Source organism: Gossypium arboreum, chromosome 8 (genome assembly GCF_025698485.1).
Source record: "Gossypium arboreum isolate Shixiya-1 chromosome 8, ASM2569848v2, whole genome shotgun sequence".
NCBI classification, from domain to species: domain Eukaryota; kingdom Viridiplantae; phylum Streptophyta; class Magnoliopsida; order Malvales; family Malvaceae; genus Gossypium; species Gossypium arboreum.
Window position 1 is genome coordinate 109,946,052 of NC_069077.1, and position 72,089 is coordinate 110,018,140.

The following is a 72,089-nucleotide window of genomic DNA, read 5'->3' on the forward strand; positions in this document are numbered from 1 at the left end:
TATAACAATTAACCTACATATTACCATCCACTATCCAAAATTGAAAGTCTTAATTACCTTATAAGCCCCTTAATCATGTTCTACATTATGATTTAATAACAATTCATACTTTTAGCACTTATGCGATTTAGTCTATGTACTTAAATTAAGCACTGGTTTGACAAAATTACCAAATTGAAATTCAATTTACTTGGAATATTAATCTGTAAATATTTAATAAAAATATTTTTGGGTCAGGTTTACAAAAAAGGGGTCCTAAAACCATATTTTTTACACCACTGAAGTTTGGGTCGTTACACCACCACTCAAGCAATTGATCCTTCTGTGTTGTCTGCTTCCAGACTTGGCCATTTAACTTAGATAGTGAACTATCACACATTTTATTGGGTCGTATCAGAGAGCCTCCATTTTAATTTTATTGTATTTGTAGTCTTTGTTCAAGAAATTGGAAAATTATAACTTCAGATCAACCTAATTCTCCTATTGATGGTGTGGGATGTTCATCACATTCTCATACTCAAAACAACAGCATTTCTTCAGTTCTCAAGGGAGCTCACTGCAAAGATAAGACTACTACTACTTTACCACGTAAAATGACTGTAAAGAACACAAATAAAAGGGTCAGATAAGGTGTGTAATATCCTGATTTTGGGCCTAGTCGGAATAGTGGTTTTGTGACCACAAAATCCGAGATAGAAATAATTATTTTATGATTATTTTGAGGACTATGATATGACTGCATGATTTTTTGAAAATTTCGTGAAGAAATTTTATGCATAAAGTGCTTAAATTGAAATTAGGGACTAAATCGAATAATTTGTAAAACTTGCATTCTAGAAGTTTCTAGTACGAAATTGTTTTGAAATATTAATTAGGAGGTCTTAAATAGAAATTTTACCAATTTCTAAGTCTATGGACAAAAATTGGACATGGATAGAATTTTTGGAAAGTTTAGTAGTAAGGGCATTTTGGTCATTTAGGGGTAAAATGAATTAAAATACAAAATTAAAAGCCAATTTTGCTCATCTTCAACCCCATGGCCGAATATATCAAGGAGAAACCATGGATAGGGTTTTTCAAGCTTCCAAGCTCGATTGTAAGTCCGTTCTAGCCTCGTTTTTAATGATTTTTACGTTTTTGGAGTCCCGGTAGCTCGATTAAGCTTATGCTAGCAATAATTCAACCTAGGGTTCATATTTGGAAAAATACCCGTAGGTGAAATTTGTGTATTTTGGTGTTTTATGATAGAATAAGAGGTTTTAAATTATGTTAGACAACTTGTGCTACTCGGTTTTAAGCAAAAACTAGCAAAAGGGCTTAATCGGTAAAAATACCTAATAGTCATAAGTACATGTTAGAGTGAGAATTTGATGTTTCCATAGAAGGGAAAAATGATCAGCATGTCATAAAACATAAGAAAATAGGCTGAAGTTTAATTTACGAGCTTTGGGGCAAAAGTGTAAATATGCAAAAGTTCAGGGGCAAAATTGTAATTTTGCCAAAATATGATTTTGGGTCAATTTGAATAATGTGAGTCCTAATTAGACTATATTTTAAATGATAGAGCAAGGAAAACTGAAATTCGGGCTAAAATGGAAAAATACCAAGTTGTGGACGAAATGGTAAAAGTAGTCATTTTCGAATACGAGGTAAGTTCATGTGTAAATAATGTAGCATAATTGTTATTTTTAAGTTATTGATGTTAATTATATGATATGCTGATTTTTTTATCGTGAAATATTATGCTTTGTGGTTAATGTTGAGTAATATGCAAATTATGTTTACTACTTGATAAATATGAATTGCTACCGAGTATCGGTTTTGATATTCCCTGGAAGACGGCAATGTGTGTAATATCCTGATTTTGGGCCTAGTCGGAATAGAGGTTTCGTGACCACAAAATCCGAGATAGAAATAATTATTTTATGATTATTTTGAGGTCTATGATATGATTGCATGATTGTGTGAAAATTTTGTGAAGAAATTTTATGCATAAAGTACTTAAATTGAAATTAGGGACTAAATCGAATAATTTGTAAAACTTGCATTCTAGAAGTTTCTAGTATGAAATTGTTTTGAAATTTTAATTAGGAGGTCTTAAATATCAATTCTACCAATTTCTAAGTCTATGGACAAAAATTGGACATGGATGGAATTTTTGGAAAGTTTAGTAGAAAGGGCATTTTGGTCATTTAGGGGTAAAATGAATTAAAATACAAAATTAAAAGCCAATTTTGCTCATCTTCAACCCCATGGCTGAATATAGCAAGGAGAAACCATGGATAGGGTTTTTCAAGCTTCCAAGCTCGATTGTAAGTCCGTTCTAGCCTCGTTTTTAATGATTTTTACGTTTTTGGAGTCCCGGTAGCTCGATTTAGCTTATGCTAGCAATAATTTAACCTAGGGTTTATATTTGGAAAAATACCCATAGGTGAAATTTGTGTATTTTGGTGTTTTATGATAGAATAGGAGGTTTTAAATTATGTTAGACAACTTGTGCTACTCAGTTTTAAGTGAAAACGAGCAAAAGGGCTTAATTAGTAAAAATACCTAATAGTCATAAGTACATGTTAGAGTGAGAATTTGATGTTTCCATAGAAGGGAAAAATGACCAGCATGTCATAAAACATAAGAAAATAGGCTGAAGTTTAATTTATGAGCTTTGGGGCAAAAGTGTAAATATGCAAAAATTTAGGGGCAAAACTGCAATTTTCCAAAAATGATTTTGGGTCAATTTGAATAATGTGAGTCCTAATTATACTATATTTTAAATGATAGAGCAAGGAAAACTAAAATTCGGGCTAAAATAGGGAAAATACCAAGTTGTGGACGAGATGGTAAAAGTAGTCATTTTCGCATACGAGGTAGGTTCATATGTAAATGTTCGTAACATGGTTATTATTTTAAATGTTTTTATGTTATTTAAATGATATGATAATTATTATGAAATATCATACTTGTGACAATTGTTTGATAATATGTCAAATTATGTGATATACTTGGAAAATGAAATGTGAAATACTACCGAGTATCGGTATCGACATTCCGTAGGAGATGGTTGAGACACATGATTGGGAAAAAGGTCCCGTTGAACCTTAGGAATGGATTAGGATACAAGTGACATGTCACTGGGATATATGGGCATCCGAACTCGTTGAGTTGAGTCCGAGTTCACTTATGGATGCAAGCGTCCGAACTCATTGACTTGAGTCCGAGTTCGAGAGATGTAACTAGGCATCCGAGCTCGTTGAGTTGAGTCCGAGTTCACTTATGGATGCGGACTCCCGAGCTCGTTGAGTTGAGTCCGAGTTCACTTATGGGCGGGTTACATGGTAGCTTGGCTACATATGTGGCACTTATGTGCAAACTTTCCATGTATCCGAATTATATTCCGATGTGTTCAACGGGTAAAGTTCTACTGAAATGGAGGAATACTCAAGATGAAAGGGACGTATTGGTAAGTGTTGTGAAATGGGTACTTTGAACAGGTATGTACTTAACCCTCGGGTTGAAAAATTGATATAACAACAATATGGTAAGATGATAAATGAAAATGTGATATGAATGTCTTGGTGATGATTATGCAAATACAATTTTATGTTTGCTTATATGGTTATGTTACTTGCTATTTGCATGTGAACTTATTAAGCATTTATGCTTACTCCTCCTTTTCATTCCTTGTAGTTTTGACAAGCCAGCTCGAAATCGGGAGCGGTGGGGCTCGCTCACACTATCTCGCATACCATCTTGGCATAATGGCTTGTATATTTTGAGTATGGCATGTATAGCATTATAATCATTTTGTATATATGGTCTTATGATAAGGTTATTGAGTGGTATGGAAATGCTTGGTAATGATTAGCCATTGGAATGGCTAATCATGATCATATTTTGTGTTATGTATGTCAAATTGCTAGCTAATCCATGGAAACCATGAAATAGGTAAAATTTACCATAAAATAGATTCAGACAGCAGTAGTGATGTGAATTTGAAAAATCACTAAAAGTAGTAAAAATGGAATTAAATAATGAATAAGTTATGGAATCGAAGCTTGATAAGTCTATTTTCATATGGAAGAAGCAAAACAGGTATATGAGTTATATTTTATGAGATGTTTAAATTTTTGTGAAACAGGTCCAGAGCGATTTCTGGATCCCCTGTTCTGAGTTTGGAAATTCACCATAAATTTTACAAAGATAATTAGAAGTCATGATTTATATGTACAGATTCCTTATTGAGTATAGTTTTATTAGAGACAAACGGCATAGTCATTGAAGCTCTGTACAGGGAGATATCTGATTCGTAATATACAGAGGTCGAGTAGTGAACCCTAAAACAGGGAGAATTTAACTAATAAACTGTACTAATTGGCCCGACCAAAATTCTAGAAAATATTAGTAGATAGATATATGAGTCTAGTTTCAGTAAAATTTACGGAATTGGATTTTGAGTTTGAACTCAATATATGATTTTTAAAGCGATTGTGATGCGTTAGCCACTTGTCTGGAAATTTTAAAATGAATTGTATGAGCTGTTTAAGTAATGAATTAAGTCCGTTAACACCTCGTGTTCGACTCCGGCAACGGTCTTGGGTACGGGGCGTTACAATTAGTGGTATCAGAGTAGGTTTAGTCGGTTCTCGGACTAACCTAGCATGTGTAAAAGTTTAGCAATACATGCCATTGATCTGTGATAGTGTGATGTCTTCCGACGTGTATGAGTACCGTCTTATTTAGACAGGGTACTCTCCAACCGAGCTGCGCCGACCATGTTCAATGTTATGTGAAGGTATTTGAGTAAAATTATGATTATGATAAGTCTCGGTTCAGAAAAGTATGAATAAAGGTTTATGATACATATGAGATAAATATTCATATTTGCTTAATGCTCATATGATGTAGTGTATGTGGCTTACTTGATAAGATGAACGGAATAAATAAAAAGGTATGAATAAAGGTCATAATATTATGATACGAGTGAAAATGTCATTGTCTTGATTTGGATGTCGAATGTTGATAAATGTTAATGATATATAATTTTTATGAGATAAAAGGGTTATAATGAAATGAACTTATCTATGTTAAATTGTTGGACTGAATTATATGATTGTAATGATATGTACATGATGATGCACGAAATGAAAGTTGTGATTGTGTTGCAAATATCTATGTTTGTTTGGCCTTATATAATGTCATGAGCATGAATTAATTTAATTAAATGAATAGATAAGTAAAGCTATCTAGAAAACATAGAATGTATGCATAAGTATATTGTCTAAATGGGACAATAGGAAAATTGGTGTAAGCCAACATGAATGAATGACATGATTTTGATGATGTTACTATGATGATGGAAGTTGTGTCATATGTGTATGTATAAGAAAGTCGAGTCAGAGGTCCTACAACCCCTCCCCCTTATGTATAAGAAAGTCGAGTCAGAGGTCCCACAACCCCTCCCCATACCAAAGTGGTACTTATAATGGAATTTCTTGAGATTTGTATTGAATAAGTTTTCGGTTGAGAACCCAAAGAGTTCAGTGATAGAATAATCATAAGTATGATCAGAGATTGAAAATGAGCTGATAAGTAAAGTCGAGCCGAGAAAGTATCGGATTGACGTAAAGATTATTGGAGTTATGCACTGTCTCAGTTAGAAAAGGAATTCTCTTTGGTAAATCGAATTACTCAGGTGCAAGGTCGAGAAAAGTGTAAATTGAAACTTATTCAGAACTGGCATTCTTTAGTGAATGGTTTAATATGAAATTTGTGACGGCAGAACTAGTTGGGAAATGATAATTGAAATGTGAACTATCCGAGTGTGATGATTATGATGGATGATTTAGCGAGACTCTTTTGAGATGTTCTATGTGTTTACCCGTTCTCAGTAATATTTTTATGGCTATTGATCTTCTGAAGAAATTCTTGTTATATGGGAATGTCTTCCAATTCTGGTGTTAGATGAAAGCATTGGTAGTCTGACTGGTTTATAATTTATATTGCTCTATTTCATTTCGTCTGATAAGAATTGATGAGACAATACGCATGATATTATGATTCTGTTTCTTCTACTTGATGCTTCATCTGATATATATGTATGGGAAGATATATTGTTCTTGTTATATTTGATTCCAGTGGGATTAAATGATGTTTTCTTTTGGACTTTCTTTCTTTGAAGAATTATTGGGGTATTCTGTATTTTCTCTATGAGTTTGGTTTTCGATTTTCCGGCATAGTATCATATCTTGGGTTTCTTTATCCTGGATCTCTTTGTTCTGGAATTCTTTATTCTGGATTTCTCTATCTTGGATTTCTTTATTCGGTTTCCTTGTTATCTTTGTTCCATAATTTGTCAATTATGACTCGTGTTCAAGTAACGTTCTTCATTTCGTGATAATCATGTCAAATATGACTATACTTCTAATTTGATCTTGGTAATGTGGTGATTTTAGTATTGGGATTTTTCTAATTTACGTGTAAGGATTTGACATCAAGAAAGGCATAGGTGATAAAATCGCGAGTTTCATCGGTATGGTAAATTATTTATTTGAAAGATTTCATGTATTATGTCGATTATTTTTCCCAAGTCGATAATAGAATTTCATTTTGTACGGATAAAAGAGTAAATAGTTTGAGCGAGAAGTGTATATTTATTAGAAAAGAGTTGGATATTAGTTTAAGTCACTACGAATGATAAGGTTTCTATCTTGTGAAAGCTGAAAAGTTTATTACATGTTGTGAGTTCGGATAGATGAGAATATTGGTAACCAAGCGTCCGAACTAGACTAGTCTACATTGATCAAAGACTTCGACTTTCAAGTAATGTATTGTTGTATGAATTGTGATGTGTTTCAAGACGGTGAGGTAATGTGATAGTTTAGAGCATCCGGTGTTACATAAAATCGAGTTGTTAAAGGGGTTAAAGCGAGCATTGGGATCTATCAAAATTATCCTTGTCGATTGTTAATATTGGGATGGAAATGAGAAGGATTATTCTTGAGGCCATATCGAATTATTTCTATGGCGGAAAGAGAAAATGTGATGTATCCTATTGTTAAATGTTTGGCGAGATCTATAAATCATATCGTATTGAATGAATTCCTACTCATCGATTCATGGAATTTCGTGTCTCTTTGATTTTTGATTTCTTGGAATTAGGTCTCCATTAAATCAAGTTGAGATCCGGGTTTTATGTCATGATATCATGGGAAGCGAGAAGGGTTGAAAATTTAAGAACAGTTGAGAGTTGAGACTGTAAGCTTTTAGATCATATGAGAAATTGAAGAGATGTATTGGAGGTACAGTCTAAGTGCAAGTTCTTCGGCACCGAATATGAGATTAAAAGTGAAGACCACTTTTCTGGTAAGATTTTCGGGGACGAAAATCCTTAAAGGGGGGACAGTTGTAATATCCTGATTTTGGGCCTAGTCGGAATAGCGGTTTCGTGACCACAAAATCCGAGTTAGAAATAATTATTTTATGATTATTTTGAGGTCTATGATATGATTGCATGATTGTGTGAAAATTTCGTGAAGAAATTTTATGCATAAAGTGCTTAAATTGAAATTAGGGACTAAATCGAATTATTTATAAAACTTGCATTCTAGAAGTTTCTAGTATGAAATTGTTTTGAAATATTAATTAGGAGGTCTTAAATAGCAATTTTACCAATTTCTAAGTCTATGGACAAAATTGGACATGGATGGAATTTTGGAAAGTTTAGTAGTAAGGGCATTTTGGTCATTTAGGGTAAAATGAATTAAAATACAAAATTAAAAGCCAATTTTGCTCATCTTCAACCCATGGCCGAATATAGCAAGGAGAAACCATGGCTAGGATTTTTCAAGCTTCCAAGCTCGATTGTAAGTCCGTTCTAGCCTCGTTTTTAATGATTTTTACGTTTTTGGAGTCCCGGTAGCTCGATTTAGCTTATGCTAGCAATAATTTAACCTAGGGTTTATATTTGGAAAAATACCCATAGGTGAAATTTGTGTATTTTGGTGTTTTATGATAGAATATGAGGTTTTAAATTATGTTAGACAACTTGTGCTACTCGGTTTTAAGTGAAAACGAGCAAAAGGGCTTAATTAGTAAAAATACCTAATAGTCATAAGTACATGTTAGAGTGAGAATTTGATGTTTCCATAGAAGGGAAAAATGACCAGCATGTCATAAAACATAAGAAAATAGGCTGAAGTTTAATTTACGAGCTTTGGGGCAAAAGTGTAAATATGCAAAAGTTTAGGGGCAAAACTGTAATTTTGCCAAAATATGATTTTGGGTCAATTTGAATAATGTGAGTCCTAATTGTACTATATTTTAAATGATAGATCAAGGAAAACTAAAATTCGGGCTAAAATGGGGAAAATATCAAGTTTTGGACGAAATGGTAAAAGTAGCCATTTTCGCATACGAGGTAAGTTCATATGTAAATGTTGGTAACATGGTTATTATTTTAAATGTTTTTATGTTATTTAAATGATATGATAATTATTATGAAATATCATACTTGTGACAATTGTTTGATAATATGTCAAAATATGTGATATACTCGGAAAATGAAATGTGAAATACTAGCGAGTATCGGTATCGACATTCCGTAGGAGATGGTTGAGACACATGATTGGGAAAAAGGTCCCGTTGAACCTTAGGAATGGATTAGGATACAAGTGACATGTCACTGGGATATATGGGCATCCGAACTCGTTGAGTTGAGTCTGAGTTCACTTATGGATGCATGCGTCCGAACTCGTTCAGTTGAGTCCGAGTTCAAGAGATGTAACTAGGCATCCGAGCTCGTTGAGTTGAGTCCGAGTTCACTTATGGGCGGGTTACATGGTAGCTTGGCCACATATGTGGCACTTATGTGCAAACTTTCCATGTATCCGAATTATATTCCGATGTGTTCAACGGGTAAAGTTCTACTGAAATGGAGGAATACTCAAGATGAAAGGGACGTATTGGTAAGTGTTGTGAAATGGGTACTTTGAACAGGTATGTACTTAACCCTCGAGTTGAAAAATCGATATAACAACAATATGGTAAGATGATAAATGAAAATGTGATATGAATGTCTTGGTGATGATTATGCAAATACAGTTTTATGTTTGCTTATATGGTTATGTTACTTGCTATTTGCATGTGAACTTATTAAGCATTTATGCTTACTCCCTCCTTTTCATTCCTTATAGTTTTGACAAACCAGCTCAGAAATCGGGAACGGTCGGGGGCTCGCTCACACTATCCGCATACCATCTTGGCATAATGGCTTGTATATTTTGAGTATGGCTTGTATAGCATTATAATCATTTTGTATATATGGTCTTATGATATGGTTATTGAGTGGTATGGAAATGCTTGGTAATGATTAGCCATTGGAATGGCTAATCATGATCATATTTGGTGTTATGTATGTCAAATTGCTAGCTAATCCATGGAAACCATGAAATAGGTAAAATTTACCATAAAATAGATTCAAATAGCAGTAGTGATGTGAATTTGAAAAATCACTAAAAATAGTAGAAATGGAATTAAATAATTAATAAGTTATGGAATCGAAGCTTGATGAGTCTATTTTCATATGGAAGAATCGAAACAGGTATATGAGTTCAATTTTCTGAGATGTTTAAATTTTTGCGAAACAGAGCCAGAGCGATTTCTAGATCCCCTATTCTGAGTTTGGAAATTCACCATAAAATTTTCACAGATAATTAGAAGTCATTGTTTATATTTACAGATTCCTTATTGAGTCTAGTTTTATTAGAGACAAACGGCATAGTCATTGAAGCTCTGTACAGGGAGATATCTGATTCGTAATACATAGAGGTCAGAGTAGTCAAACCCTGAAACAGGGGAGATTTTAACTAATAAACTGTACTAATTGGACAGACCAAAAATTCTAGAAACAAATTAGTAGATAGATATATGAGTCTAGTTTCAGTAACAATTTACGGAATTGGATTTCGAGTTTCGGAACTCGATATATGATTTTTAAAGCAACTATGATGCAGTTAGCCAGCTTGTCTGGAAATTTTAAAATGAATTGTATGAGCTGTTTAAGTAATGAATTAAGTCCGTTAACACCTCGTGTTCGACTCCGGCAACGGTCTTGGGTACGGGGCGTTACAATGTGAGATTGAGGAAAAAAGCCCGTTTGAACCTTAGGAATAGATTAGGATACAAGTGACATGTCACTAGGATGGTTGAGCATCCGAACTCATTGAGTTGAGTCCGAGTTCACTTATGGATGCGAATGTCCGAACTCGTTGAGTTGAGTCCGAGTTCGTAAAATGTAACTAGGCATCCGAACTCGTTGAGTTGAGTCCGAGTTCACTTATGGATGCTAACGCCCGAGCTCGTTGAGTTGAGTCCGAGTTCACTTAGGGGTGGGTTACATGATTTCTTGATTACATATGAGGCACTTATGTGCAAATTATCCGTGTATCCGAGTTGTATTCTGATGTGTTCAACGGGTGAAATTTCTAGTGAAATGAAAGAACACTTAAGATGCAAGCGACGTTTTGGTAAGTGTTGTGAAATGGACACTTTGGACAGGTATGTTCTTAACCCTCGGGTTGATAATAGATACAACAACGATAAGGTAGTAAGATGATGAATGATGTTTAGAAATATGATATATGTTTTGGTGATACCATGCTAAAGTTGTTTGGTATATTTGTATTGTTATGTTACTTGTTATTTACATATGAACTTACTAAGCATTTATACTTACTCCCTCCTCTTTATTTACTGTAGTTTTGAACAAGCCAGCTCGGGAATTGGGATGGGTCGAAGGTTCGATTACACTATCCAAAGGACTTTCATCTGGGTAAATGGCTTGTAAAACTTAAGTATGGCATGTATAGCAATATATTTATTTTATGTAAATAATTTTATGATATGGCCATGATTGGTTGAGAAAATGTTTGATATTGATAAGTCATGGAGATGGTTAAATTTAGATCATGTTTGATATCATGGAAGTTTAATAGGTTATCTAGTTCATAACAACTCATGAAAAGATGAAATTTGCCTTAAAACAGAATATTGCTGCAGCAATGACATGAATTTGAAAAATCACTAAATATAGTATAAATGGAATTAAATGATGAGCAAGTTATGAAATTGAAGCTTAATGAGTCTATCTTCATATGGATAAAAAAAAAGAGGCATATAAATTATACTTTATGAGATATTTGAAACCTTCTGAAATAGGGCCAGAGTGATTTCTGGATCCTATGTTCTGACTTTAAAAATTCATAATAAATTGTAAACAAATAATTAAAGTCATTCCTTATATGTACATATTCCTTATTAAGTCTAGTTTTAATAGAAACAAACCTTGTAGTCATTGAAATTCTGTATAGAGATATATCTGATTCGTAATACACAGATGTCAGATCAGTCGAACCCTGAAACAGGGGAGACTTTAACTAATAAACTGTACTAATTGGCCCAACCAAAAATTCTAGAAAAAAAATCAGTAAATATATATATGAGTCTAGATTTAGGGAAAATTTACGGATCTTGATTTCGAGTTTCGTAACTCGAGATATGATTTTTCTTGTAACTATGACGCGAGTAGCTAGAAAGCTGTGAATGTAGAAACAAAAGATTTGAAGTTCTTAATTTGATAAATTATGTTCGGTAACTCCTCAAGCTCGACTCCGGTGATGGTTTTAGGCGCGGGGGCGTTACATTTAGTGGCATCAGAACAGGTTTAGTCAGTTCTCGAACTAACCTAGCATGTGTAAAAGTTTATCTATACATGCCACTGGTCTGTGATAGTGTGATGTCTTCCGATGCGTATGAGTACCGTCTTATTTAGACAGGGTACTCTCCAACTGAGCTGTGCTGACCATGTTCAATGTTATGCGAAGGTATTTGAGTAAAGTTATGATTATGATAAGTCTCGGTTCAGAAAAGTATAAATAAAAGTTTATGATACATATGTGATAATATGTGAGATGAAAGTTCATGTTCTGATAAATATCCATATTTGCTTAATGCTCATACGATGTAGTGTATGTGGCTTACTTGATAAGATGAACGGAATAAATAGAAAGTAGTAGAGGTATGAATAAAGGTCATAATATCATGATACGAATGAAAATGTCATTGTCTTGATTGGATGTTGAATGTTGATGAATGTTAATGATATACAATTTTTTATGAGATAAAGGATTATAATGAAATGAACTTATCTATGTTAAATTGTTGGACCGAATTATATGATTGAATGATATGTACATGATGATGCACGAAATGAAAGTTGTGATTGTAATGCAAATATCTATGTTTGTTTGGCCTTATATGATGTCATGAGCATGAATTAATTTAATTAAATGAATGGATAAGTAAAGCTATCTAGAAAACATAGAATGTATGCATAAGTATATTGTCTAAATGGGACAATAGGAAAATTGGTGTAAGCCAACATGAATGAATGACATGATTTTGATGATGTTGCTATGATGATGGGAGTTGTGTCATATGTGTATGTATAAGAAAGTCGAGTCAGAGGTCCTACAACCCCTCCCCCTTACCAAAGTGGTACTTATAATGGAATTTCATGAGATTTGTATTGAATAAGTTTTGGTTGAGAACCCAAAGAGTTCAAATGATAGAATAATTATAAGTATGATCAGAGATTGAAAATGAGCTGATAAGTAAAGTTAGAGCCAGTAAAGTATCGGATTGACGTAAAGATTATTGGAGTTATGCACTGTCCCAGTTAGAAAAGGAATTCTCCTTGGTAAACTGAATTACTCAGTGCAAGGTCGAGAAAACGTAAATCGAAATTTATTCGAATCGGCCTTCTTTAGTGAATGGTTTAATATGAAATTTGTGACGCAGAACTAGTTGGGGAAATGATAATTGAAATGTGAACTATCTCGAGTGTGTGATTATGACCGGACAGATTTAGCGATCTCTTTTGAGATGTTCTATGTGTTTACCCGTTCTTAGAAATATTTCTATTGCTATTGATCTTCTGAAGAAATTCTTGTTATATGGGAATGTCTTTTAATCCTGGTGTTGGGTGAAAGCATTAGTAGTCTGACTGGTTTATAATTTATATTGCTCTATTTCATCGGGTATTCTATTTCATTTCGTCTGATAAGAATTGATGAGTGAATACATATGATATTATGATTCTGTTTCTTCTACTTGATGCTTCATCTGATATATACGTATGGGAAGATATATTGATCTTGTTATATTTGATTTTAGTGGGATTAAATGATGTTTTCTTCTAGACTTTCTTTCTTTGAACAATTATCGGGGTATTCTGTATTTTCTCTATGAGTTTGGTTTTCGATTCTCCGGTATAGTATTGTATCTTGGGTTTCTTTATTCTGGATTTCTCTATCTTGGATTTCTTTATTCAGTTTCCTTGTTATCTTTGTTCCATAATTTGTCAATTATGACTCGTGTTTGAAGTGCGTTCTTCAGCTTGTGATAATCATGTCAAATATGACTATACTTATAATTTGATCTTGGTAATGTGGTGATTTTAGTATTGGCATTTTTTCTAATTTCTGTGTAAGGATTTGACATCAGTAAAGGCATAGGTGATAAAAGTGCGAGTTTCAGTCGGTATGGTGAATTATTTATTTGAAAGATTTCATGTGACAATTATGTCAGGATTATTTTTCTCAAGTCTGATAATAGAATTTCATTTTGTACAGATAAAAGAGTAAATAGTCTGAACGAGAAGTGTATATTTATTAGAAAGAGTTGGATATTAGTTAAAGTCACTACGAATGATAAGGTTTTCGTCTTGTGAAAGCTGAAAAGTTTATTACATGTTGACAGAGTTCAGATAGATGAGAATATTGATAACCGAAGCGTCTGAACTAGACTAGTCTACATTGAGTAAAGACTTCCTGACTTTCAGTAATGTACCATTGTATGAATTGTGATGTGTTTCAAGACAGTGAGGTAATGTGATAGTTTAGAGCATTCGTTGTTACATAAAATCTGAGTTATTAAAAAGGCTAAAGCCGAGCATTGGGATCTATCAAAATTATCCTTGCCAGTGTTGATATTGGGATGGAAATGAGAAGGATTATTCTTGAGGCCATATCAGAATTATTTCCATGGCGGAAAGAGGAAAATGTGATGTATCCTATTGTTAAATGTTTGGCGAGATCTATAAATCATATCGGTATTGAATGAATTCCTACTCATCAGATTCATGGAATTTCAAGTCTTTTTGATTGTTGAATTTCTTGGAATTCTAGTCTCCATTAACCAAATTGAGATCTGGTTTTATGTCAAGATGACAAGGGAAACGGAGAAGGGTTGAAAATTTAAGAACAATTAAGAGATGAGTTCGTAAACTTTCAGAATATATGAGAAATTAATGAGATATATTGGAGGCACTTTGAGTGAAAGTTCTTCAAAGACCGAATATGAAATTGAGGAATCTAAGTGAAGACCACTTTTCGGTAAGATTTTTAGGGACGAAAATCCCTAAAGGGGAGAGTTGTAATATCGATTTTGGGCCTAGTCGAAATAGTGGTTTCGTGACCACAAAATCCGAGATAGAAATAATTATTTTATGATTATTTTGAGGTCTATGATATGATTGCATGATTGTGTGAAAATTTTGTGAAGAAATTTTATGCATAAAGTGCTTAAATTGAAATTAGGGACTAAATCGAATAATTTGTAAAACTTGCATTCTAGAAGTTTCTAGTATGAAATTGTTTTGAAATATTAATTAGGAGGTCTTAAATAGAAATTTTACCAATTTCTAAGTCTATGGACAAAAATTGGACATGGATGAAATTTTTGGAAAGATTAGTAGTACGGGCATTTTGGTCATTTAGGGGTAAAATGAATTAAAATACAAAATTAAAAGCTAATTTTGCTCATCTTCAACCCTATGGCTGAATATAGCAAGGAGAAACCATGGCTATGGTTTTTCAAGCTTCCAAGCTCGATTGTAAGTCCGTTCTAGCCTCGTTTTTAATGATTTTTACGTTTTTGGAGTCCCGGTAGCTCGATTAAGCTTATGCTAGCAATAATTCAACCTAGGGTTCATATTTGGAAAAATACCCATAGGTGAAATTTGTGTATTTTGGTGTTTTATGATGGAATATGAGGTTTTAAATTATGTTAGACAACTTGTGCTACTCGGTTTTAAGCGAAAACTAGCAAAAGGGCTTAATCGGTAAAAATACCTAATAGTCATAAGTACATGTTAGAGTGAGAATTTGATGTTTCCATAGAAGGGAAAAATGATAAGCATGTCATAAAACATAAGAAAATAGGCTGAAGTTTAATTTACGAGCTTTGGGGCAAAAGTGTAAATATGCAAAAGTTCAGGGTCAAAACTGTAATTTTGCCAAAATATGATTTTGGGTCAATTTGAATAATGTGAGTCCTAATTAGACTATATTTTAAATGATAGGGCAAGGAAAAATGAAATTCGAGCTAAAATGGAAAAATACCAAGTTGTGGACGAAATGGTAAAAGTAGCCATTTTCGCATACGAGTTAAGTTCATGTGTAAATAATGTAGCATAATTGTTATTTTTAAGTTATTGATGTTCATTATATGATATGCTGATTTTTTTATCATGAAATATTATGCTTTGTGGTTAATGTTGAGTAATATGCAAATTATGTTTACTACTTGATAAATATGAATTGCTACCGAGTATCGGTTCCGATATTCCATGGAAGACGGCAATGTGTGTAATATCCTGATTTTGGGCCTAGTCGGAATAGCGGTTTCGTGACCACAAAATCCGAGATAGAAATAATTATTTTATGATTATTTTAAGGTCTATGATATGATTGCATGATTGTGTGAAAATTTTGTGAAGAAATTTTATGCATAAAGTGCTTAAATTGAAATTAGGGACTAAATCGAATAATTTGTAAAACTTGCATTCTAGAAGTTTCTAGTATGAAATTGTTTTGAAATATTAATTAGGAGGTCTTAAATAGAAATTTTTCCAATTTCTAAGTCTATAGACAAAAATTGGACATGGATGGAATTTTGGAAAGTTTAGTAGTAAGGGCATTTTGGTCATTTAGGGTAAAATGAATTAAAATACAAAATTAAAGCTAATTTTGCTCATCTTCAACCCTATGGCCGAATATAGCAAGGAGAAACCATGGCTAGGGTTTTTCAAGCTTCCAAGCTCGATTGTAAGTCCATTCTAGCCTCGTTTTTCATGATTTTTACGTTTTTGGAGTCCCGGTAGCTCGATTAAGCTTATGCTAGCAATAATTCAACCTAGGGTTCATATTTGGAAAAATACCCATAGGTGAAATTTGTGTATTTTGGTGTTTTATGATGGATATGAGGTTTTAAATTGTGTTAGACAACTTGTGCTACTCGGTTTTAAGCGAAAACTAGCAAAAGGGCTTAATCGGTAAAAATACCTAATAGTCATAAGTACATGTTAGAATGAGAATTTGATGTTTCCATAGAAGGGAAAAATGATCAGAATGTCATAAAACATAAGAAAATAGGCTGAAGTTTAATTTACGAGCTTTGGGGCAAAAGTGTAAATATGGAAAGTTTAGGGGCAAAATTGTAATTTTGCCAAAATATGATTTTGGGTCAATTTGAATAATGTGAGTCCTAATTAGACTATATTTTAAATGATAGAGCAAGGAAAAATGAAATTCGAGCTAAAATGGAAAAATACCAAGTTGTGGACGAAATGGTAAAAGTAGCCATTTTAGACATCGAGGTAAGTTCATGTGTAAATAATGTAGCATAATTGTTATTTTTAAGTTATTGATGTTAATTATATGATATGTTGATTTTTTTATCGTGAAATATTATGCTTTGTGGTTAATGTTGAGTAATATGCAAATTATGTTTACTACTTGATAAATATGAATTGCTACCGCGTATCGGTTCTGATATTCCCTGGAAGACGGCAATGTGTGTAATATCCTGATTTTGGGCCTAGTCGGAATAGCGGTTTCGTGACCACAAAATTCGAGATAGAAATAATTATTTTATGATTATTTTGAGGTCTATGATATGATTGCATGATTGTGTGAAAATTTCGTGAAGAAATTTTATGCATAAGGTGCTTAAATTGAAATTAGGGACTAAATCGAATAATTTGTAAAACTTGCATTATAGAAGTTTCTAGTATGAAATTGTTTTGAAATTTTAATTAGGAGGTCTTAAATAGAAATTTTACCAATTTCTAAGTCTATAGACAAAAATTGGACATGGATGGAATTTTTGGAAAGTTTAGTAGTAAGGGCATTTTGGTCATTTAGGGGTAAAATGAATTAAAATACAAAATTAAAAGCTAATTTTGCTCATCTTCAACCCTATGGCCGAATATAGCAAGGAGAAACCATGGCTAGGGTTTTCAAGCTTCCAAGCTCGATTGTAAGTCCATTCTAGCCTCGTTTTTCATGATTTTTACGTTTTTGGAGTCCCGGTAGCTCGATTAAGCTTATGCTAGCAATAATTCAACCTAGGGTTCATATTTGGAAAAATACCCATAGGTGAAATTTGTGTATTTTGGTGTTTTATGATGGATATGAGGTTTTAAATTGTGTTAGACAACTTGTGCTACTTGGTTTTAAGTGAAAACTAGCAAAAGGGCTTAATTGGTAAAAATACCTAATAGTCATAAGTACATGTTAGAATGAGAATTTGATGTTGCCATAGAAGGAAAAATGATCAGAATGTCATAAAACATAAGAAAATAGGCTGAAGTTTAATTTACTGAGCTTTGGGGCAAAAGTGTAAATATGGAAAGTTTAGGGCAAAATTGTAATTTTGCCAAAATATGATTTTGGGTCAATTTGAATAATGTGAGTCCTAATTAGACTATATTTTAAATGATAGAGCAAGGAAAAATAAAATTAGGGCTAAAATGGAAAAATACCAAGTTGTGGACGAAATGGTAAAAGTAGCCATTTTAGCATACGAGGTAAGTTCATATGTAAATAATGTAGCATAATTATTATTTTAAAGTTATTGATGTTAATTATATGATATGTTGATTTTTTATCGTGAAATATTATGCTTTGTGGTTAATGTTGAGTAATATGCAAATTATGTTTACTACTTGATAAATATGAATTGCTACCAGTATCGGCCTCGATATTCCTGGAAGACTAAGAATGTGTGTAATATCCCGATTTTGGGCCTAGTCGGAATAGCGGTTTCGTGACCACAAAATTCGAGATAGAAATAATTATTTTATGATTATTTTGAGGTCTATGATATGATTGCATGATTGTGTGAAAATTTCGTGAAGAAATTTTATGCATAAGGTGCTTAAATTGAAATTAGGGACTAAATCGAATAATTTGTAAAACTTGCATTATAGAAGTTTCTAGTATGAAATTGTTTTAAAATTTTAATTAGGAGGTCTTAAATATCAATCTTACCAATTTCTAAGTCTATGGACAAAAATTGGACATGGATGGAATTTTTGGAAAGTTTAGTAGAAAGGGCATTTTGGTCATTTAGGGGTAAAATGAATTAAAATACAAAATTAAAAGCCAATTTTGCTCATCTTCAACCCCATGGCTGAATATAGCAAGGAGAAACCATGGATAGGGTTTTTCATGCTTCCAAGCTCGATTGTAAGTCCGTTCTAGCCTCGTTTTAATGATTTTTACGTTTTGGAGTCTGGTAGCTCGATTTAGCTTATGCTAGCAATAATTTAACCTAGGGTTTATATTTGGAAAAATACCCATAGGTGAAATTTGTGTATTTTGGTGTTTTATGATAGAATATGAGGTTTTAAATTATGTTAGACAACTTGTGCTACTTGGTTTTAAGTGAAAACGAGCAAAAGGGCTTAATTGGTAAAAATACCTAATAGTCATAAGTACATGTTAGAGTGAGAATTTGATGTTGCCATAGAAGGGAAAAATGATCAGCATGTCATAAAACATAAGGAAATAGGCTGAAGTTTAATTTACGAGCTTTGGGGCAAAAGTGTAAATATGCGAAAATTTAGGGGCAAAACTGCAATTTTCCAAAATATGATTTTGGGTCAATTTGAATAATGTGAGTCCTAATTATACTATATTTTAAATGATAGAGCAAGGAAAACTAAAATTCGGGCTAAAATGGGGAAAATACCAAGTTGTGGACGAAATGGTAAAAGTAGTCATTTTCGCATACGAGGTAAGTTCATATGTAAATGTTGGTAACATGGTTATTATTTTAAATGTTTTTATGTTATTTAAATGATATGATAATTATTATGAAATATCATACTTGTGACAATTGTTTGATAATATGTCAAATTATGTGATATACTTGGAAAATGAAATGTGAAATACTACCGAGTATCGGTATCGACATTCCGTAGGAGATGGTTGAGACACATGATTGGGAAAAAGGTCCCGTTGAACCTTAGGAATGGATTAGGATACAAGTGACATGTCACTGGGATATATGGGCATCCGAACTCGTTGAGTTGAGTCCGAGTTCACTTATGGATGCAAGCGTCCGAACTCATTGACTTGAGTCCGAGTTCGAGAGATGTAACTAGGCATCCGAGCTCGTTGAGTTGAGTCCGAGTTCACTTATGGGCAGGTTACATGGTAGCTTGGCTACATATGTGGCACTTATGTGCAAACTTTCCATGTATCCGAATTATATTCCGATGTGTTCAACGGGTAAAGTTCTACTGAAATGGAAGAATACTCAAGATGAAAGGGACGTATTGGTAGGTGTTGTGAAATGGGTACTTTGAACAGGTATGTACTTAACCCTCGGGTTGAAAAATCGATATAACAACAATATGGTAAGATGATAAATGAAAATGTGATATGAATGTCTTGGTGATGATTATGCAAATACAGTTTTATGTTTGCTTATATGGTTATGTTACTTGCTATTTGCATGTGAACTTATTAAGCATTTATGCTTACTCCCTCCTTTTCATTCCTTGTAGTTTTGACAAGCCAGCTCGAAAATCGGGAACGGTCGGGGGCTCGCTCACACTATCCTCATACCATCTTGGCATAATGGCTTGTATATTTTGAGTATGGCATGTATAGCATTATAATCATTTTGTATATATGGTCTTATGATAAGGTTATTGAGTGGTATGGAAATGCTTGGTAATGATTAGCCATTGGAATGGCTAATCATGATCATATTTTGTGTTATGTATGTCAAATTGCTAGCTAATCCATGGAAACCATGAAATAGGTAAAATTTACCATAAAATAGATTCAGACAGCAGTAGTGATGTGAATTTGAAAAATCACTAAAAGTAGTAGAAATGGAATTAAATAATGAATAAGTTATGGAATCGAAGCTTGATGAGTCTATTTTCATATGGAAGAAGCAAAACAGGTATATGAGTTATATTTTATGAGATGTTTAAATTTTTGTGAAATAGGTCCAGAGCGATTTCTGGATCCCCTGTTATGAGTTTGGAAATTCACCATAAATTTTACAAAGATAATTAGAAGTCATGATTTATATGTACAGATTCCTTATTGAGTATAGTTTTATTAGAGATAAACGGCATAGTCATTGAAGCTCTGTACAGGGAGATATCTGATTCATAATATACAGAGGTCAGAGTAGTCGAACCCTAAAGTAGGGGAGACTTTAACTAATAAACTGTACTAATTGGCCAAACCAAAAATTCTAGAAAAATATTAGTAGATAGATATATGAGTCTAGTTTTAGTAAAAATTTACGGAATTGGATTTTGAGTTTCGGAACTCAATATATGATTTTTAAAGCGACTGTGATGCAGTTAGCCAACTTGTCTGGAAATTTTAAAATGAATTGTATGAGCTGTTTAAGTAATGAATTAAGTCCGTTAACACCTCGTGTTCAACTCCAGCAACGGTCTTGGGTACGGGGCGTTACAATTAGTGGTATCAGAGTAGGTTTAGTCGGTTCTCGGACTAACCTAGCATGTGTAAAAGTTTAGCTATACATGCCACTGATCTGTGATAGTGTGATGTCTTCCGACGTGTATGAGTACCGTCTTATTTTGACAGGGTACTCTTCAACCGAGCTGCGCCGACCATGTTCAATGTTATGTGAAGGTATTTGAGTAAAATTATGATTATGATAAGTCTCGGTTCAGAAAAGTATGAATAAAGGTTTATGATACATATGAGATAAATATTCATATTTGCTTAATGCTCATATGATGTAGTGTATGTGGCTTACTTGATAAGATGAACGGAATAAATAGAAAGGTATGAATAAAGGTCATAATATTATGATACGAGTGAAAATGTCATTGTCTTGATTTGGACGTCGAATGTTGATAAATGTTAATGATATATAATTTTTATGAGATAAAGGGTTATAATGAAATGAACTTATCTATGTTAAATTGTTGGACTGAATTATATGATTGTAATGATATGTACATGATGATGCACGAAATGAAAGTTGTGATTGTGATGCAAATATCTATGTTTGTTTGGCCTTATATAATGTCATGAGCATGAATTAATTTAATTAAATGAATAGATAAGTAAAGCTATCTAGAAAACATAGAATGTATGCATAAGTATATTGTCTAAATGGGACAATAGGAAAATTGGTGTAAGCCAACATGAATGAATGACATGATTTTGATGATGTTACTATGATGATGGAAGTTGTGTCATATGTGTATGTATAAGAAAGTCGAGTCAGAGGTCCTACAACCCCTCCCCATACCAAAGTGGTACTTATAATGGAATTTCTTGAGATTTGTATTGAATAAGTTTTCGGTTGAGAACCCAAAGAGTTCAGTGATAGAATAATCATAAGTATGATCAGAGATTGAAAATAGCTGATAAGTAAAGTTAGAGCCAGTAAAGTATCGGATTGACGTAAAGATTATTGGAGTTATGCACTGTCCCAGTTAGAAAAGGAATTCTCCTTGCTAAACTGAATTACTCAGTGCAAGGTCGAAAAATCAGAATCGAAATTTATTCAGAATCGGCCTTCTTTAGTGAATGGTTTAATATGAAATTTGTGACGCAGAACTAGTTGGGGAAATGATAATTGAAATGTGAACTATCTGAGTGTGATGATTATGACCGGATGATTTAGCGAGACTCTTTTGAGATGTTCTATGTGTTTACCCGTTCTCGTAAATATTTCTATGGCTATTGATCTTCGAAGAAATTCTTGTTATATGGGAATGTCTTCTAATTCGGTGTTGGATGAAAGCATTGGTAGTCTGATTGGTTTATAATTTATATTGCTCTATTTTATCTGTATTCTATTTCATTTCAATCGATAAGAATTGATGAGAGAATTCATATGATATTATGATTCTGCTTTCTTCTACTTGATGCTTCATCTGATATATATGTATGGGAAGATATATTGTTCTTGTTATATTTGATTCCAGTGGGATTAAATGATGTTTTCTTTTGGACTTTCTTTCTTTGAAGAATTATTGGGGTATTCTGTATTTTCTCTATGAGTTTGGTTTTCGATTTTCCGGCATAGTATCATATCTTGGGTTTCTTTATCCTGGATCTCTTTGTTCTGGAATTCTTTATTCTGGATTTCTCTATCTTGGATTTCTTTATTCGGTTTCCTTGTTATCTTTGTTCCATATTTTGTCAATTATGACTCGTGTTCGAAGTGCGTTCTTCAGCTCGTGATAATCATGTCAAATATGACTATACTTCTAATTTGATCTTGGTAATGTGGTGATTTTAGTATCGGGATTTTTTCTAATTTCTGTGTAAGGATTTGACATCAGTAAAGGCATAGGTGATAAAATCGCGAGTTTCAGTCGGTATGGTAAATTATTTATTTGAAAGATTTCATGTGACAATTATGTCAGGATTATTTTTCCCAAGTCTGATAATAGAATTTCATTTTGTACGGATAAAAAAGTAAATAGTTTGAACGAGAAGTGTATATTTATTAGAAAAGAGTTGGATATTAGTTTAATTCACTACGAATGATAAGGTTTCTATCTTGTGAAAGCTGAAAAGTTTATTACATGTTGACAGAGTTCGGATAGATGAGAATATTGGTAACCGAAGCGTCTGAACTAGACTAGTCTACATTGAGCAAAGACTTCCTGACTTTCAGTAATGTATTGTTGTATGAATTGTGATGTGTTTCAAGACAGTGAGGTAATGTGATAGTTTAGAGCATCCGATGTTACATAAAATCGAAGTTGTTAAAGGGGTTAAAGTCGAGCATTGGGATCTATCAAAATTATCCTTGTCAATGTTAATATTGGGATGGAAATGAGAAGGATTATTCTTGAGGCCATATCAGAATTATTTCTATGGCGGAAAGAGGAAAATGTGATGTATCCTATTGTTAAATGTTTGGCGAGATCTATAAATCATATCTGTATTGAATGAATTCCTACTCATCAGATTCATGGAATTTCAGGTCTCTTTGATTTTTGGATTTCTTGGAATTCCGGTCTCCATTAAATCAAGTTGAGATCCGGGTTTTATGTCATGATATCATGGGAAACTGAGAAGGGTTGAAAATTTAAGAACAGTTGAGAGTTGAGACTGTAAGCTTTTAGATCATATGAGAAATTGAAGAGATGTATTGGAGGTGCAGGTCTAAGTGCAAGTTCTTGACAAGACCGAATATGAGATTAAAAGTGAAGACCACTTTTCTGGTAAGATTTTCGGGGACGAAAATCCTTAAAGGGGGGACAGTTGTAATATCCTGATTTTGGGCCTAGTCGGAATAGCGGTTGCGTGACCACAAAATCCGAGATAGAAATAATTATTTTATGATTATTTTGAGTTCTATGATATGATTGCATGATTGTGTGAAAATTTTGTGAAGAAATTTTATGCATAAAGTGCTTAAATTGAAATTAGGGACTAAATCGAATTATTTATAAAACTTGCATTCTAGAAGTTTCTAGTATGAAATTGTTTTGAAATATTAATTAGGAGGTCTTAAATAGCAATTTTACCAATTTCTAAGTCTATGGACAAAAATTGGACATGGATGGAATTTTTGAAAAGTTTAGTAGTAAGGGCATTTTGGTTATTTAGGGGTAAAATGAATTAAAATACAAAATTAAAAGCCAATTTTGCTCATCTTCAACCCATGGCCGAATATAGCAAGGAGAAACCATGGCTAGGATTTTTCAAGCTTCCAAGCTCGATTGTAAGTCCGTTCTAGCCTCGTTTTAATGATTTTTACGTTTTGGAGTCCGTAGCTCGATTAAGCTTATGCTAGCAATAATTCAACCTAGGGTTTATATTTGGAAAAATACCCATAGGTGAAATTTGTGTATTTTGGTGTTTTATGATAGAATATGAGGTTTTAAATTATGTTAGACAACTTGTGCTACTCGGTTTTAAGTGAAAACGAGCAAAAGGGCATAATCGGTAAAAATACCTAATAGTCATAAGTACATGTTAAAGTGAGAATTTGATGTTTCCATAGAAGGGAAAAATGATCAGCATGTCATAAAACATAAGAAAATAGGCTGAAGTTTAATTTACGAGCTTTGGGGCAAAAGTGTAAATATGCGAAAGTTTAGGGGCAAAACTATAATTTTGCCAAAATATGATTTTGGGTCAATTTGAATAATGTGAGTCCTAATTATACTATATTTTAAATGATAGAGCAAGGAAAACTAAAATTCGGGCTAAAATGGGGAAAATATCAAGTTGTGGACGAAATGGTAAAAGTAGCCATTTTCGCATACGAGGTAAATTCATATGTAAATGTTGGTAACATGGTTATTATTTTAAATGTTTTTATGTTATTTAAATGATATGATAATTATTATGAAATATCATACTTGTGACAATTGTTTAATAATATGTCAAAATATGTGATATACTCGGAAAATGAAATGTGAAATACTACCGAGTATCGGTATCGACATTCCGTAGGAGATGGTTGAGACACATGATTGGGAAAAAGGTCCTGTTCAACCTTAGGAATGGATTAGGATACAAGTGAAATGTCACTGGGATATATGGGCATCCGAACTCGTTGAGTTGAGTCTGAGTTCACTTATGGATGCATGCGTCCGAACTCGTTCAGTTGAGTCCGAGTTCAAGAGATGTAACTAGGCATTCGAGCTCGTTGAGTTGAGTCCGAGTTCACTTATGGGCGGGTTACATGGTAGCTTGGCTACATATGTGGCACTTATGTGCAAACTTTCCATGTATCCAAATTATATTCCGATGTGTTCAACGGGTAAACTTCTACTGAAATGGAGGAATACTCAAGATGAAAGGGACGTATTGGTAAGTGTTGTGAAATGGGTACTTTGAACAGGTATGTACTTAACCCTCGGGTTGAAAAATCGATATAACAACAATATGGTAAGATGATAAATGAAAATGTGATATGAATGTCTTGGTGATGATTATGTAAATACAGTTTTATGTTTGCTTATATGGTTATGTTACTTGCTATTTGCATGTGAACTTATTAAGCATTTATGCTTACTCCCTCTTTTTCATTCCTTGTAGTTTTGACAAACCAGCTCAGAAATCGGGAACGGTCGGGGGCTCGCTCACACTATCCGCATACCATCTTGGCATAATGGCTTGTATATTTTGAGTATGGCTTGTATTGCATTATAATCATTTTGTATATATGGTCTTATGATATGGTTAGTGAGTGGTATGGAAATGCTTGGTAATGATTAGCCATTGGAATGGCTAATCATGATCATATTTGGTGTTATGTATGTCAAATTGCTAGCTAATCCATGGAAACCATGAAATAGGTAAAATTTACCATAAAATAGATTCAAACAGCAGTAGTGATGTGAATTTGAAAAATCACTAAAAATATTAGAAATGGAATTAAATAATTAATAAGTTATGGAACCGAAGCTTGATGAGTCTATTTTCATATGGAAGAATCGAAACAGGTATATGAGTTCTATTTTATGAGATGTTTAAATTTTTGTGAAACAGGGCCAGAGCGATTTCTGGATCCCCTGTTCTGAGTTTGGAAATTCACCATAAAATGTACACAGATAATTAGAAGTCATTCTTTATATTTACAGATTCCTTATTGAGTCTAGTTTTATTAGAGACAAACAGCATCGTCATTGAAGCTCTGTACAGGGAGATATCTGATTCGTAATACACAGAGGTCAGAGTAGTCGAACCCTGAAATAGGGGAGATTTTAACTAATAAACTGTACTAATTGGAGAGACCAAAATTCTAGAAAAAATTAGTAGATAGATATATGAGTCTAGTTTCAGTAACAATTTACGGAATTGGATTTGAGTTTGAACTCGATATATGATTTTAAAGCGACTGTGATGCAGTTAGCCACTTGTCGGAAATTTTAAAATGAATTGTATGAAATTTGTTTAAGTAATGAATTAAGTCCGTTAACACCTCGTGTTCGACTCTCAACAACGGTCTTGGAGTGCGGGCGTTACAATGTGAGATCGAGGAAAAAAGCCCGTTTGAACCTTAGGAATAGATTAGGATACAAGTGACATGTCACTAGGATGGTTGAGCATCCGAACTCATTGAGTTGAGTCCGAGTTCACTTATGGATGCGAATGTCCGAACTCGTTGAGTTGAGTCCGAGTTCGTGAAATGTAACTAGGCATGCGAACTCATTGAGTTGAGTCCGAGTTCACTTATGGATGTGAACGCCCGAGCTCGTTGAGTTGAGTCCGAGTTCACTTAGGGGCGGGTTACATGATTTCTTGATTACATATGAGGCACTTATGTGCAAATTATCCGTATCCGAAGGTTGTATTCGATGTGTTCAACGGGTGAAATTTCTAGTGAAATGAAAGAACACTTAAGATGCAAGCGACGTTTTGGTAAGTGTTGTGAAATGGACACTTTGGACAGGTATGTTCTTAACCCTCGGGTTGATAATAGATACAACAACGATAAGGTAGTAAGATGATGAATGATGTTTAGAAATATGATATATGTTTTGGTGATACCATGCTAAAGTTGTTTGGTATATTTGTATTGTTATGTTACTTGTTATTTACATATGAACTTACTAAGCATTTATACTTACTCCCTCCTCTTTATTTACTGTAGTTTTGAACAAGCCAGCTCGGGAATTGGGATGGGTCGAAGGTTCGATCACACTATCCAAAGGACTTTCATCTGGGTAAATGGCTTGTAAAACTTATGTATGGCATGTATAGCAATATATTTATTTTGTGTAAATAATTTTATGATATGGCCATGATTGGTTGAGAAAATGTTTGATATTGATAAGTCATGGAGATGGTTAAATTTAGATCATGTTTGATATCATGGAAGTTTAATAGGTTATCTAGTTCATAACAACTCATGAAAAGATGAAATTTGCCTTAAAAGCGAATATTGCTGCAACAATGACATGAATTTGAAAATCACTAAATATAGTATAAATGGAATTAAATGATGAGCAAGTTATGAAATTGAAGCTTAATGAGTCTATCTTCATATGGATAAAAAAAAAGAGGCATATAAATTATACTTTATGAGATATTTGAAACCTTCTGAAATAGGGCCAGAGTGATTTCTGGATCCTATGTTCTGACTTTAAAAATTCATAATAAATTGTAAAAAAATAATTAAAGTCATTCCTTACATGTACAGATTCCTTATTAAGTCTAGTTTTAATAGAAACAAACCTTGTAGTCATTGAAATTCTGTATAGAGATATATCTGATTCGTAATACACAGATGTCAGATCAGTCGAACCCTGAAACATGGGAGACTTTAACTAATAAACTGTACTAATTTACCCAACCAAAAATCCTAGAAAAAAAATCAGTAAATATATATATGAGTCTAGATTTAGGGAAAATTTACGGATCTTGATTTCGAGTTTCGTAACTCGAGATATGATTTTTCTTGTAACTATGACGCGAGTAGCTAGAAAGCTGTGAATGTAGAAACAAAAGATTTGAAGTTCTTAATTTGATAAATTATGTTCGGTAACTCCTCAAGCTCGACTCCGGTGATGGTTTTAGGCGCGGGGGCGTTACATTTAGTGGTATCAGAGCAGGTTTAGTCGGTTCTCGGACTAACCTAGCATGTGTAAAAGTTTAGCTATACATGCCACTGATCTGTGATAGTGTGATGTCTTCCGATGCGTATGAGTACCGTCTTATTTAGACAGGGTACTCTCCAACTGAGCTGTGCTGACCATGTTCAATGTTATGCGAAGGTATTTGAGTAAATTTATGATTATGATAAGTCTCGGTTCAGAAAAGTATGAATAAAAGTTTATGATACATATGTGATAATATGTGAGATGAAAGTTCATGTTGTGATAAATATCCAAATTTGCTTAATGTTCATACGATGTAGTGTATGTGGCTTACTTGATAAGATGAATGGAATAAATAGAAAGTAGTAGAGGTATGAATAAAGGTCATAATATCATGATACGAATGAAACTGTCATTGTCTTGATTGGATGTTGAATGTTGATGAATGTTAATGATATACAATTTTTTATGAGATAAAGGATTATAATGAAATGAACTTATCTATGTTAAATTGTTGGACCGAATTATATGATTGTAATGATATGTACATGATGATGCACGAAATGAAAGTTGTGATTGTGATGCAAATATCTATGTTTGTTTGGCCTTATATGATGTCATGAGCATGAATTAATTTAATTAAATGAATGGATAAGTAAAGCTATCTAGAAAACATAGAATGTATGCATAAGTATATTGTCTAAATGGGACAATAGGAAAATTTATGTAAGCCAACATGAATGAATGACATGATTTTGATGATGTTGCTATGATGATAGGAGTTGTGTCATATGTGTATGTATAAGAAAGTCGAGTCAGAGGTCCTACAACCCCTTCCCCTTACCAAAGTGGTACTTATAATGGAATTTCATGAGATTTGTATTGAATAAGTTTTGGTTGAGAACCCAAAGAGTTCAAATGATAGAATAATTATAAGTATGATCGAGATTGAAAATGAGCTGATAAGTAAAGTTAGAGCCAGAAAGTATCGGATTGACGTAAAGATTATTGGAGTTATGCCTTGTCCCGATTAGAAAGGAATTCTCCTTGCTAAACTGAATTACTCAGTGCAAGGTCGAGAAAATCATAAATCGAAATTTATTCGTGAGCGGCCTTCTTTAGTGAATGGTTTAATATGAAATTTGTGTGACGAGAACTAGTTGGGAAATGATAATTGAAATGTGAACTATCTGAGTGTGATGATTATGATCGGATGATTTAGCGATCTCTTTTGAGATGTTCTATGTGTTTACCGTTCTCGAAATATTTCTATTGCTATTGATCTTGAAGAAATTCTTGTTATATGGGAATGTCTTTTAATCACGGTGTTGGGTGAAAGCATTGGTAGTCTGACCGGTTTATAATTTATATTGCTCTATTTCATCGTGTATTCTATTTCATTTAAATTCGATAAGAATTGATGAGTGAATACATATGATATTATGATTCTGTTTCTTCTACTTGATGCTTCATCCGATATATCGTATGGGAAGATATATTGATCTTGTTATATTTTATTTTAGTGGGATTAAATGATGTTTTCTTCTGGACTTTCTTTCTTTGAAGAATTATCGGGGTATTCTGTATTTTCTCTATGAGTTTGGTTTTCGATTCTCCAGTATAGTATTGTATCTTGGGTTTCTTTATTCTGGATTTCTCTATCTTGGATTTCTTTATTCGGTTTCCTTGTTATCTTTGTTCCATAATTTGTCAATTATGACTCGTGCTTGAAGTGCGTTCTTCAGCTCGTGATAATCATGTCAAATATGACTATACTTATAATTTGATCTTGGTAATGTGGTGATTTTAGTATTGGCATTTTTTCTAATTTCTGTGTAAGGATTTGACATCAGTAAAGGCATAGGTGATAAAAGCGCGAGTTTCATCGGTATGGTGAATTATTTATTTGAAAGATTTCATGTGACAATTATGTCGATTATTTTCTCAAGTCGATAATAGAATTTCATTTTGTACAGATAAAAGAGTAAATAGTCCGAGCGAGAAGTGTATATTTATTAGAAAGAGTTGGATATTAGTTAAAGTCACTACGAATGATAAGGTTTTCATCTTGTGAAAGCTGAAAAGTTTATTACATGTTGATGAGTTAGGATAGATGAGAATATTGATAACCAAGGCGTCGAACTAGACTAGTCTACATTGAGTAAAGACTTCGACTTTCGATAATTTACCATTGTATGAATTGTGATGTGTTTCAAGACGGTGAGGTAATGTGATAGTTTAGAGCATTCGATGTTACATAAAATCGAGTTGTTAAAAGGCTAAAGCCGAGCATTGGGATCTATCAAAATTATCCTTGCCGGTGTTGATATTGGGATGGAAATGAGAAGGATTATTCTTGAGGCCATATCGAATTATTTCCATGGCGGAAAGAGGAAAATGTGATGTATCCTATTGTTAAATGTTTGGCGAGATCTATAAATCATATCGGTATTGAATGAATTCCTACTCATCGATTCATGGAATTTCGGTCTTTTGATTGTTGAATTTCTTGGAATTCTAGTCTCCATTAACCAAATTGAGATCGGTTTTATGTCAAGATGACAAGGAAGCGGAGAAGGGTTGAAAATTTAAGAACAATTAAGAGATGAGTTCGTAAACTTTCGAATATATGAGAAATTAATGAGATATATTGGAGGCACCACTTTGAGTGAAAGTTCTTCAGCACCAAATATGAAACCGAGGAATCTAAGTGAAGACCACTTTTACGGTAAGATTTTCGGGACGAAAATCCTAAAAGGGGAGAGTTGTAATATCCGATTTTGGGCCTAGTCGGAATAGTGGTTTCGTGACCACAAAATCCGAGATAGAAATAATTATTTTATGATTATTTTGAGGTCTATGATATGATTGCATGATTGTGTGAAAATTTTGTGAAGAAATTTTATGCATAAAGTGCTTAAATTGAAATTAGGGACTAAATCGAATAATTTGTAAAACTTGCATTCTAGAAGCTTCTAGTATGAAATTGTTTTGAAATATTAATTAGGAGATCTTAAATAGAAATTTTACCAATTTCTAAGTCTATGGACAAAAATTGGACATGGATGAAATTTTTGGAAAGATTAGTAGTAAGGGCATTTTGGTCATTTAGGGGTAAAATGAATTAAAATACAAAATTAAAAGCTAATTTTGCTCATCTTCAACCCTATGGCCGAATATAGCAAGGAGAAACCATGGCTAGGGTTTTTCAAGCTTCCAAGCTCGATTGTAAGTCCGTTCTAGCCTCGTTTTTAATGATTTTTACGTTTTTGGAGTCCCGGTAGCTCGATTAAGCTTATGCTAGCCATAATTCAACCTAAGGTTCATATTTGGAAAAATACCCATAGTTGAAATTTGTGTATTTTGGTGTTTTATGATGGAATATGAGGTTTTAAATTATGTTAGACAACTTGTGCTACTCGGTTTTAAGCGAAAACTAGCAAAAGGGCTTAATCGGTAAAAATACCTAATAGTCATAAGTACATGTTAGAGTGAGAATTTGATGTTTCCATAGAAGGGAAAAATGATCAGCATGTCATAAAACATAAGAAAATAGGCTGAAGTTTAATTTACGAGCTTTGGGGCAAAAGTGTAAATATGCAAAAGTTTAGGGTCAAAACTGTAATTTTGCCAAAATATGATTTTGGGTCAATTTGAATAATGTGAGTCCTAATTAGACTATATTTTAAATGATTGAGCAAGGAAAACTGAAATTTGAGCTAAAATGGAAAAATACCAAGTTGTGGACGAAATGGTAAAAGTAGCCATTTTCGCATACGAGGTAAGTTCATGTGTAAATAATGTAGCATAATTGTTATTTTTAAGTTATTGATGTTCATTATATGATATGCTGATTTTTTTATCATGAAGTATTATGCTTTGTGGTTAATGTTGAGTAATATGCAAATTATGTTTACTACTTGATAAATATGAATTGCTACCGAGTATCGGTTCCGATATTCCTTGGAAGACGGCAATGTGTGTAATATCCTAATTTTGGGCCTAGTCGGAATAGAGGTTTCGTGACCACAAAATCCGAGATAGAAATAATTATTTTATGATTATTTTGAGGTCTATGATATGATTGCATGATTGTGTGAAAATTTTGTGAAGAAATTTTATGCATAAAGTGCTTAAATTGAAATTAGGGACTAAATCGAATAATTTGTAAAACTTGCATTCTAGAAGTTTCTAGTATGAAATTGTTTTGAAATATTAATTAGGAGGTCTTAAATAGAAATTTTTCCAATTTCTAAGTCTATAGACAAAAATTGGACATGGATGGAATTTTTGGAAAGTTTAGTAGTAAGGGCATTTTGGTCATTTAGGGGTAAAATGAATTAAAATACAAAATTAAAAGCTAATTTTGCTCATCTTCAACCCTATGGCCGAATATAGCAAGGAGAAACCATGGCTAGGGTTTTTCAAGCTTCCAAGCTCGATTGTAAGTCCGTTCTAGCCTCGTTTTTAATGATTTTTACGTTTTTGGAGTCCCGGTAGCTCGATTAAGCTTATGCTAGCAATAATTCAACCTAGGGTTCATATTTGGAAAAATAACCATAGGTGAAATTTGTGTATTTTGGTGTTTTATGATGGAATATGAGGTTTTAAATTATGTTAGACAACTTGTGCTACTCGGTTTTAAGCGAAAACTAGCAAAAGGGCTTAATCGGTAAAAATACCTAATAGTCATAAGTACATGTTAGAATGAGAATTTGATGTTTCTGTAGAAGGGAAAATTGATCAGAATGTCATAAAACATAAGAAAATAGGCTGAAGTTTAATTTACGAGCTTTGGGGCAAAAGTGTAAATATTGAAAAGTTTAGGGGCAAAATTGTAATTTTGCCAAAATATGATTTTGGGTCAATTTGAATAATGTGAGTCCTAATTAGACTATATTTTAAATGATAGAGCAAGGAAAACTGAAATTCGGGCTAAAATGGAAAAATACCAAGTTGTGGACGAAATGGTAAAAGTAGCCATTTTCGCATACGAGGTAAGTTCATGTGTAAATAATGTAGCATAATTGTTATTTTAAGTTATTGATGTTAATTATATGATATGTTGATTTTTTATCGTGAAATATTATGCTTTGTGGTTAATGTTGAGTAATATGCAAATTATGTTTACTACTTGATAAATATGAATTGCTACCGAGTATCGGTTCCGATATTCCATGGAAGACGGCAATGTGAGATCGAGGAAAAAAGCCCGTTTGAACCTTAGGAATATATTAGGATACAAGTGACATGTCACTAGGATGGTTGAGCATCCGAACTCATTGAGTTGAGTCCGAGTTCACTTATGGATGCGAATGTCTGAACTCGTTGAGTTGAGTCCGAGTTCGTGAAATGTAACTAGGCATCCAAACTCGTTGAGTTGAGTCCAAGTTCACTTATGGATGCTAACGCCCGAGCTCGTTGAGTTGAGCCCGAGTTCACTTAGGGGCGGGTTACATGATTTCTTGATTACATATGAGGCACTTATGTGCAAATTATCCGTGTATCCGAGTTGTATTCCGATGTGTTCAACGGTGAAATTTCTAGTGAAATGAAAGAACACTTAAGATGCAAGCGACATTTTGGTAAGTGTTGTGAAATGGACACTTTGGACAGGTATGTTCTTAACCCTCGGGTTGATAATAGATACAACAACGATAAGGTAGTAAGATGATGAATGATGTTTAGAAATATGATATATGTTTTGGTGATACCATGCTAAAGTTGTTTGGTATATTTGTATTGTTATGTTACTTGTTATTTACATATGAACTTACTAAGCATTTATGCTTACTCCTTCTCTTTATTTCTTGTAGTTTTGAACAAGCCATTTCGGGGAATCGGACGGGGTGAAGGTTCGATCACACTATCCAAAGGACTTTCATACGGGTAAATGGCTTGTAAAACTTAAGTATGGCATGTATAGCAATATATTTATTTTGTGTAAATAATTTTATGATATGGCCATGATTGGTTGAGAAAATGTTTGATATTGATAAGTCATGGAGATGGTTAAATTTAGATCATGTTTGATATCATGGAAGTTTAATAGGTTATCTAGTTCATAACAACTCATGAAAAGATGAAATTTGCCTTAAAACAGAATATTGCTGCAACAATGACATGAATTTGAAAAATCACTAAATATAGTATAAATGGAATTAAATGATGAGCAAGTTATGAAATTGAAGCTTAATGAGTCTATCTTCATATGGATAAAAAAAAAGAGGCATATAAATTATACTTTATGAGATATTTGAAACCTTGTGAAACAGGACCAGATTGATTTCTTGATTCTCTGTTCTGACATTAAAAATTCATAATAAATTGGAAAAAAATAATTAGAAGTCATTTTTTATATGTACAGATTCCTTATTGATTCTAGTTTTAACAGAAACAAACCTCGTAGTCATTGAAATTCTTTATAAAGAGATATCTGATTCGTAATACACAGATGTCAGAGCAGTCAAACCCTGAAACATGGGAGACTTTAACTAATAAACTGTACTAATTGGCCCAACCAAAAATTCTAGAAAAAAATTAGTAAATAGATATATGAGTCTAGATTTAGGGAAAATTTACAGATCTTGATTTAGAATTTCGTAACTTGAGATATGATTTTTTTTGTAACTGTGACATGAGTAGCTAGAAAGCTGTGAATGTAGAAACAAAAGATTTGAAGTTCTTAATTTGATAAATTATGTTCGGTATGTAACACCCCAATCCCGTATCCGTCGCCGGAATAGGTAAAGGGGCATTATCGGACTTGAAACTCATATCAGAACAGTAAATTTTTTTTTTGAACATTGCTTTAGATAAGTACTAAGGACAGTCAGGGATACAATTTAAACTTCTATAAGTACACATTAAAAAAAATGCCATTTTCGCATGGCTTATATACATTAACCAAAATATTCTTCGGCCACTGGTCTATTCTATACATGCCATAAAATAATTCTAAACATAACAGTAACAAACAGTGGATAGTGATAGTGTGACTAGTTGCTGACGATCCCCGAGCCTGTAGCTTCGGAATGAGATCTATAAAACAGAGAAAACAAAGTAAACGGAGTAAGCATTACAATGCTTAGTAAGTTTTAAGCATGTCAACAGATAACAATCAAATTATAACATAGTTGTTCGTATTTTTTATTTCACTCTTCCTTCGGGCCTACCATCCCTTTACTGAATATGCACATCTCATCATATACAATAGGCAGATAAACTTTCACATAAAAGTGAGCTCATGTGACATGGATATATTGTATAATTTCACATAACCTCTCACACTGATCCGATGTCACATAATCATAGGAATAGTCTCATAGATTGCTCTCGTATGCGTCACATAACTACCTTATGATTTAGTTCAAATCAAGCTCACATATAAACTTGGAGTACATACCTGTTTAACCTTTCGCATTGAATATATTTATAAGCAATTCTTATTACGAAGTCTTATAGCTTTAACCTCTACTCGAATTATCGGCGAGACCTTTAGCTCAGATGAAATCTCCACACGAAGTTATCGGGTCTTACCCAGACAAAATCTCCACACGTAGTCATCGGGTCTTACCTGGACATAATCTCCACACGTAGTCATCGGGTCTTACCCGGACATAATCTCCACACGTAGTCATCGGGTCTTACCCGGAATATATTTCCAGGTTTCATGTACATTTAATCACATGTTACAACATTCACATCGACTGTCATATTTGTAATTCATTTGCCTCATCAAATATCTAATAATACACACCTTTCACATTTGGTCATTCGGCCACAATATACACACATCGCCTACATATTTAACACTATCCATTCGGCTTTACCACATATACGTATCTCATACATATTTCACATTAGCCATTCGGCTTTACCACATATGCATATCTCATATATATTTCACATTAGCCATTCAGCTTTACCACATATACTTATCTCATACATATTTCACATTAGCCATTCGGCTTTACCATATATACATATCTCATACATATTTCACTTTAGCCATTCGGCTTTACCACATATACTTATCTCATACATATTTCACATTAGCCATTCGGCTTTACCACATATACTTATCTCATACATATTTCACATTAGCCATTCGGCTTTACCACATATACTTATCTCATACATATTTCACATTAGCCATTCGGCTTTACCACATATACTTATCTCATACATCAATTTCATAACGACTTATAAGCAACTCAAATAGTTTCATCAATGTTTACAACAAATTCACATATTCACTACAAGCTGTTTTCCTGAGCAATAGTAACTAAATTATTTATAACTGGAGCTACAAAACTCAAAATCAATTGCCGTTAATTTTCCCTGAATATAGACTCATATATCTTCCATCCATAAAATTTTCAGAATTTTAGGTTTGGCCAATCAATACCAGATCTTTCTTAAAGTTTCCCGTGTTTCACTGTTTGACTAATCTGACCACTCTTCACTACAAATCAAATTTCTCATTGTACAGAATTCAAAATGTGTTCTATTGGATTTAATTTGAAACTAGACTAATTAAGGAGTCTAAGCATATAAATTATATCTTATAACCATTTTTTTACAATTTATAATGATTTTCTAAAAACTGAACAGGGGATTTCGGAGTCATTCTGACACCGTCTCACTCAACTTTAAATATCTCTTTATAGGAAATTTCTTTGCTCACACGGTCTCTTTTATAAGAAACTAGACTAATTAAGCTTTGATTTCATATTTTATTCAACCTATTATTCCACACCATCAATTTATGGTGATTTTCTAAAATCACGTTACTGCTGCTGTCCTAAGCAAAATATTACAATTTGCTCTTAAATTTCCAAGTCCAAACACTTATGAACTCACCATTTGAGTCTAAAACATAGCATGGCCACATCATATCTTATTAAATCAACTCATTGTGTCCTATTATGATTGAATTTACTCAACGTTTAATCACTTAAAACTTACCTCGGAATTGGTCGACGACTAGATATCCACGGCTATTCGTTTACTTTCTCTTTTCCCTTATCCGACTTTGATCCTCTAAGCTCTTGAGCTAAATCAAACAATTTACTTCCCAATCAAACACAATCACACGGCATCCATATACATTTTAGAACCATTCTTAACATATTTACTACTCATTTACAAACAAAATACTCATATCACATTTATAAAACTACCTTTCATAAACACTATGTATAAATATGCATTTCTTCACTATTTACTAAGTCAAGCCAAACCACATGATTCATTAATCGTTAATATATATATATATATACAGCATTAACAACTTCACTTAAGCTTAAGTATAAAATTTGGTCTTACCAAATTTTGCACATTTTACCAAAATAATAACTACCAATTTTACACGTAAGTGCCGAATCAAATCATACCATAGTTACAATATCACTTGACTAATGAAATATCCAAAATATCAATCTATCATTTACCAAATTCATAAACCACATATAAGGCACATTTTAAACTCAAGCATGTAACTTAACAAGTTAACCATTAGTTGCCTAACCACAAACAAAACATATCATAGGCATGTAAAAACATATTTTACCAGTTGATAGTCAAATATAAATATACAACCCTTTACCATTTCCAAAATACATATGCATGGCCAACCTTTTAACCATATATTCGGTCATAAAACTTATTCTTTAATAGTTCAACCAATTTCACAATTTAAATCAAAACTAATTGCATCATTTATAACCGTACCTAAATGAACATCAAATAGTATACAAAACATATTCATACGTTAATATCTCAAACCTTACCTTAACAACTAATATGCAAGATATCACATATTCGTAACTTAGCTTATGAAAGCATATGTATTATATCATAAACACATCTTTTACCAATTACCTTACTTAAGCCAAATTTTATAATCAACCACAAAAAAAAAATATACCACAAATCATACTTCCAAAATGAGCTACTTCCATGGTCGATTATATTTCATCATTAACATATCTCATTTTCGAATCATATAATCAACATCACAAACACATCACCAAAACACAAATCATACCTATCATATAACAAGCATAACAAAATAAACCAACCATGTCAAATATAACCATAATTTGATCAAACCTTGAAACCGAACTTAACAAAATAAACAAGCCATTGAATGATTAGAACTTGAACTAACCACCTTCTTTATACATAATTTTCCAAGAATTTCAAGGTACTTACCTCTTCCAAACCTCCTCCAAGCCGAACATGAAGCAAGAGAACTCCTCTCTTCTTCCTTTGATTTTTCGGTCAAGAAGAACAAAGAGGATGAAGCCTTTTTCTTTTTTTTTTCTTCTAGGTATGGCAAAAAGGGGGGGGAGCAAGGATGAAACAACTTTGGTTTCTCCTCCCACTCCCCTCATATTTTATTGTTCTTCCCACAACATGTTATCACAAATTGTTTATATTATGTTTTACCCATCCCATTTTGTCTATCCTCAATGTCATGGCTGGCCACTACTAATTAAGTGGGGGAATTGACATGCAAGTCCACCCTTTTGATTTCATGCACTAATTGATCCTTATAGATTAACCTATCACATTTCAAAAGTGTCACACATAAGTCCTATTAACTAAATTCACATGCAATTAACAAAATTCAAATATGAAATTTTCACACATGCATATATACATATAATAAGCATCAATTATGACGGTTAATTATTTTTATGACTCGGTTTTGTGGTCCCGAAACCACTTCCCGACTAGGGTCACATTAGGGGTGTCACACGGTAACTCCTCAAGCTCGACTCCGGCGACGGTTTCGAGCGTGGGAGCGTTACAAGGTGAGGCTACTCAAGAATCTTGTAGTAGTGAATGCCCTCTATTAGTAAGGCATAAACCGACCAAGGAGCCTATCACTGCAATCACTCACTCAGGCCCAGTTATTGTTCTTCCTGAAATTCCCTTAGTACTAGAAGGCTCCATCCCTTAAACAGGTTCTCTCAGGCATGTTTCTGAGCCCTCATTATTAGAGAACCCCACAAAGACAATCCCTATAGTTCACGCAATTGTACTTCCTCATCAAATGCAAAGTACTTCTCCTAATGAATCTGAACAGAGCTTTCCTTGGTGTGGTCATTTACAATCAGTTCCATCTCTCGTATTTCTCAACTTTATATTTCAACAACAACTAATACTGTTGCCTCTACAATTAAGTGAAGCTTTCTCTTCTTACCTTGCATTCGATTCCTCTAAAAGTCCTCTATTGCTTATGGCTCAAATATCAGAGATCATGTTTATCAAACATGGTCTTTGTAATGGGGCTCTTAGAGAAACAAGTATGCAATACAACAAGAAGATATCAGATTCAAAGAAATCTATGAAATCTAGTGAAGACACTTTCACTGAACTTCACTAAAAATATCAACATTCAAGCAATTTGATTGTAAGATTGTCTACACAGATCAAAACTCTGAAGAGCAAGCATGGGTGTGTTCAAATAGAAAATAATCAATTGAAAGATGAGCACCCAATTTTGGTGGGTCTCGATGTAACACCCCTTACCCGTATCCAAAACTGGAACAGAGTTTGAGGCATTATCGGACTTACGTCATAACATTTAAACACATTCGAATCATACATTTTGCATACAATTTAAAACCTTTATCATTCACAATCATATTGTCCCTTACTAGGCTCATCACATCCTTAAAACATACTCAAAAGAGGTTTGGGACTAAACCAATGACATTTGAAACCTTTCGGAAACTTAGAAAATTTTCATCTATGCAGGGGTCACACGCCTGTGTACCCCGGCTGTGTCACTCACACGTCCAAGTGACACGCCCGTGTCCCAGGCCATGTGGAAACAGGGCATGCATACTGACTTGGGTCACACGACCGGCCATACGCCCATGTCCCAGTTCGTGTGCCTTACACGGCCACAAGACACGCCCGTGTGTCCAGGCCGTGTCAAGTCTGTAGGGTATACTGACTTAATTCAAGAAGCTACCTAGGGGACACACGGTCGTGTACCAAGGCTATGTGACACACACGGTCAAGCCACACGTTCGTGTGCTCAGCTGTGTTGAATGAAAATAGGCTTGGTTAAAGCCATATTTCTCACCCTCCACAAGCATACCTAAATACCACACGTCATGCCATTTCAAAACACATATAGGCAATTACAACATGGCAAATTCATATACAAATCAAAACATTATATCACAAACCAAATCACTACTCAAAACTCAATCTTAAACATATCCAAAGCAACATATCGTTATCAAAAATTTTACATATCTTCCTTATGTATTATTCTCAATCTTTCATCACCTAAATCATGCTTCTCAAACATATCAATTCATTATTTATACTTCATACTAAAATATGCCAACACAAAAGCATTATAAACATCACATATGTCATTTATCAAACACATACTTTAGGCCAACTTAAATGGCCAATACACACTAACCTTTATAAGCCAAATCACATGGCTAAAATCACAACAAAATATACCATCTTAACACTAGCCTATACATGCCATAAACCAAGCCTCAAAGTGTAAAAATACTGTAATTCAATAACCGGATAGTGTGATACGATCTTCGTTGACTTCCAACCTAAGCAAACATCCGAAACACTACAAAACATAAAAAAAATAACACAAAGTAAGCTTCACAGCTTAGTAAGGTCGTATATGAGTCTAAAATGATCATAACATTCATATATCAGTTTCGAATTAGATAAATCTTTAACAACTAAAGCATCAATTCATGAACTAATTTCAAATTATTCATGTCCTCATTCATTAGTTTTCAACTTCATATAACTCGACAATCATATACACAAGTTCAAAAATCGTATTATAACATCACGTACACGAAATATCCATATGGCCGAATATACATGGTCTTGTATACACATATTCACAAACCAAATTTTAAAATATTCATATCATTTGATCATAAAGCTGAATACACATTCCATAATCACATATATACTTCATTTGCATCACACATTATTTGTAATAAATCATCATGTTACTTACTTACCTTAATAAGTTTATTCATACCTGGCCATTTAGCTCGTTTAATGAATTTAAATACCACATCAACATGAATTCTTCTAAGCATGAACTTTTAATAATTCATCGGCATAAAGCCTGCTAGGCATAAGCCTAAATTACACACTGGCTCAAGGCCTGTTAGTCTTAAAGTTTGATTTTATATTCACTAGCAATAAGCTTGCTAGGCATAAAGCCCGATTACATTCACCGGCACAATGCTTGCTAGGCTTAAAACCCGGATATCACTATTATAAAACTGTTTCGTACACAATTCATATAACAAAAACTTCAAATATTTCATATCGACCATTCGAACTTTCAATGATATAACTTAGTTAATTAAACTCAAATACAGTATTTCTATTTTTAAACACATTTGACTAGCTCTTTTATGAATCTATAGATTCCAAAACAACATATTAAACCAAGTCACATTCAATATAAATGATGTTTAATTGCTTAAAGACTTACACTTTCTTTCTCGACTTGACTTTGCCGTTGAACCATTGAATCGTTAAGGATACGGTAATCACATATAGCTCGTACAATGCCATGTCCTAGATATGGTCTTACATGTTATCATATATCGATGCCATTTTCCCACACGAGGTCTTACGAAGTCACATCTCGGTAACCTAATGTCATGACATTTGTATCCTATACTATTCTTAAAGTTAAATGCGGGCTTTGGATGTCATAACTTTGTCGATTCTTGCTCGTATTAAATCATTCGATATTCATGAAAATTCAATGATAATAAACAAGTATTTATAACACAATTTAAATACGTTTATTAGCATACGAACTTACCTAGCTAAGTTGTAGAGATACCAAAGTTCAGGGGCATTTTGGTAATTTTTCCATTTTCCTTGATTTTCCACCTGATCTTGATCTAAATTAATAATTTCATTCAATACGTTAATTTAGACAGTAAAACACTTCATTTCATACAATTTGGTAATTTTTGACATTTTTACAAAATTGCCCCTAAAGTTTTACTTTTATTCAATTTAGTCCCTGAGCTCAAAACATGCAAATTAACCATTTTTAACCATAATTAAGCTTAGCTGAATGTTCATGATATCAAAACATCCCATAAATCACTTTATGACAAAATTATATTTTTGCCCCTGATATTTCAACTTCTTTACAATTTAGTCCCTATATCATAAAAATGCAAATTCATGAAATTGAGTACAATCCTACTATAGCCGAATATCACCAATGTCCCTAGCAGCCCACACATTTTATTTATTCACACTCTTATCACACAATTTATCATATTTCACAATTTAGTCCAAAATTGACATTTTTACTAAAATTCACTTAACAAAACTCATTAATCTAACATCAAAGATTTATTTTCTATCATTAAACATCAAGATACTCAAGCATTCAATAATGGCATCATCCAAATACTTTAACAATTTTGAAATCAGAGGTATGGGCTAGCTAGATTAGAAAGCAACGATCTCAAAAACATAAAAATTATCAAAAACCGGGACGAAACGGACTTACATGCATGAAGATGAATGATCGAACCTTGAAAGAACAACCATGTCTTTCTTTTTTTTCATATTCGGTTGAAAGAGATGAACTTTTCTTGCATTTTCATGCTTTATTTATTTAATTAACCTTTAATAACATATTTACAATTTTACCCTTAATGTAAAACCACTAAAACATTTCATGCATGACCAAACATGTCCACTCACAATTCAAATGGTTTAATTACCATTTAAGGACCTTCACTTTAAAAGCCAAACCCAAATAAAACCTTTTTCTAATAGCATGCAACTTTTCCGTTTTACACGATTTAGTCCTTTTTGCTTAATTAACTATCGAAACGATAAAATTTTTCAACGAAACCTTAATACCATCTTATTACCACTCCGTAAATATTTATAAAAATATTTATGACTCGATTTATAGAAATGAGATCCCGACACCTCATTTTCTAAACGCACTTGACCTTAGGGTCATACCACTTGAACTTAATAAATCGCTTATAAAATAAAAATCACAATATCAAAAACATTTTTATAATCACAATTAACTCGTAAATATTAAATATAATATTTACAAACCTACTCGTAGGATTTGGTGGCACCGAAACCACTGTTCCGATTAACCCTAAAAATGGGCTGTTACACTCGAGTTGGAGAGTAAATGGGAATATTCTATGTGGCAGGATCCTATTCGCCCAATCGATACTTTTGGTGAATAGCTCAGGCGCATAGTTGATGATAGAGTATAAGGTATGGATTTTTCTCAGAATGTGTGGATATGTATAGAAGAAGGGATTGGTAGGTGTATCAAGATTCTTGGGTAATGAGGGTATCGTTGAAGGTAAGGTACACCGAGTTCATTTAATTATTGTGAAGTTATGTTCTAACGAGATCGTTAGAATTGAATGAAGGGATAACTCAAGGATACGTAAAGATTTTGGATCCTTGTATACGTTTCTCTATAGTTGTAAGCCACTAATATGGAAATTTTGGAAGTTGGTTATACATGTCAAGTTCCACTATGAGAATATGGGTTCTATATATTAATTTATGTCGACTTTATAAAAAAAAAGGAGTTATCTTCTTCCTTCTATTTGAAAACACAATTGCTAACTTGTTTTGAAGCTAATCGATGATCTTTCTTGCTGATTTGGAACTAAGGATCGGAGTATGCAGAAGGATGTTTCATATCATGGGTAAGTATTATGGACTTGAACGTTTACTTCTAAAAGAGTAAGTCTATTTTATGTGCGTAAACAGTAAGATAAAGGAATAAGGTGTTGCATGGAGGTTATCTAGGTTTCAGGTGGTGATAAAAGTTATATAAATGAGTTTTAATAGTATCCTTATGTCTTATAAGCAATGATTGTTTGGTTTTTGGATTGGATGTTTGGGATCTAGAGACCAAGCTACTATTTGTGGGTGTTAGGTGAGTCCTTAAGCCAACTTTTGTATGTCGTATGCTATTTATTCTAGATACTTTTGTGAAAGATCATATGAACTATTATCTGAAACTAAAAGGGATGATATGATAAACATGGTGATACATGAATGTTGGATAAGACTTGCATGTATAGTTTGTATGAACCTGACAAGTATAGAGTACATAATGGGAAATTTGGAGTCGAAAGTATGTAACAACCTATTTTTAGTAAAATAAGAACAGTGGTTTTGAGACCACAAATATGATGAGTAAATATTTATTTTATTATTATTTTAATGTTTGTGAGACTATATTAGGGTCGTGTTAAAATTTAGTCAAGAAATTTTGACGTTTGCATGTTTAATTATGTGAAAAGGATTAAATCATAAAAAGGTGTAAAAGTGGAGTTTTAGTAGCTATAGGTATCAAATAGCTATGAAACTTTAAATTGAAAGGACTTAGATGGTAAATAGACCATTTATATAGTTAGTGGACATTCATGGATTGGTTTTATTGAAATTTTTAAAGGTTATTTTGGTAATTAAGTAAATAAAGGTTAAAAACATAAAAACAAGAAAAATGAAAAAATTAATATCATCTTCTAATGGTTGTCTTCTTCAATTGAAAATATCAAAACACTATAGCTAGGGTTCAGTCACTTCTATTTGCTTGCATGGTATGTATTTCGATTCCGTTTTTAACGATTTTTATATTTTCGGGATCGCTGTATCTTAATCTAGCTAGCCCAGAGACTGATTTTTAAAATTGTTAAAAGATTAGGGGTTTTCCATGAATTTTCTTGCATGGTTCTTGAAGTTTCATGAAAGATTATAAGTCATTGTTGATAAATAAATAAGTTTTGTAAAGTGATTTTTAATAAAAAATATCAATTAGGGACTTATTTGTAAAAATAGTAAAAGTACATGGTGAAATTATGAAATAACGTTTTGTATGAGCTGATTTGGGTTCATAGTAAATTTGGCTAGCATGGGTTAGGGATGAAAATGTTTAAATTTTAATTTATGAGCTAGAGGACTAAATTGTAAAAAGGTTAAAATGTTAGAGCTAAATTGTAATTATGCAAAAATATGAAGTTCAAACTTAATTGAATGATAGAATTATTAAATGGATTGAATTTGTATATTTAGATCAAGATAGACCTAGTATGGATTTAGATCGGGTAAAGCTAAAGCTTCGGATTAGTCGACTCCACTTCTACGCCTTAATCGTTGAGGTAAGTTCGTATGATTAAGTATCATTTTAGTGTTACTTTGATCCGTATGTTAATATGTTAATTGCCATGTAAATAAATGATGTATATCCAATGAATGTCATTAGGGTTTTCATGTTTAAAGTTCTGGTCTTGAATGTCCTACCGATGGTTGAGATTCTGTATTTGTTGCGAATACTCCACAGCTCGTGTGAGCAACATCGTGTAGCTTACATTCTGACCCATGGCTCATGTGAGCAATGATGTAAAGGAAAGGAAAAGGCTACGGTTATATGTTTAGCGCACTTCATGATAGCTATCCCGCTTATCCGATGATATTCTAAACGATACAACGGGTATAAAAAGGAAAAGAATGGTAAGTGTTCAAAAGGAACTTTGCTATGTATTTATGAAAAGGATTGAAATGGTAAGTTTCATTGAAAGTATGATACGTTAAGGAAAATGATGAATTCAAATGAATTATGTTCATGTGTAATGGCTTACCTATGTTAAATTCATATAAGTTATGTTTGAATATGCTAACATGTGTTGTTATTGGTGCTTAGGCTTGTGCCAAGCTTATGGTTGGATTATATTGTGCTTAATCTTAATGTTATGTATTGGAAAAGGTAAGTTATGTTCATGTTTTATGAACTTGCTAAGCATTAAGTGCTTACGTAGTTTTCTTTCCTATGTTTATAGATAATCGGAAGCTCAATTGGTTTGGAAGCTTGTCAGAGACCTATCACACCATCCAGCGATTATATCTGTAGATTTTGATGCTTTGGTCAAGGTTATAATGGCATGCATAGGTGGACTTATATTTAATGGCTAATTGATGTTTATGGCATGTAAATCTTGCTTTGAACTTGTGGTACTTTTGGTATCTTTTGGATTGGATGTTAATATGTTCAAGTTGATGCATGGTTTTATGACCAAGGTGGTAAGTGTTGGTATGTTTGTAATGTGGTCAATTATGGTATGCTTTGATATGGTATTGAACTAAATGTGTTTGGATGAAATATGACTAATTAGACATAAGTTTAGGTATAATTGCTTGGTTGTAATTAATATGCCTATATGGCATATTGGTTGGACGGATAAATGGCCTATTGAATTGAACTAAATGTTTTTGGTATGTTTTGGTGCTTTGATTATATGTGCATATTGCTTGTAGGTACATGCTTGAATGGGTGAAAGAAATGGCTTGATTTTGGCCAATTTCTTGTCCACACAGCCTAAGACACAGGTGTATGTCTCAGTCGTGTGAGACACACGGCCATGTGACATGGCATTGTGTCCCTTATAAATTTTAAAGGTTGCAAGTCAGGTAGTTACACGGCCTCGCACACGGGCATGTAAGGCCATTTCAAAAGTTACACAGCCTGGCATAAGGGCATGTGGCTTGGCCATGTGACTCAAGTCAAAGAGTTACATGGGTAGGCTGGGACATGACCGTTTGTCCATATTTCGATTGTTACACGGCCTGAGACACAGGCATGTGTCTTAGCCGTATAAGTCACACGACTGTGTGACCCCTGCAATTTTAAATTTCCAACTTTTTCCTTAATGTTTCAAATATTTTCGATTTAGTCCTAAATCGTTTTTAAAGTGTTTCTAAGGCCTTGAGGGCTATATTAAGGGATGGTATGCATGTTTATAAATGGATTATGCTGTGTTTAATATCAATGTTTGGAAATGCATGTTTTTAGGTTATAGTTTTACGGTAATACTCGTAACCCTATTCTGACGACGAATATGGATTAAGGGTGTCACAAAGTATGATTATAAGAGAATGTCTGAGACGTAGTTTAAGTTTGGGGCAAATGCATGAAAGGTTTATTATGTGAATCCATGTTTGTTCACTGCAGTGGAGTCTGAAAGGGGTTCGTCAGGACTTTAATCATGATGTCTGAAAGGAAAGCCAGTGGCCATGGCATCATATGGAAAGACCATATCGTGTAAGACCATAGTTGGTGGGTTTTGTCATCGTATAGAATAAACTAAAAGAAGGTTATTACCTAATGGGGTTTTATGCGTGACCGAGGACAATGAGGGTCAAACCTCATGAAACGTGAGTCTAGGTAAATCCCTATCCTAAAAACACCAAGAAATGGAAGCCTTTGTGGAAATCTATGAAATAGAAGCTCTTTTGGTAATCTAAGGAAAAGAAAGCCCTTGTGGCAAATGAAAAAAGGAACGCCTTTCTGGCACATACAAACAAATGGCCCTTATGGCAACCATCTGAAGAAAATGCCTCTGTGGCAAACTCTAGAATTAAGAAGTGGTGCTCTTGAATAACTCTAGAGGCATAATTTGTGTGGCAAACTCTAAAGGAACGATATGTATAGCAAACCCTGAAGGAAAAAATCTTATGGCGTATCATGTTACACTTTCGATAAAAGAATCTAATAAGTTTCCTTTGTAGTAAGCTGTATATGAGTTGTTGGGGCGGATCATGCATGGTCTTGTCTTAAGATAAGAACAGAGAAATTGGAATGTGCCAAAGCATGTGGCAAATTCGAATTATGGGTTAACTAGACTTGAAGAACAAATCTAAGTAAGGGTTATGTCTGGTAAATTGAAGAATGCTATCTATAATTATTCGAAGAAAAAAGGTATTCATTAGAAAGAATCAAATCGTATAATTAGAGAATATATCTTCTAACTATGAATGAAATCATTCGTGGACTTCGAAAAAATGATGACTTCGAAAAAACGATGACTTAAAATATGTATGTAATAATAATAGTATTTTGTTTGTATGGGCCTTTGAAATGTGTATGGTTAAGGAATCATGACAGTGTAGAGTAAATAACGTGAGTAATGTACCAAGATGCGGAAAGTAAGGCATGATTTCAAAAGTCAGGGGTGATAACTAGAGTACGAAGAATGGCACTTTAGGAAGGTATTTGCTACAGACACATTGAAAAACAAAAAGCAATGATGGCAAACTGAAGTACCATATGAGAAATACAAAAATGGTTGAGGTAAATGGTGTTTATCTCACTAAGTTCTCATGAACTTATCTCTGTGCTTTATGTTTACAGGTATGTTGATTTGGGTCTACACCAGGAGGGACGATGTTAGGGCTACGCCAAAGAAGTGGCAGGGCGGGTTGTTATCATACAGAATGAGTCAGTACCATAAATGTAGTCAGTAGTATTACTTAATATTTACTTAGTATAATATAATTAAGTTTTGAGGTTCACCTAGAAGTATGATAATGGTAATTGTTTTATGTATATTCAATTGAAATTTTGGTTTGGGATTTATTTTAAATTAAGTTGTAATAATTTATGAAACTCATGTATGTATATTCAAGTAAAAGTATGTATTTGTGTTGTAACACCTGATATCCAAAACTGGTAAATTAGATTAGGTCAAAGGCGTTAAAATTTTTGGTATTAGAGCCCGATTTAGTTGGTTATTGGACCATAAAGATAAAAGAGTCCTGTAAGCATAATGCACTGTGCCTTGCTTAGTCTCTTAGGTATAATTAAAAAGTTTTGTTTATATGTAAGGTAAAAGATGTAATGAAATAATAAGACATTAGAGAAGGTAAATAAATGATTGTATTAATGAGAAAGAAAAACATTACATGGTTCAAATTAGGCCAAATGAAAAATAAAAAGGAAATGAAGTACATGACAAAAGACATAAATTTTAGTCCTCCCCTTCACCAGGCTGATTAGTGGGCTCAGTAGGGACCTCTTCAGTAGGAAATGTAACCTTTGGAATCTAATCTTCTAGTAATGACCCCTCCTCATTGTCTTCAATAATGGGTATGGATGGGATGATAAAACCTTATAATTGCCTCAACTCCCTCTAGAAAGCTTCCCACTCTTTGCCTTCTGCGTGGTTAACATCGAAGCCAAGTGAGTCAGTGGACTTCTAATTTTGAGATCAAAGGAACCTACAGCTACTTGGGCATACAAGATTAAGTTGGACTTCCACTCTAGCAGGGCCTCAACAAGGTTCCTATGGGTGTCTTCCTAATACTTCTTGAAGGCCTTGTCATGAGGACGATAATGGTTCTCCTGCTTGCCATGTGACTCACTCCCAGAGCTCTGAGTTTTTCTTCCAAAGCAAGTTTCTCACCCTTTAGGGAATTGACCTTCTTTTTTAGTTGCTCATTTTTTGTTTGAGCATCTCTATATTTGTTTGTTAGAGTGGACAGTTGTGCATCCAATTTTCCAATAAAATTGGTATCCTCTCAATATTGTCGGTGTAGCTCAACCAAAGAGTCGACGCTAGATTTTGTAGCCTTTTATAAGCTGGATAACATATTCCAGTATTTCCGATTGGAAACTCAGAGATCCCCATTCTATAGACCTTACTCGATAGACATAATATCTGAAAATTGGGCCAGAACAGTCAAAGGATCCTCATTTGAAGTGGATGCAATATAAGAAAAGAAAGCTTCCATTAGCTAAGGAGGTAATAAACTCCATTATTGTTGGGAAATGGTGCTCAAAGGCGTGGAGGTTGGCACAAGCTCCAAAAGAGCTCGCCAAGGGAAGATACTCCTTATTTTAGTAGGGGTAGCATCAGATGTTTGAGAAGGAAGAACGGTAACACCCCTTACCCGTGTCTAAGACAAGGACAAAGTACGAGGCGTTACCGGACACATACTCAAACATTTCGAAAAGACGAATCATAAAATTTCATTTACAAATTCAAACCAGTTGAACAATATTATCTCCATTATGGACCTACGAGGTCTAATTCATACATTAAAAATGATCCAGGATAGAACCGAGAACTTAAGAAAATTTTATAAAAATTCCTAGGGTTAAGCATCACACGCCCGTGTGAAGGTAAGGTACACGCCCGTGTGCTTGGGGACACACCCGTGCCCATCACCTGGGTCAAAATATGGGATTTATTTTCCATTTTGAACCTAAAGGGGTTTTCACACGGCCAAGCACACGCCCGTGTCCTTGGCCCGTGTCCCTCACAAGGCTTAGACACGCCTGTGTCATCGCCCCTGTCAAAAAACTCAGACATTCTATTTATGATGTCATCATTAATTTTGAGGCACACGGCCAAGGTACACACCCGTGTGCTAGGCCGTGTCTTCCACACGATTGAGACACATGGCCGTGTCTTTGCTTGTGTGTTTACAACCATGCAAACTAACCTAATATTTTTAGGTGCAGGGGATACATGGCTAGGCAACACGCCTATGGGGGCTGATCGTGTGTCACATACGGCCTAGACACATGCCCGTGTGTCTACCCATGTAGACCTTTTTAGGGCTATTTTCCAAGCCTGTGGTCAGCTACTAATAACCATACACACTTATAGACTTAAATGGTATTTAACATGGCCTAATTATACTCTTAAACACCCTTGGCATAACTCATTGCATGTTAACCTCATCCCATCAGTTTAGTACATGCTAAATTATCCTTTTCGTATTAAGGATTAACATAGCACATTTTACACTTTACACTTAGGCCATATTATAACCACATACCATTATATGCTATATCCACTCTCAATTTATTAGGTCCCATTTCATGCATCCATCCATGATAAACCTCATTATCATATCTCATGAAACATTTAAACATAAACATGCATCATTAGTAGGTTTACAACCTACATCAATATGAGCGATATCTCATGGCCATATACAAAAGAATAAGTATACCATTTAAGCCCATATATTGGCTAGCTGAATGACACATATAACAAAATAACCAAAAAAACCTATACATGCCATTAAACAAAATAATAGTATCTAAATACCAAAGCGGAACAATTCAATAGTGTCTTGATTCTCTGATCGTATTCCAATCTTCACAGGTCCACGAGCTCTGTAAGATAGGGAAAAGAGAAGGGGGTAAGCATTTATATGCTTAATAAGTACGGATAACTGGAAAGGAAACTTACCGGTTAATTAGCATATAATCATATTAGGCAATAATTCCAACCAGCATGAAATAGTTTCTCTATCACATGCACTCAATCATCAAGTTAGTCTCATAACAATGCATCATATCATTAGTCTTAGATGTACTCATCAATTCAATATTTCCATCTCTATTTCTCATGTTAATCCTGTTGAATTTCTCGGAAATCTCGATGGATAGCCCAATTATCGTCAAGTCATACAAGTGATCATCTCAAGTACGCATTCCTGCGAACCTTACATCTTACGGCGGGATTACCAGTCCAGGCTAAATCCCCCATAGTCATAACTCATAGAGCAATGTGGGGATTACTAGTCCGGGCTAAATCCCTTTTAACAACAATTGCTCTCAGAAGTTTGGAACTGAATTGCTCGTCCAGGCTAAATTCAGTCCTCAATCGGATTACCCGTCCGGGCCAAATCCTTAATGCACTCATATTTTTTGGGAGGCTAGACCATTCAAGGAACACCCATCTGGGCTAGATCCTTTCTATTTTGAGATCATTAGGTTACCTGTCTGAGCTAAATCATTTTCTGCAACATATGCAGTATCTCATGTCATGTAAGCCATAATTTATAAATTGGATTTCCCTTTTTATTTCAACCGGGACGTTTATCATCTTTTCATTTACACTAGCACATTTCATGGATTATCATGCAATGAATATCTAAATTTTCATACATTTAAGAACATGCATTATAAGTATATTATGAGTTTACTTCGGGTTATATGAACTTACCTGGTAGTCGTTTCAGATTTGTGTCTCGGTTATTCCTAAACCTTATGTTTTCCATGGTCGACCTTCGGAACTGGTTCCTCAGGGTCTATATCAATAAAATTAGATGATTAATACATCACATTTTTCATTTTAGGATTTAAAAATCACCTCGGGAAAAATGACTATTTTGCCCCTAACCTTTCACAATATTTACAATTTAGTCCTAAGGCTCGTATAATGAAATACATGTAACTCCTTGACTACCCAAGCCTAGTTGAATGTTATTCACACTTATAGTAGCCCATGTTTTCCTTCATTCTATATTTTTCTACCCACTTTCACAACTTTTACAATTTAGTTATTTAAGCCATTTCCATGAAAAAACCCTTAGTAAGAGTTGTTTACCATCCTTTAAACTCTTATATTCCTTCATAAATCATCAAAACCTAAACATCTCATGCATGGGTAATTTTCTAAACATGAACCCTAGCATGAGATATGGGTAGTAATAGAAAGAACATGTTACGAGGATCTAAAAAATACAAAGAGCATTTAAAATGGGGCTAGGGAGCACTTACTATTAAGCTTGAAATGTGGAAAACGCTAGCTATGGAGAGCATGCAAATTTCGGCAACTTGAAGAAGATGAATGACATGATTTTGACTTATTTTTCCCTTTTTATTCTTTAATTAACCAAATGATCAAAATGCCCTCCCTTACTAAATTATAATTTTCCATGCACGCCCATTTTTGTCCAAAAACTTAGAAATTGGGTAAATTACTCTTTAGGGACCTCTAATTAATATTCCAAAGCAATTTCATACAAATTACTTCAAGAACCCAAGTTTTCCTATTTATTCAAATTGGTCTCTAATTTCCAATTGGACACCTTACACATAGAATTTCTTCATGAAACTTTAACACATGCTCAATCTCATATCCTAGACCTCATAATGATCATAAAATAATTATTTTAACATCGAATTTTTTTATCCCAAAACCACTATTCTGACTAGGCCCTAATTCGAGATGTTAAATTTCTCCCCCCTTAGGGACTTTCGTCCTTGAAAGTCTTACCAATAAACAAGTTCGGATATTGACTCCTCCTGGTTTCTTCGGATTCCCATGTAGCCTCTTCCACTCCGTGTCAATGCCTTAAAACTTTCACCAATGCTATATTCTTATTCCTCAGCTGTTTGACTTCTCGAGCTAAAATCTTGACCGATTCTTCATCATAATCATGTCCGGTCTAATTTCAACTTCCGTAGGTGAAATCACATGGGAGGGGTCTGATCAATATCATCACAACATCGATACATGGAATACATCATGAACCTTTTCCAATTCGAGTGGCAATACTAAATGGTAGACTAATGGTCCAAGTCTTTCAGAGATCTCATATGGTATGATAAACCATAGACTCAGTTTGCCTTTCTGACCAAATCTCAATACCTTTTTCCATGGAGACACTTTCAAGAGCACTTTATCTCCGTCTTTAAACTCGATCTCTTTTCTTTTGAATTCAGCATACGAATTCTGCCTATCCGATGCTACTTTCAAGCGATCCCATATCACTTTAACCTTTTCCTCAGTTTCCTTAACTAGGTCAACTCCGTGAATCTGGTTTTCTTTGAGTTCTGTCCAATACAGTGGAGTTCGGCAGTTCCTGCCATACAAGGCCCCATAGGGTGCCATTTTCAAACTCGTCTAGAAACTATTGTTGTAAGCGAATTCCACCAATGGTAAGTATTTTCCCAACTACCTTGAAATTCGAGAACACAACACCGCAACATGTCGTCAAGAATCTGAATCATCCATTCAGACTGACCACTAGTCTACGGGTGAAAAGCCGTACTAAAATTCAACTTTGTAGCCAAGGATTCTTGTAGCTTCTTCCAAAATCTCGAAGTGAATCTTGGGTCCCTATCTAAAATAATTGATAACAGTACCCCGTGTAATCTCACAATCTCAGATACATATAAGTTGGCCAACTTATCAAGTGAGTAGTCAATTCAAACTGGAATAAAGTGAGCTGACTTCGTCAGCCTATCAACCACAACCCAAACAACATCTTTCTTTTTCGGAGTCAATGGTAATCCCGTCACGAAATCCATAGTAATCATATCCCACTTCCACTTGGGGACCATCACAGGCTGTAACAAACCTGAAGGTTCTTGGTGTTCAACTTTGACTTGCTGACATATCAAGCATTTCGATACAAATGCAAAGATGTCTCTTTTCATGCCATTCCACCTATACATTTTCTTCAAACCGTTGTACATCTTGGTACTTCCCGAATAAATAGACAAATGGCTATCATGTAATTCAATTGCCTCGAATACATGGTATGTCTATTTATTTGAGATTTGTGTACCGAGATTTCCCGAATACATGGTATGTCTCACCATACAAATGGTGTCTCCAAATCTTCAAGGAAAATACAATGGCTGCTAGCTCCAATCATGTGTTGGATAATTTTTCTTGTGTGGTTTCAATTGCCTCGAAGCATAGGCTATGACTTTACCTTCTTGCATCAGTATGTAGCCTAGTCCATTCAAGGACGCATCACTATAAACCACAAATTCTTTTCCAGGCTTAGGTTGTACTAGTACTGGAGCTTTGGTCAGCAATGTCTTCAGTCTCTCAAAACTCTGCTGACACTTCTCTGACCATTCAAACTTAACATCTTTTTACAGCAACCTCTTTAAAGGAGTTGCAATCATCGAAAATCCTTTTACAAAGCGTCAGTTGTAGTCGGCCAAGCCTAAAAAGCTTCTAACCTAGGTTACTTTCTTCGGTGGCTTCCACTCGACAATAATAGATATCTTATTTGGATCAACTCAGATGCCATCACTCGAAACAATGTGACCTAAAAATCCTACCTCTCGAAGATAGAACTCACTTTTCCTGAACTTAGCATACAATTTCTTGTCTCACAAGGTCTGTAAAACAATCCTCAGATGTTCAGCATGCTCGGACTTATTATGGGAATAGATCAAAATATCGTCAATGAATACCACAACAAACTTGTCCAAGTATGATTAGAAAACATGATTCATTAAGTCCATAAACATGGTCGGGGCGTTCGTTAGGCCAAAAGGCATGACCAGGAACTCGAAATGACCATACCTCATCCTGAAAGCAGTCTTAGCCACGTCTGACTCTTTAACTCGCAACTAGTAGTAATCAGATCTCAGATCTATTTTTGAAAATACAGTGGCTCCTCTCAATTGATCAATTTGATCATCAATCCTCGGTAATAGATACTTGTTCTTGATAGTTACCTTGTTAAGTTGTCGGTAGTCTACACATAGCCTTATCGAACCATCTTTCTTCTTTACAAATAATATTGGAGCACCCCAAGCCGAAAAGCTTGGTCTTGCAAAACCTTTATCCTTCAGTTCTTACAACTGTGCTTTTAACTCTTTCAGTTCGGTTGGTGTAATCCTATATGGAGCGATAAAGATAGGAGCTATCCCAGGCACCAGCTCAATACCAAACTCTACTTCTCTAACAGGAGGTAATCCTGGTAGCTCTTCTAGAAACACATCTGGATACTCGTATACTATCGGTACCGATTCCAACTTCAACTTAGATTCTTTAGTATTCAACACGAAAGCAAGGTAGTCTTCATAACCTTTTCTCATATACCTTTGAGCCATCATTGAGGTAATCACAACCGGTGGAGTATCCAACTCATTTGAATCAATTTGGAGAATCTCACCATCTGAACATTTCAATTCGATATCTTTGCTTCCACAATTTACAATCACATCATGCACAACCAACCAATCCATGCCAATTATTACATCAAACTCATCAAATGACAATAACATAAGGTTAGCTGGAAAACTATGACCTTGAATCGTCAATGGACAATTCTTACAAACTTTATCAACTATGACTGACTTGCCTAGAGGGTTTGACACCTTAATCACAAATTCCGTAGGTTCTACAGACACATCCATGCTTGACACCAAGTTCATGCAAATGTATGAATGGGTTGACCCTGGATCAATTAAGGCAATGACACGAGTATTATAGATAGAAAATGTACTCGTGATGACATCAGGAGCAGAGGCTTCCTCTCAAGCACGTATTTCATAAGTTCTTATTGGGGCTCAAGCCTCTGATTTTGCAGTAGCATACTTATCAATAGTTCAACTGCCACTTGCACTTCCGAGATGTCTCGGGGGTCTACCTCGAGAAATAGGAGCATTCGGCTGTAGGGCTAATTCAACCTCTTTATTAGCTCGCTCCAGGTAGTCTCTAAGAAAGTGGTCAAGAGACCCACATCTAAAACATGCTCCACTTTTCATTCGGTACTCTCCGAAGTGAAATTTGTTGCAACTTTTACACTTTGGCTTTTGATCATCTACGCTTCGCACACTAGTTACCATAGGGGAAGAAGACTTTGAGTTATGTCGTTTGGAGCTTCTTGCTCTACCCGAATATCCTACCGATGAAGTGGAGCGTTCTTGATGACTTTTCGTTTTCTTTGTGGGGAAGGAGTGTGCTTTGCTGCTAGACCTCTTACTTGAAACTCGATCTTCTCTCTTAGCTTGCTTTCTTTCATTATTTAGTTCTTCGGCCTTCTTGGCCCGATCAACTAATGCAGAAAATTCTTGTATTTCCATGATCCCAATTAGCAATTTAATTTCCTCATTCAAGCCTTCCTCGAAGCGCTTACACATTTCTATCTCTGATTGAACCCACTACGTTGCATACTAACTTAACCTTACGAATTCTCTTTCATACTCTAACACAGTTTTATTTTCTTGTTTGAGTTCCAGGAACGCCTTTCATTTTGAGTTTAAAAACCTTTGACTGATGTATTTCTTTTTAAACTCAGCTTGGAAGAACTCCCATGTAATGTCTTCCTTTGGTACCACTGAGGATATCTGATCGTAGTGATCCGTAACAAGTAATAAATTTTTAAAATGAAGATCAAACTTAGACTAACTATTATCACGGCGAAAAGGCAATCGCACCTATCGAACAATAGTATAGTAATGGTAAGACCGGGATGTCGTACCCAAGGGAACCAAAAGTACTAGTAATAACTATCTTTTTATTATCTAGCCTAGGAATAAAAGGGTTTGTTTTAATTAACTAATTATTTAAACTAAGAACGCACAGAGAAAAGAATTGGGGAATTGCTTTTGGGAAAATCGATTGACTTGAGACAATACCTAAGGGAAAATCCACCTAGACTTTACTTGTTATTCTGGCTCCGAATCGGACGATTTATTCATTCAACTTGTTCCGTAGAGATCCCTAAGTTATGTTATTATCCCTATTCAAGACTAATAACGTCTAATTCCTAGATTGAATAATCGAGACTTTTCTCTAATTAACGCTCTAGGTTACATTAACTCGATCTATAGATCCCCTTATTAGGTTTCACCCTAATTCGGCAAAATTTTTTCACCCTATTTCTAGGCACGCAATCAACTCCGTTTAATTATGGCCAATGTACTCTTAGACAGGGTCTATTCCTTCTCTGAATAAGAGCGTGTCTTTATCAATATCCTAGGATATCAAAATAAGAATTAAGAACACATAATTAAGAACAAGTTAAATATTTATCATACGATTCAGAAAATAATAACAAGATTCGTCTTAGGTTTCATTCCCCTTAGGTATTTAGGGGATTTAGTTCATAACTAAATAAGAAAACATCTCGAAAGAATAAAGAATACAAAACATAAAGAAAGCCCAAAACTCCTGAAAGGAAATTGAGGAGAGATCTTCAGTCTTGATGATGAATCCGGCTTCTGAGATGGATCAATCGACTTCCTTGAGGTAATTCCTTACCCCTCTTCTCTGTCTCCCTTTTCTCCTCCTCTAGTGCATATTTATAGGCTTTGGAATGCCTAGAAACCCTCCAAAGTGGCCTTTTTTGAATTGGACTTAACTTGGGCTCAGCAGGGACACGGCCGTGTGACGTGATTGCCAGGCCATGTTCGATCCGTTAAATTGCACAGGCCGTGTGAATCGTGAAAGCCTTGGTCGACACCCTCGAAAGACACGGGCGTGTGACCCGCCTGTGCGACAAGGCTTAAGCCGTGTCATCTTCTCGATTTGGTCCGTTTTGTCCCTTTTTGGATCACTTTTGGTTCCTTTTGACTCTTGGTGCTCTCCTGAGTATAAAAAGTGAAATTAAAGCATAAGGAGCATCGAATTCACCAATTCTAATGAGAAATCATCTATAAAATGCATTAAACATGGGGTAAAAATATGTATAATTTACGGTTTATCAAATACCCCCACACTTAAGCATTTGCTTGTCCTCAAGCAAAATTCTCAACTCATAATCAGAATGAATCCTTCTCAACTTATAATTTCTATCAATAATATCTCAAATTAATCCATAGGTAATCATACATTGAGAATTTAACTAAAAGAACATAAAAGTTTCAATCATTCCAAGTTGAGCATTTTATCCCAAAAATATAAGTGTCCCCCCTCATCTAAGTAATTACCTTTAATTCAGAATATCACAGAGTTTTACATCCTCACTAAAGATTCACTCAAATCACTTGAGGTGCTTTAAGGACAATAAAGGAAGCACTCAAGTCATTACCATAGGCTTGCATGAAAATCAAATCTCCACCATTTTAATTTTAAGATGATACATCAATCAAAAGGTCTTTAGAGGGGTGTAATGAGGCTTGGTTAGGGGGTGTGGTCACAAGCTGAAAGAAAGGGTTAGAATCGAGATTGAATTGAAAAGTTGCCTAACTAGAAAAAGAGTTAATCTTCACTTGCATACAATAGAGCTTCTCTCAGAATATGTGTAACACCCCGTACCCGAGACCGTTGCCGGAGTCGGACACGAGGGGTTAACGAGCTAAATCCACTTATTGCACCGACCAATTTAACATTTCCAGACAAGCTGGATAACTGCGTCACTGTCTCCTTAAAAATCATATCTCGAGTTTAAAAAATCAAAAACTGATTCCGTAAATTTTCTCTGAATTTAGACTCATATATCCATCCGTGGATTTATTTCTAGAATTTTTGGTCAGGCCAATTGGTACAGTTTATTAGTTAAAGTCTCCCCTGTTTCAGGGTTCGACTACACTGACCTTTGCACGTTATGACTTGGACATCTTCCTGTACAGGGCTCCAACACTTATGCCGTTTGTTTCTAATGAAACTAGACTCACAAAGAAATCTTTACATGTAGAGAATAACTTCTAATTCTCTTTGGTTAATTTATAGTAAATTTTCAAAGTCGGAACAGGGGATCCAGAAACCGTTCTGGCACTGTTTCGCGAAATATTGAATATCTCTTAAAATCCGACTCATGTGACCTTTTCGTTTCTTCCATATGAAAGTAGATTCATCAAGGTTCAATTACATAATTTATTCACCATTTAATTCCACTTATACTATTTTTAGTGATTTTTAAAACTCACGTCACTGCTGCTGTCAGCATCAGCTACTAAAACAAACTATGCCTATTTCATGATTCCTCCTTTATCTGACTAGTACTTCATCATGCATATCACAATTTGTGACCATGACTAGCCATGCCAAAGGCTAATCATCACCGAGCATCTCCCTACTACATTATTACCACATCATGAATTTAGCACCGAAAATAATCAGCCATGGCGTATGGCCTAATGATCAATCAAACCTCAACTATTTCTCAACCAGAACCGAATTCTCTAAGACTTATAACTAAGTACCACAAGGCCGAATTGACTTAATGTTTATGCCATTTTCACACGGCTTAAAGTTTACAACCCAAAGTTCAACAAAGCAAAAGAGCCTATACATGCCAAATATTCTCCTAGATCGACTAAGAAGACAATACCAAAAGATTGCTAGCCGGTGTGATGACTTCGATGACGGTCCCGAGCACGCAAAAAGAGACGAGTCCAAGAAACATAAAATAGGTGACAAGCAAACACCGAATGAGTATATAACTCAGTAAGTCATAAGCATTCCACAACCATCCATTAACAAAATTATCACAAAATGAAACAATGAAACGAGGCTAAGCACCCCATTCATACCGTACTATACCATAGTTCCTTAGACCTTTCGGTTCAATCTCATACCAATTCACCCATTGTCATTTCATATACTATTCAATAGGATAATTGAGGCATTTCCATACATCATTTCATTTTTGCTACAATCATACAAATAAATGAACTTTCATCTATTCCACGATACCTTATTTACGTGACTGCAATTGTAATCATCACATAGGTTCAAAACTTACCAAGCTCAACCCCGAGCATGAACATAGCGCCTACTTGCCATGAACCCAAGATACTTACTCTTTCCGCTGTCCATGATCAACTCGATAAAGTCACACCCTCCATGTAAATAATCGATCGAAGATATATATTGAGTTCGCACACATAGTGCTTAATAATCGATCACGCACACTTAGTGCCATGTGATTTAAGCTCGCACACATAGTGCCATATAATTTAAGCTCGCACACTTAGTGCCATACATTTCAAGCTTGCACACTTAGTGCCAATCTCGTCACCAAGCACACTTAGTGCCGAAACCAAACACTCTACACATTCACTACCTTTTTACATTCAACAATGTCATCATTCCATACACATACATTTTCATATACATTTCGTTTTATTGAACGTAATCGCATAGATATCATGCTCATTTAAATCGACATCAAACATATGCTTAATGACTTACCTCGGATGTTGTCGAACGTCTTCAACGGCTATTCAATTACTTTTTCTTTCCCCTTGTCCAACTTTGACCCTCTAAGCTCTTGGGCTAATTCAAACAAATTTATCTTATTAAAGTCCCATCATGCTAGCTTATGGCCGAATACCCATATCAAATAAGCAATTTACCTTAACTCGTAACCCACATAGCCAAGTTACACATATAACCCTTATGACCGAATATGAATATCACCAAAATCTCTATGACTTAACCTTCAGCCTTCATAGCCGAATATATATAGCTTATCAAATAGACATTTATTCACCTTCCCTTAACACATATTAATCAATTAGTCCATGCATTATCCCTTGACACACTCGGTCATTAAAGCAATAACCTATTAACATCCAAGCATATTATACTAAAATTTCTTCTAAGGCCGAATTCATGTACCATCCTTAATACTCATACAAAGATTTTATTTTAAATAATTTACACACACCATTTACCTAACATCAATTAACTAAACACTTTAACAATTTCTTCTTTGACTATACACACATTCGACAACTACCCATACACACACAAGCCGATTTTTCCCTATCATCTAAACCATCTACATGAACACTTAACTAACTCAAACTTCACCCATCCACAAATACTCATTACAACACAAAGACAACAATCATTTTCCTTAATTTCTTCCATGGCTGATTACCCAATATCACCACACAATCAAGATTTTGACATGGGCTAAGTAGGAAACTTAGTATCTAGCTTAAAGTATGTTAACATTTCAAGAACTAACATGAAATCACTTACCTTAATTCAAGCTCAAGGGTGACCGAATGGCTATCTCCTTTCTCTCTTCAAGTTTCGCCAAGCTAAGGAGGAAGATGAACAAAAACAAATATGTTGTTTTTCTTTTGTTTCTCCCATCCATTTCTATTTTACCAAATTTTTATCTCATAATTTAGGCCATTACCATTATTATATTGTTATAAAATACATATTTTACTCATCACATTTACCATGGCCGGCCACTACCTCTAAGGTGGGGGAATTTGACATGCAAACCCATTTCTATTACACTACTATTTATTTAGTCACTACAATTTAACCTATAGCATTCTCAAAAATTTTCACATAAGTCCTAATCGATAAATTTCACCTTCAAATGACGAAATTAAGGCGCGAAATTTTCACATATTCATATCCACATAATCTAGACAATAAATATCACATTCAAATGCTTCGGTGACTCGGTTTAGCAGTCCCGAAACCACTTCCTGACTAGGGTCAATTTAGGGCTGTCACAACTCTCCCCCACTTAAGAAATTTTCGTCCCCGAAAATCTTACCGGTAAATAGGTTTGGGTATCGTTCTTTCATAGAGTTCTCGGTCTCCCAAGTAGCTTCTTCCATTCCGTGTTTGAGCCATAACACTTTCACTAGCGGAACCCTTTTGTTTCGCAACTCTTTCACTTCACGTGCTAAGATACGAATCGGTTCTTCTTCATAACTCAAGTCAGATTGAATTTCAACCTCTGATGGACTAATTACGTGTGATGGATCAGATCTATAATGTCGAAGCATTGAAACATGAAAGACGTCGTGAATTTTTCCGAGTTCAGGGGGCAAAGTCAATCGATATGCAACTGGACCGACTCGTTCGGATATCTCATATGGCCCGATGAACCTCGGACTCAATTTGCCTTTACGGCCAAATCTGAGTATCTTTTTCCAAGGCGAAACTTTAAGAAACACTTTATCTCCCACCTGCTACTCAATGTCTTTTCGTTTCAGATCCGCGTACGACTTCTGACGATCGGAGGCTATCTTCAGACTTTCACGGATTACTTTTACTTTCTGTTCAGCATCTTTTATCAAATCCACTCCGAAAATTTTGCTTTCACCGAGCTCGGTCCAAAACAATGGTGTACGGCATTTACGCCCGTACAAAGCCTCGTAAGGTGCCATCTTAATACTTGATTGAAAACTATTGTTGTAAGCGAATTCAATCAAAGGTAAATATCGTTCCCATGAACCATTAAACTCAAGGATGCAACATCTCAACATATCCTCAAGTATCTGAATTACCCGCTCGGATTGACCATCGGTTTGTGGATGAAAAGCGGTGCTAAAATGCAGCTTGGTACCCAAAGCTTCTTGCAATTTCTTCCAAAATCGCGAGGTGAATCTCGGATCTCTATCCGACACAACAGAAATCGAAACCCCGTGTAATCTCACAATCTGAGAAACGTACAATTCGGCTAGTTTCTCCAATGAAAAATCCGTACGCACGGGGATAAAGTGAGCCGTCTTAGTCAGTCTATCAACAACAACCCAAATCGCATCCTTCTTACTTGCTGACAATGGCATTCCAGATACAAAGTCCATTGTGACTCGATCCCATTTCCACTCGGGTATCGTGATCGGCTGAAGTAATCCTGAAGGCACTTGATGTTTCGCTTTCACTTGTTGACATATTAAACATCTCGAAACAAAGTCGGAGATGTCTCGTTTCATACCATGCCACCAAAACCGACGTTTCAAATCGTTGTACATTTTCGTACTCCCCGGGTGAATTGACATTCGGCTACAATGGGCTTCGTTCAGAATCATCGAAATGAGTTCCGAATTCCTTGGAACACACAGACGACTTCTGAACCTCAAACAATCATCATCATCAATTTGAAACTTCGATTCCTTGTTCGGAACACACTCAGCCCGTTTTGTAACCAATTCATCATCAACTTTCTGGGCTTCACGAATTTGATGAATCAATAATGGTTTGGCTTTTAATTCAGCTACTAACACATTGTCGGGTAGAACAGACAAGTGTACATTCATCGCTTCATAAAGCAAGCAAAGTGATTTCCGGCTTAAGGCATCCGCAACCACATTAGCCTTTCCCGGGTGATAATCAATGACAAGCTCATAATCTTTCAACAACTCAAGCCAACGCCTTTGTCGCAGATTCAAGTCTCTTTGAGTCATCAAATATTTGAGACTTTTGTGATCCGAATATATATGACACTTCTCACCAAATAAGTAATGTCGCCATATTTTCAGAGCGAATACAATGGCAACTAATTCGAGATCATGGGTCGGATAATTTTTCTCATGTGGCTTTAATTGTCTCGACGCGTAGGCCACAACTCGACCTTCTTGCATCAATACGCAACCCAACCCAAGTAGGGAGGCATCACTATAAATGACAAACTCTTTGCCCGATTCGGGCTGCACTAGAATTGGAGCTTCAGTCAAATAAGTTTTCAGTTGATCAAAACTTTTCTGACATTTTTCCGTCCATTCAAACTTAACATCTTTTTGAAGCAGCTTCGTCATTGGCGTGGCTATTGTCGAGAAACCTTTTACAAATCGTCGGTAATAACCGGAGAGCCCCAGGAAGCTCCGAACTTCAGTAATATTTCTTGGAGGCTTCCAGTTAAGTATGGCGGAAATTTTGCTCGGGTCAACTCGAATACCCGATGTAGATACTACATGCCCCAAAAAGCTAACTTCGCTTAACCAGAACTCACATTTATTGAACTTAGCATATAACTGCTTATCTCGAAAAGCTTGCAGCACTAATCTCAGGTGCTCAGCATGTTCGGTTTCATCTTTCGAATAAACCAAAATGTCATCAATAAACACAACTACGAATTGATCCAAATGCTATTTGAAGATCCGATTCATCAGATCCATAAATACTGCGGGGGCATTAGTGAGCCCAAACGGCATCACTAGAAATTCGTAGTGTCCGTACCTCGTTCTGAAAGCAGTTTTGGGTATGTCCGAATCTCGAATTCGCAACTGATAATAACCCGATCTTAAATCTATCTTCGAAAACACTGAGGCTCCTCTTAGTTGGTCGAACAAATCATCAATACACGGTAACGGATATTTATTCTTTATCGTCACTTTATTCAGCTGACGATAGTCGATGCACAATCTCATGGTCCCGTCCTTCTTTTTCACAAACAATCTTGGCGCACTTTTAAGGTGAGAAACTTGGTCGAGCGAAACCTCTATCCGTCAACTTTTGCAATCGAGCTTTCAACTCTTTTAACTCGGTTGGTGCCATACGATCACGGAGCTATCGAAATTGGCGTAGTCCGTGTACAAGCTCAATACCAAACTCTACCTCCTGAGCGGTGGTAAACCCGCAATTCTTCAGAAAAACATCCGGTATTCACAAACCACCGGCACAGATTCGGGTTTCTTTTCTAACTCTTTGTCATCAAGTACATACGCAATGTATGCTTCGCACCCCTTTCTTACATGTCTTTGAGCTGTCATTGAAGATGTTATCGCTGGCGCTCCCTTTAAATCGGTAGACTCAACTTGGACTATCTCATTATTTGCACTCCTCAAATCAATGGTTTTCTTTTTGCAGTTCATCACTGCCTCATGTACGGTCAGCCAATCCATACCAAGAATAACATCGAATTCGTCAAATGGCAAAAGCATCAGATCGGCCGAAAAATAAGATTCTCGAATTATTAGGGGGCATCTCTTGCACACTTTATCTACAAGTACGTATTGCCCCAAAGGGTTTGACGCTCGAATTACAAACTCAGTAGACTCAACAGGCAGAGTCTTACTGGATGCTAAGGTTTCACATACATATGAATGAGTAGAGCCAGGGTCAATCAATGCAATCACACTAGTATCAAAGAGAGTGAAACTACCAGTGATAACGTCAGGGGAGGATGCCTCCTCTCGTGCGCAGATGGCATATGCTCTAGCAGGAGCACGAGTCTCGGATCGAACAACCGTATCAGAGGCCCCTCTCTGATTACCACCCCTACCTCCTAAAATTCTCGGTGGTCTACCCCTAGTCGTCATTCCACTAGGTCTTACCCCAATCTCTAATGAAGTGGTCCTTCGAATCGCATCTGTAACAGGCCCTGTTAGCAGACTTACCCCAACATTCACCTATGTGTCGTCTTCCACATTGGGGGCATTCAGGCTTTTCTTGACGATTATTGCCCACACTAGCAACCGAAGTAGCTTGTGAGTCTATCGATGGTCGTGCTCTAATGGAAATCTCCGCAGTCGTCCTTGACTTATTTATGTCCTCCCCGAACTTCTTTACTGTTAGAAAATGGAGCTTTACCCGTCGATCTCTTCTGACGGTCTCTAGCTTCAAATTCACCTTCTTCTTCTCCCTTCCAAGTTCTTTCGCCTTGCAGGCTCGTTCAACTAGTGTTACAAATTCCTTTATCTCCAAAATACCCACTAGTAACTTTAAATCTTCATTCAATCCTTCCTCAAATCTTTTGCATATAGCAACCTCATCAGCCACACACTCCCGAGCATACCGATTGAGTCTTACGAACTCATGTTCGTATTCAGATACTGTCATACGGCCTTACTTGAGCTCCAAGAATTCCTTACGCTTTTGATCGATGAACCGTTGACTAATATATTTCTTTCGAAATTCTGATTGAAAGAAATCCCAAGTAACTCGTTCGTTTGGGACTATGGAAATCAAAGTCCTCCACCAATAGTAAGTTGAGTCTCGCAACAAGGATATAGCACACTTTAGACATTCGTCGGGTGTGCATGACAGTTCGTCAAACACCGAATGGTGTTATCAAGCGAACTTCGGCCCTTTCGGCATCATCGGTAACTATGGCCTGAACTCCTCAGCCGCGCTTCCTAATCAAGTCTGGTGGCTTACTCATCCTCACGGATCGATGGCGATGGCATTACGGGCTCTTAGGGTGGATTATTTATATTCGGAATGGTTGGATGCCGGATTGGTTCGGGCATATTATGCGACCCATTCATTCATCATGGTGAAGAAGGCTTGTTTTGCCCCTTCATCTTGATTATTCGCAGATGACTGAGGTTCAACAGGCGGTGTCCCTTGCGCAGGAGCAGCCGCTACACTTTCAACATCATTCGCTAAGGGTCTCTCTAACCCGGGTTCCATTTGCTAAACAAAAATTTTAACCGTCAGAAGTCATCACATTATTAAGCACTAACATTTTGGCATGTATAGCTAGACTCATACGCGCTATGGTAGTCCTAGAACTGACTAAACCATAGCTCTGATACCAATAAAATTGTAACACCCCGTACCCGAGACCGTTTCCGGAGTCGGACACGAGGGGTTAACGAGCTAAATCCACTTATTGCACCGACCAATTTAACATTTCCAGACAAGCTGGATAACTGCAACACTGTCGCCTTAAAAATCATATCTCGAGTTTCAAAACTCTAAAACTGATTCCGTAAATTTTTCCTGAATTTAGACTCATATATCCATCCGTGGATTTATTTCTAGAATTTTTGGTCAGGCCAATTGGTACAGTTTATTAGTTAAAGTCTCCCCTGTTTCAGGGTTCGACTACACTGACCTTTGTGCGTTACGACTTGGACATCTTCCTGTACAGGGCTCCAACACTTATGCCGTTTGTTTCTAATGAAACTAGACTCACAAAGAAATCTGTACATGTAGAGAATAACTTCTAATTCTCTCTGGTTAATTTATAGTGAATTTTTAAAGTCGGAACAGGGGATCCAGAAACTGTTCTGGCCCTATTTCTCGAAATATTTAATATCTCTTAAAATCCGACTCATGTGACCGTTTCATTTCTTCCATATGAAATTAGATTCATCAAGATTCAATTATATAATTTATTCACCATTTAATTCCACTTCTACTATTTTTAGTGATTTTTAAAACTCACGTCACTGCTGCTGTCAGCATCTGCTACTAAAACAAACTATGCCTATTTCATGATTCCTCCTTTATCTGACTAGTACTTCATCATGCATATCACAATTTGTGACCATGACTAGCCATGCCAAAGGCTAATCATCACCGAGCATCTCCCTACTACATTATTACCACATCATGAATTTAGCACCGAAAATAATCAGCCATGGCGTATGGCCTAATGATCAATCAAACCTCAACTATTTCTCAACCAGAACCGAATTCTCTAAGACTTATAACTAAGTACCACAAGGCCGAATTGACTTAATGTTTATGCCATTTTCGCACGGCTTAAAGTTTACAACCCAAAGTTCAACAAAGCAAAAGAGCCTATACATGCCAAATATTCTCCTAGATCGACTAAGAAGACAATACCAAAAGATTGCTAGCCGGTGTGATGACTTCGATGACGGTCCCGAGCACGCAAAAAGAGACGAGTCCAAGAAACCTAAAATAGGTGACAAGCAAACACCGAATGAGTATATAACTCAGTAAGTCATAAGCATTCCACAACCATCCATTAACAAAATTATCACAAAATGAAACAATGAAACGAGGCTAAGCACCCCATCCATACCGTACTATACCATAGTTCCTTAGACCTTTCGGTTCAATCTCATACCAATTCACCCATTGTCATTTCATATACTATTCAATAGGATAATTGAGGCATTTCCATACATCATTTCATTTTCGCTACAATCATACAAATAAATGAACTTTCATCTATTCCACGATACCTTATTTACGTGACTGCAATTGTAATCATCACATAGGTTCAAAACTTACCAAGCTCAACCCCGAGCATGAACATAGCGCCTACTTGCCATGAACCCAAGATACTTACTCTTTCCGCTGTCCATGATCAACTCGATAAAGTCACACCCTCCATGTAAATAATCGATCGAAGATATATATTGAGTTCGCACACATAGTGCTTAATAATCGATCACGCACACTTAGTGCCATGTGATTTAAGCTCGCACACATAGTGCCATATAATTTAAGCTCGCACACTTAGTGCCATACATTTCAAGCTTGCACACTTAGTGCCAATCTCGTCACCAAGCACACTTAGTGCCGAAACCAAACACTCTACACATTCACTACCTTTTTACATTCAACAATGTCATCATTCCATACACATACATTTTCATATACATTTCGTTTTATTGAACGTAATCGCATAGATATCATGCTCATTTAAATCGACATCAAACATATGCTTAATGACTTACCTCGGATGTTGTCGAACGTCTTCAACGGCTATTCAATTACTTTTTCTTTCCCCTTGTCCAACTTTGACCCTCTAAGCTCTTGGGCTAATTCAAACAAATTTATCTTATTAAAGTCCCATCATGCTAGCTTATGGCCGAATACCCATATCAAATAAGCAATTTACCTTAACTCGTAACCCACATAGCCAAGTTACACATATAACCCTTATGACCGAATATGAATATCACCAAAATCTCTATGACTTAACCTTCAGCCTTCATAGCCGAATATATATAGCTTATCAAATAGACATTTATTCACCTTCCCTTAACACATATTAATCAATTAGTCCATGCATTATCCTTGACACACTCGGTCATTAAAGCAATAACCTATTAACATCCAAGCATATTATACTAAAATTTCTTCTAAGGCCGAATTCATGTACCATCCTTAATACTCATACAAAGATTTTATTTTAAATAATTTACACACACCATTTACCTAACATCAATTAACTAAACACTTTAACAATTTCTTCTTTGACTATACACACATTCGCAACTACCCATACACACACAAGCCGATTTTTCCCTATCATCCAAACCATCTACATGAACACTTAACTAACTCAAACTTCACCCATCCACAAATACTCATTACAACACAAAGACAACAATCATTTTCCTCAATTTCTTCCATGGCCGATTACCCAATATCACCACACAATCAAGATTTTGACATGGGCTAAGTAGGAAACTTAGTATCTAGCTTAAAGTATGTTAACATTTCAAGAACTAACATGAAATCACTTACCTTAATTCAAGCTCAAGGGTGACCGAATGGCTATCTCCCTTTCTCTCTTCAAGTTTCGGCCAAGCTAAGGAGGAAGATGAACAAAAACAAATATGTTGTTTTTCTTTTTGTTTCTCCCATCCATTTCTATTTTACCAAATTTTTATCTCATAATTTAGGCCATTACCATTATTATATTGTTATAAAATACATATTTTACTTATCACATTTACCATGGCTGGCCACTACCTCTAAGGTGGGGGAATTTGACATGCAAACCCATTTCTATTACACTACTATTTATTTAGTCACTACAATTTAACCTATAGCATTCTCAAAAATTTTCACATAAGTCCTAATCGATAAATTTCACCTTCAAATGACGAAATTAAAGTAGCGAAATTTTCACATATTCATATCCACATAATCTAGACAATAAATATCACATTCAAATGCTTTGGTGACTCGGTTTAGCGGTCCCGAAACCACTTCCCGACTAGGGTCAATTTAGGGCTGTCACAATATGAAATTACAAATATGCATACATAGTTGTGTCTTTTTTTTTTAAGAACAAGTTAAATAATGTAGGCTAAATATCAAGAACAAAACATAGCTAGGCAATTCATTCAACTCAAATCTCGACAAAAATAGGGATTAATTTAGAGGATTTCAACAATAATGGGTTAAAGGTTAATATTAAGGGTAATACAAGAATTGGTTTGTTGGGCTCAAGGGGGTTTACTAGGGGTTAATCGTGGAGGTAGGCTTTTCATGGCATGAGTGGGTTAATCCTAAGTGCCTTAATCATTTTGATATATCAAATCAAATGGTGTGGTCTCGACATGCATAATCAAGTAAGTTCTAGAATAACAGTTCAATACTGACACACTCAAAGCAATAATAAAAGTGAGCATGAAAGGATGAATAGATGCTCAAAAGGCTAAAAAATCTCACAAAAAATTATGGCTTTTTGATGTTTAGACTCGTGAATTCTAATTCAAAGTAATACCTCGACTTGGGAAACAACCTATAATTTAATTTCTTAAAAATCAACTTATCATGCTTGATTCTCTAATGTCTTAAAGTTTAAAAAAAATCAATGCATAAATCCCTATGTTTTAATTCAAAATATATTAATCAAAATCATAAATCAATTAAAATTTATCCTAAATATGATATGAGAGTTTTTCATGAGAACAAGGTGATTATTTAGGGATTTTTCTAATAGTGAAATAAATACCCCCCCCACACTTAAGATGTACATTGCCCTCAATGTACAAAGATAGATATTAGAGAATAAAAATAAGATAGGGAGAGAAGTGAAACTTCCTGTATGATGAATTCCTCAAACTAGAGTTTTGGAGAGTGATTGGTTCGAGAGTGGAGGAGGATACTCCGGTGGTCGTAGAGGTTCATTAGGCCATAAGTCCTACGCCAAAAGAATATTATACCTAGTGGTAGCTATGGTTATGGTCGAGCAAGACATAGAAGTCGTGGAGAACCTTTCCTGGTGGAGCTTTAGTTCCTATGTGATGATGAGCTCAAGAGCTCTATATAATTGGGATAAAATCAGGAACTTTTTAGGGGATATTAGGAAGGATAAGTACTCAAAAAGAAATATCTGAAATTAATAAGTAAAAATAAGATATCTAAAGTCTAATAAAAATAATAGAAATAGTTTCAATCATTAGTAAAAACATAAAACAATAAATAAATATTTCTAGATATCTTCTTTGCTGGATGGTTCGCAAGGTGGGACTAGCGATGAGATAGGAAGGTGCTGACAAATCTGCTGTAGAGTAGCATTAATGTTGTCAAATCATTGAAAACACTGAAGCTTGAATCAGGTGAGGTGCTCAGAGATGTCAGCATATGAAGCTGCCATATGAACTGGACGAGAGGGTAGTGGTGGCTGAGAATAGGGATCAGGGAGTGGAGAAGGGGAGATTTCAGCTAAGGTTTTCTTTTTTTTGAAAGGAATAAAAAATGAACAGTGATTTGCTTATATAGGGGAGGGCCACACGGCCTAGGGTAACGCCCATGTTCGTATGAGGGTGAGCCCGTGTGTTTCGAATTTTGCAATTTTAGGTTGTGATTGGCTATTCTCCCATGCCCGTGTGTCTTGGGCATGTCTGGTACACGGCCATATCTCACGGTCGTGCCTAGCTTTGTTCGCTTCTCCCCCGCCCATGTTAAGGTACCACGCCCGTGCATTGTTGTCCATGGCTTAGCGGCACGGGCGTGTCTCATGCCCATGTCGAAGAAATAGAATCGAGCCTTGTCCCTGGCACGCCCGTGTTCCTCTATCAAGTTCACCCACGGCCATGTTGCACGGTCGTGGGGATTTATCGCATCCCTTGTTTTGGGGAAATCATTTACCCTATTTTCGCACGGCCGTATCGCACAGTCGTGTTTCTCTCTGTGTTTGGTACACGACCTTACATACAACCGTGTTACCGGCCGTGTGGTGCTGGGAACTTGTACTTCAAATACTCTGTTAGTGACCTAAATGTTTAAAACTTGAATTTAAAATAATTTAAAATGGTTAGTACTCGGGTTGCCTCCTAAGAAGTGCTTGTTTATAGTCTAAGCTCGACTGTTACCTTGTTAGTATACTCAGGGCGATTTGTGGAGTCGTAGCTCCTCTCCATCGACTTTAAAATCCTCATCATTATAAAGTTTGAGACGTCCGTTTACTTTGAAAGTACCATATGATGGCTGACTTACCTCTATCGTGCCATATGGATGAACAGATTGAATTACGGAGGGTCCTAACCATCGTGATTTTAGTTTCTCGAGAAACAATTTGAGTCTTGAGTTGTATAGTAAGACAAGATCTCCAACTTTAAATTCTTTCTGTTGCTTTAAACGAACGTCATGGCACCACTTTGTTGCTTCCTTGTATAAGCGTGAATTTTCGTATG